The sequence below is a fragment of the Benincasa hispida genome, chromosome 10 (assembly GCF_027475165.1).
Source record: "Benincasa hispida cultivar pf3 chromosome 10, pf3_genome.v1.1, whole genome shotgun sequence".
Lineage (NCBI taxonomy): Eukaryota > Viridiplantae > Streptophyta > Magnoliopsida > Cucurbitales > Cucurbitaceae > Benincasa > Benincasa hispida.
In genome coordinates, this window is record NC_143487.1 from 39,854,994 (window position 1) to 39,927,082 (window position 72,089).

At 35.0% G+C, this 72,089-nt stretch overlaps 3 protein-coding genes and 3 pseudogenes across 4 annotated transcripts; 1 reads left to right on the forward strand and 5 right to left on the reverse strand.

The window, feature by feature from the left end:
- Positions 1-3,518: 3,518 nt before the first annotated feature.
- Positions 3,519-9,022, reverse strand: LOC120088286 (uncharacterized). Of its 2 annotated transcripts, none has more exons than XM_090305609.1 (2): positions 8,468-9,006; positions 3,519-4,162 (listed from the first exon to the last, which is right to left on the reverse strand). In XM_090305609.1, exons 1-2 carry the CDS (start codon positions 8,763-8,765, stop codon positions 3,909-3,911), a joined length of 552 nt encoding a protein of 183 aa, XP_090161735.1. In that variant the 5' UTR covers positions 8,766-9,006; the 3' UTR covers positions 3,519-3,908. The 2 variants fall into 2 exon arrangements, with proteins under 2 accessions (XP_090161735.1, XP_038901404.1); XM_039045476.2 differs by having other exon boundaries at positions 4,019-4,184; positions 8,468-9,022.
- LOC150033338 (putative disease resistance protein RGA3) lies at positions 5,625-8,469 on the reverse strand. Its single transcript, XM_090305608.1, has one exon. The coding sequence runs from the start codon at positions 8,414-8,416 to the stop codon at positions 5,714-5,716; it is 2,703 nt and encodes a 900-aa protein (XP_090161734.1). The 5' UTR covers positions 8,417-8,469; the 3' UTR covers positions 5,625-5,713.
- A 24,190-nt stretch (positions 9,023-33,212) lies between the features above and the next one.
- LOC150033339 (uncharacterized) lies at positions 33,213-34,396 on the reverse strand (annotated as a pseudogene).
- Positions 34,397-34,402: 6 nt separating this feature from the next.
- On the reverse strand, positions 34,403-35,689 carry LOC150033340 (uncharacterized; annotated as a pseudogene).
- Positions 35,690-43,989: 8,300 nt separating this feature from the next.
- On the forward strand, positions 43,990-47,442 carry LOC120087679 (disease resistance protein RGA2). The gene has a single exon (XM_039044534.2). The coding sequence runs from the start codon at positions 44,082-44,084 to the stop codon at positions 47,376-47,378; it is 3,297 nt and encodes a 1,098-aa protein (XP_038900462.1). The 5' UTR covers positions 43,990-44,081; the 3' UTR covers positions 47,379-47,442.
- A 4,137-nt stretch (positions 47,443-51,579) lies between these two features.
- Positions 51,580-52,991, reverse strand: LOC150033341 (disease resistance protein RFL1-like; annotated as a pseudogene).
- Positions 52,992-72,089: the final 19,098 nt, after the last annotated feature.

Genomic DNA, 72,089 nt, shown 5'->3' on the forward strand with positions numbered 1-72,089 from the left:
ACATACAATCAAATATCCAAGTTCAACATAGAAATCAAACCATTTGAAAAATGAAGACAATAAACCATTTTTATTGCTATGATACTCTAGTGATTTAGAATAAGTGTCGTCGTAGAGTAAGTTAAATGTTCCTTTACCAGATTGAAACATTATCAAACAAACATTACACCATAATAACTCTTGTTCCTATAATGTTTAGTTACCATTTATTCAGTTGGAACAATATTGACCACCTTAATGTGTTATTGTAAGTGTAAGCCATCTTTTTTCATCTATAGTTTTGTCTCAACAAGTGTCGTCGTAAGGTAGGTCAAGTATTGGAAACAAAAACTGCAATCCTAGCCTTTTCAGAAGTTAAGCAAAATATTGATTCATGCAAACACCTTTCGTAGGGGATGGTTCTAGACTGCCACGAGGCCAAACATGAATCTCATATTGTCAACCAATGATGGAGACCGTAGAATATGTTGAGATATATCCTTCTCCCATTTACAATAATATTTTCTCGAATTAACCTTGATTTTTTTCCATGCTAAATGATAACTTGTAGAAATACAAGTTATTTACACCGTTTTATTTAGATTATACGGCAAAAAGAAGGAAAAAGTTGCGTCGACCGTATAGAAATTAGCTTACTGCAAAAGTTGTAAAGTGTTGTAAGCACACCTGCTAACCTCATTGCGATGGAAAAATGGAATATCCAAGTCTTTGTTTTGTAGGAAATAGGTTACCGTATTCGACAATCGCTCGAGGACGAAAAGAACAACACAATTGCAGCACATGCGACGATCGATCATGGATGCAAACAATCAACGCATTTGCACCGCATGCGACAATCGATAAAAATATCAACACAAGTGCACCGCATGTGGCGATCGATCGTAGATGAAAAGAGCGACGCATTCGCAAGGACTTCTGAAATTATACAGCTTTTCTGTTGGACGTGCATTACTTTCATGCAGTCACATAGTCTGGAAAGGAAAGGAGATTGCATCTAACTTCATATTACATATAACATTCACCTAATCATGAATCCTCTAAAATCTCCTCATCGTCAACCTCATGTTAATTAACCTCAACATATGTATTTAATCTAGTTTTAAATGGATCAACTGTAGCACTTCACTTTCATGCACTAAATCATGTAAACAATACAGTATTCGGGATTTCGTAATATATTATACCATCTACACATTCTCATAATAAATCGCATAACTATATAGATCAGCAAATGTCTAATGCTCATCTAGCTTTAAGACACTCCAATAGGAGTGCTACTTAACTCATAATTTAAGGGTCATGCTCAGTCATCATTTAATATAACTCATAAAATTCCAAACCAAGCCATACGTAATCATATTCTGATATATTACCACATGTTTACATATCCTTCATAAGCAGTCCATCCAACCTCAAAACAATCAAAATTATTCAAAGAAAAACTGCTGCAGGATCCTCAATGTTAAATTTACAATGTATCGCCTGGCACAAAAGCGATTCCAGTAGTAAGATTACTTACCTTAATCGAAATTCCACAGATAAAATCAGATAACCAAACGATGACCGCAGTTTGAAGTAACGGCCCCAAAGAACTTGATCAACAACCACTCCCAAGATTTCGACTCCAAAATCTCCTGCTAATAGATTTTAAATCCCAATGGATGACGGCTTGGAACCTTAAAAATATAAGGGTTAAGTCAAACTTAATTCAGTAAGTGCCCACAAACCAACAATAAGGACCATAACTCTTACCAACCCTCTTACCGAACGATCTTGAATCCGCTGGACATTCGCTGCTGTGATTTCCCAAGTTCAAATCTAAAATTAAATAATGTGACTAATTTAATCCTTAATCCAACTTATTGGGCATCCAAAATCTTTCAAGAAACCCAACCACCAAAAATAGATCTTACCAAAAACTAAAAGTCAAGCTGCTGGAAGACGGCGTGGCGCGCGGTGGTCAGGGGCTGAATCGGCGGCGCAGACGGCTCTCCTCCTGGGCGAGCGGTGTGACGGGCGGAGGAGTAACTGGCTGGGCGCATAGTGGCAAGGGTCTGGGCAGTGAGGGAGGCAGCGGCGAGGTAGTCGTGACTGGCAAGAGGGAACTTTGGGGGAGATATGTGTGAGGTGTGCGTGAGGAAGAAGACAACTCCCGTTTTATTTTATAATAGTAATAATAATAATTAAAAAGGAAAATAGTATAACTATAATTAAATCATTTTCTTATTCCACTTTATACTATTTAATTCCTCTCATTTTTCAAAGAAAATTAATTTCTGTCATTAATTTTCAAATTAAATTTCAAAATTGAATAATTTTCACGCCAATACTTAAATTCTCACACCTATACTTCAAATTCAAAATTCCAAAAATGCCACTTCCAACTAAGAACAATTACTGAATTTCTAAATAATAAAATTACTGAAAATTACATTATTATTAAATAAAAATGTGCGGGGTGTTACAATTACCTACCCTATTAGATGTATGGAGTTGATTCAGTTGATGAAATATTTTAGAATAAACTTAAAGAAAATAGGATTTAGTTTTTAAAATTTAAAATCAACATGTTGATTAAGGTCTACAAAATTCAAAGTCCAATAAAAGCAATTTGAGACCAAAAGTCATTTGTGAAGTGGGATTAATATTGTTACAATCAAATCTTGCATACCAGTACTTGAGAACATGAACTTAAATTTTTTCTACCAAGAAACAAAAGAAAGCAGGCACCATTATCAAAATCTGCAATCAACGTCGATTATTAATTTTACTCAAATTAACATAAAATAGGCACATTGGTTAAAATCAATTCATAAATATCTAAGTAAGAAAGAGCAAGTATTTCTCCACTTTAATTTTAAGTTAATTGAAGAGATAGAGTAAGGTTATGATGTAGTAAAAGAACACCCTAGAATAAATATAAATAAAAGAAAGCATGGAATGATGTAGCAGAACATTCTCAAACTCTGTACGAGAATGAACGTAAATAACAACCAGAAGTTCAAACAACCTTAATCTACAGTATACATCACAGACATTATTATTATTCATTTCATGGTTCTCTCTTTTCCATCTTTTTGAAAACTACCAGAATTCATATTCTTCACAAAGCACACCATCTATCTAGAGGAAAGTGACATAAAATGTTTTGTTCCAGAAAAAGAAATAGAAAACAATCAAATATTACAAGAAATTTAGTTCAAGTATAAAAATCATGAAAAAGGGGGGAAAGCAGTCATATGATATTATATGTAATCAAGCCACAACTAATATTTCAGCTCAGAAACAAGAGAAATAACTAAGATGCCTTTGTGATTTGTCTTGTTTCTACAAAGAAGAAAAGGTTAGGATTTTGGGTAGAAATGTCAAAAGGTAAAAATTGCAGAGGAGGAAGAAGAATAAAATAGAGAGAGGATCCTGTTGAGGCAGTTGAGATGGTGGATGAGAACACCATTTGTGTTGCTGCAATTTTGGGGTTCACTTACAATGGAAAATTTGAAGACGTTTGAAGCAATCAGTGAACAAAAAAGATCATCTTGAACTCATATTTGAAAGTTCATAGAGCTTGAAGGCATTAACATAAATATTCTTTTTATGTTACACAGTTACTTGATAAAGCAGAACCAAAGGTTCAAAATAAGCAACAACTGTACGGTTATAAAATATGAAAATCATTATTTACAAAATTGTATAACTACAACAGAAAACAGAAGATGATCAACAAATGAAAAATGTGCCCCTCATAAAATTTTCCTATCAGATTCATGTCTTCCCTTGATGATCCTTCGAACGCACAATTCCCTCGTCGTCGTCTATTCAACCGACGTCGTTGGGCGTCTGCCCTGCCATGTCGTCAATTTCCTTAAAAATCGAGGCCAACGTCCTCAACCGTGTCTCCTCCAGACCTACTACCACAGTCTCTTCCATGGAAGTTTATGATAACTCCCCCTCTCTCTCTCACTCCACGAGGCTTTTAAAAGGTTGGTGAGACTGAGAGCTTGGCTTTCAGTTCCTTTCTCAAGATCTTTCCAGAGGGCGATTTTGGAATTGTCTGCCAAAAGTATACTTTCTGGAATCTTTTGTAGAAAACAACTTCTTTGTTTTGCATTCAAAATTACAAAAATAACCAACGTCAGGTCGATGTAATTGCTCTTGAATTGTTCTGTTTCATCCATATGTAAAGGCTGTATGAAATTTTGAATTACACTCTAAATCAATCAACTTAAGATTAAATTTTATTGTCATTAGAAACACTCAGATTTGGAAGCAATTTTTTCTTTCCTATGGTAATAAAACTTAAAACATGGTATGCTCAAAATGTTGAACAACCGTATCATATCATACTATTGTGGAAATATTTGGATGTCCGCGGATCCATATATGGCTTAAACAATCATCTAGGTGTTGGTGCCAAAAGTTTGATGAGTACATCTCAAAGTTAGATTCAAAAGCAAACAAAAACAGACAACTCTCCTAAAGAATATGACCCTAAACACCAACTACTCCTAAACACACAACTACTAGAATTTTGACAGTGTTGAGAAATGGTAGGGTTCTACATTTCTGAAAAAAGGATAGAAAGTTTTTCAGAAAGACAGCAACTTGTTTTTGTTTCAAAGGTGAAGAATGTTGAAATAAGTTAAAACAGTTATGTTGAACCAACAAGTTGTTTCCATCGTCTCAACTACTCAATATATTATCTATAAATTGATGATTATAAGATTGTGTTTGAAACACATTTTCAAGTGTTAAATTTAAAAAATAATTCGTTTCGAAAGAAATTTGAGTATTTAATACTCATTCAAAATAATTTTTCAAGTATTTTTTAATAATTTTATTTATCAAAAGTATTTAAATAAAAATCAGATTTTTGAAAAACATTTTTTCTCAAGTTAATCCAAACAGACTCTAAATCAATTCAATAAAGAGGATTATAAGTGAGAGTACCTGAAAAGCTACTATAAAATTCTTTGTATTACCCCTTCGAGATTAAAATCTAGGCCTTTATTGCCGAACCACTTAAATTTTTTGGGCTCGTCTTCTCTTCTCTCCTTCTCCACGTAGCTTCGACGTGCTTGCCTTTGAGTGGATTTATGACATTGTGCTTCTTTTCCTCTTGATTTCTCCCAATCTCTCTTTCTATCTCAATTTCTTTCCCTCTCTGTTTCTCTTTCTACTTTTCACAAACTTTCCCTTTTTTTTTTTTTGCCTTTTTCTTTTTTCCTTATACGACCCATGCAAAGCTACACCAATTATGATTAGAGTTATTTTCAAATACAACAAAATAGATCAACTTATTTACAAATGTAGCAAAATATCACTGTTTATCAATGATAGACATTAATAAGGATTCGTGTCAGACTGACACTGACATATGTTTATAAGTATCTATCATTGGTAGACAATGTTATTTTGCTATATTTGAAAATATTTTCTATTGTTTTGTTATTTGAAACAATTGCCCTTATTATTACTACTTGAAAAATCCCATAAGCTTCACAATTTTTTCGTCTTCTTTTTCAGGTCGATTGAACTTTTTTTTTTCCGAAGCTTGCATTTCCTTGTTTCTTTTTGTTTCTTTTTCCTCTCATTGCTAAATGAAAAAAAAAAAAAAAAAACAAAAATAAATCTTACAATACACCTATGCTAAATTAAAAAGAAAACATTAGAATTAGTTGCAAATTTAACAAAATTGTTCAAAAGAAAAGATCATTCAATTTCCACAATTTATGCAGAAGGAAAGGCTCAATTTCTGCAAAGAAGTGTGGTTTTCCAACCATCGAGGCAAAGCTTCAATGCTACCAACAGAGTTTTGCATCGACAAATCTTGCAAGGAATTAACCAATCCAATGGGAAGCCTAAGCTGTGCAGAAGAACACAAGTTAAGGGGTCCATAATGTTGGAGGCATCCAAAAATGTTCACTTCATTCACCTCCAAGTTAGTGAGTTGAAGAAACTTCTCAGGCAACATGATCCTTAAAGAAGACAACAAGTTCCTATGTTCCAAGTTTAGAGTAAAACAGGAACAACACTGCTTTATTCTCAAATCTTGAATGGAATGACAACGTTGGAGCCCATTTGGAATGTTGGTCAATTGGAAACATTCCAAAATTTCAACAACTCTAAGGTTTTGCACACCATTCTCATCACAAAACCCAAACATATTTGGAATGTTCAATAACATGGGACAATCAGATACTTTCAATACTTGGAGATGAGGAAAAGTTGTAACATTTGATCCCACTCTCACTTCTTCCCATTGCTTTAGGTAGTCCATGCGTTCGAGTATAAATTTCTTTAACTTAGGGAAAAGAATGATCCTTTGGTTGGAATTATTACCATAAAATTCATTTCCTATACTTTGTACACAATATAAATGAGAGAGATGAAGTTCCTCGAGGTTGGTCAATTGTCCAAGCATTGGAAGCATTTCACAATTTTGACAACGAAATAGAGTTATTGTTACCAAATTTTCAATGAAAATATCGTTAGGCAATGTTTTACCTCGAAAGGATCGAATCTTCAAATGTTGTAGATGTTCATGTGGTCGAAATCCTTTCAACACTTCCAAATCATTGTGATTGTTGACTTTTCTATGAGAATTGCAACTCCAAATGAAATCTAGACCATGTAAGTTCTCCTTTTCATCCAAGTTTGCACTTTCAGCTTCTTCTTTACACTTGACATGCTCCAAATGTGTAAGTTTCAAACTACCTTTTAGGTTTTTTAGAGGTCCGAGTTCGGTTATCTTCCAACCCTCTTTAGATCCTGCTACAAATATAGACAACGTTTGAAGTTGAGTCAATTGGCTCAAATGTGGAGGCATTTGTATGTAGTCGACATGTCCGTTTGAAAATACAAAATGTCTTAAACTAACCAGTTCTCTTAAATTATTCGGAAGCTCTTGAATATGTTTGCCTTCAATCCTTAATGTTTGTAAATGATAAAGCAAACAGAGAGAATTTGGAAGCTTCTCCAATCTACAATGGGACACGTCGAGGTATCTCAAGTGCATTAACTTATGAATCGAATCAGGTAATTCATAAATATCCCACGAGTTCATCACCAAAACACGCAAACCAACGAAGTTCAAAATTTTATCACAAATCATCTTCTCTATTGTAGAAGGAATTAGTTCGTGACAAAGTATAGTGCGTGCCTGCCTAGCAAATTTCTTAGTCTTACTCGTCCAATGTTTCATTTGCAATGCATTGCTATGTTCTAATTGAAAACTTTTGTTATTTGAAACATCACATGCAATGTCATGTATAAGATCATGCATCTTACAACTTATAATTCTCCCTCTATCATCCTTGTTCACATCTTGAAATAAGCAACGAGATAACAATATCTTGAAGTACATATCTCCTTCATCTTCCAATGTTTTGTTGCTTCTTCCTTTCTTTAGATGAATAAATCCTTGTGCTATCCACATTTGAATCAATTGTTCTTTTTCAAATTCAAAATCTTTGGAAAAATTTGAACAGTAGGCAAAACATTGTTTCAAAGAACAGGAAGGTAGACGTTCTACACTTAATTTTAAAACGTATAACACAAAATTTTCTTCTTCAAATGGTGTTCTTATTTCACTTTCCAACATGGTCACCCATCTATCATAGTTTCCTTGAAATTTTAATGCCCTTCCCAAAACTCTTGCAACTAACGGTATTCCACCAATTTTTTTAACCAACTCTTCTCGAAGAAGTGTCAAACTTGAAGTCATTGGTAGTCCAATTGCATTTGAACTCGCTTGAAATAAAGACCAACATTGATCGTCAGATAATTTGCTTAAATGATGAGTTGGAAGCGTTTCCATGATTCTTGCAACTTCAACACTCCTTGTAGTCACAACGAAACTATTTTCAGATTTTTCAGTGATCTTCATCAAACAATTCTTCAATTCATCCCACAAAGAAGGATTTTCATTCCAAACATCATCAAGTACAAGAAAATAACTTTTGTGGCGCATCTCATATTTAAGCTCACGAAGCAAAGCCTCCTTATTGTCCAAGCCACTGGAAGTACCTTTTAAAGTTACTAAGATTGTTCCCAAAATCTTATTGATAAGAAAAGGTTCAGACACACAGACCCATATAGTTTCATCAAAATATTGTTTGATCTTAGGGTGATTAAATACCAATTTTGCCAGAGTTGTTTTTCCCAATCCACTCATACCCACGATGGGTAGGATAGATGTAGTATGCTTCTTTTTTGCATCGATCACTTGTTTCACTATGCTTGAAACTTCATCATTCCTTCCCACTATTTCAAAATCATCCAACTCTGAGATCGTCTCTCGAAGTTGGCTAATTTCAGTCTCTAGCTCTGTAGATTCATTGCTAACGAGTCCTAAAGGACCTGCTTCACAATAATGTTTACGTAACAAGTCCTTAATGCTTTTCATTCTTTTTGCCATCTTTGCACGAAACAGGAAAGCATTACTGCAAGCAGAAACAAAAGCATGTACCTTTTTTCATTTTTTCTTTTGCTACCTTTCCTCGAAGATCTTCATAAACAAGCTTGTCTAATACATCATCTGCTTGATTGGCAAGATTTTGAAGTTTATCCACCCACAGTTTCACTGAATCCTGATGTAATGTTGTTGTGTGTATATCACGCAAGAAGGTTTCTGCCTTCAGTAGCCATTCTGTCAACTCTGATAGCTCCTTCTCCAAGCTCCATGCCAACCCAGTTTGCTCAGCTGCAAGTTTGACAACCTTCTTCAACATTTCTTCCGCAGCAAAAGTCCATAGGAATTCGGCCATCGCTCAATTCTTACTTTCTCACAAAATTGCAGTTGATTTGGGGAAAACACCCAAAATCTATAGGGTTTATGAATCGATGGGTTCTTTGGAAGTCAAGGTGGACTTGGATAGGGGACGAAGCAGCGTAGAAAGAAAGTAATTACTATGAAAATAACTACTTGTACCCCATCAACAGCTGGCAACTGGGAACTTAATTGCCTTTCAACTGTAAATTCAGTTTGAATTATTGCAATCTCAAAAGTGACAAAGAAACAGGAAAGAATTCAACAGGTGCATAGTAGAAGAATAATAGACTTTTTATCCGTTGAAATCAAAGTCTGGATCGGAGAAAACACACGACTTTCATGCCACAAATGTTAGAAATGACTTTTGGCCTTAGATCCATGGAAAAAGTTAAGGGGAGTGGGAAGTTTGTCCAACATTGATAGATCCTAGAAGGTATAAATACCAAGCCATTCTAGATGAGAATCTAAAGTGTGTTGGTGGTGAAAGTATTACTCTTTCACCACAAGTGCGTGTTGCCGTTGTCGTCCGACGGACGGGTGGATTCGTGCTTGGGTTCCTCACTCTTACGTGAAAAAGAATTAAATTTTTACTACTTATCTTTACAATTATTTTTTGAATAAAATTATTATTAAATCTATTTATTAATATTTTGTTGAATGTTCATTTTTTTTACCATTAATAGACCGTTCGAGTCTCCTGACATTTCGTGTCCTCCTCTCCTCTGCTATTTTACACATATCAGACTTGAGAGAGGAGACACAACAAATCGATTTCCTTCTTCTATTTCTTCTAAATTCTTCTTTCGTTCTAAGCAATCTTCTCACCGGTTCTAGTCCATTTTTTGATGAGTGTACGTTTGAATTTGGAGATTGCTTTAACCTTGGGGAGCAACCGGTATAGAGGTCGCGCCGTAATTACTTTCAGGGTAGTGGTTTCTCCACTACGCAGCTACCTTTCTTGACATCTGTCCTAACAATAAATAATGGTAAATTTTTTTATTTGGGAAAGAATGTGACTTATAATACGGAAAGATATACAAAACGTCATAGTGCTTGTTACACAGACTCCTATGCTTAAGTTATAAAGGGGCTGTTTGGGGGACCGTAATGGAATGAGTTTGTGTAATCCAAAACTCATACTAGGATTGAGCTTTTTGAATCTAATTTGTAATACCAAACTTAATTTGTTTTCGCAGTTTTCAACTTAACCTTCATTTCTACCGTTTTGACGCTTGAAGGTTCCATATCCATTATGCCCTTGGTTCTTCATGCATTCCAACACCCCTTAAATTTCTAGTAATTCTGATTACATTCTAGCTCTCCAAACATCTCCAAACTGTATATTTGGGTAGCAAATAGAAAAACTGGGTATTAGAATGAACTTACTTTCCTTGTTGTTCAAAGCATGCACCACATATCAGGTTCAAAGCATTGCAACAAAGTTCTTTTTCAAATTACAAAATGAGACACCCGTACTCTTGGTCATTCAAAGCGCCAAATATTAGATTCAAGGCGAACAAGTTTTTTTTCACACTCTTTAGAGATGAAAAACAAGATGACAGATATCACTACAAGAAATAATAGATACAATAGCTAATGAAAAAGGCTATAAAAGACCTTTCATAGCCTTTTTCGAAGGTCCTGATTGCCCATGTTATTAAAAGTCTGAAACTTTTTACAGCCATTTTGTATAGCTATAATAGATGCTATAGTAGAGTATAGAGATATAGCATGCATACATGAGTATGAAAAGATTCAACAACATTAGTCATCAAAGCTATCTTTAACATATAATAGCTTGCTCTCAATGCTATTTTTATTATATAATAGTCTTTTCTTAATGCTTTATTTGACATATGATAACCTTTTTTTAAGGCTATTATATCATATATATAGCTTTAATCTTATGCTATAACAAACAACATTGAAATTCTGTTCATTTACATTACAAGAACTTGTTTTATGTTAAATAGACATATGAAATGATTCACAATTGCATTAAATACAATGACTTCCTTTCATTATTGAAATTTAGTAATCAATTTACATTAGAAACTAAAAAAAATTATCCAATAATACAAAAAATACATCAAATGTAATTTTCAACCTACATAAAAAGTGCACTAGCATCAGATTGATTCCCAAAATCACAATTAAATGTCAAAACTATATAAAAAGTACATAATTGTCCTTTTGACTCTCAAAACAACTTATATTTAGTTCCTTAATAATCGACAAAGTTATATAAACACAATTATTATACCTTTAATTACCTCTAAATTCATGAGCCTGTCATTCATTTTAGCTATTGTCAATGTAATAAATATATATAAGCATTGGTCATGAAGGATAAGTTGACATTAAACTTCATAGATCATTGAAATAATATAAGCAATGGTCATGAACTCTAAACATAAATGCCACTGATTAGGCAATAATAATATAAGCAATATCATGAACTCTAAACATATGAAAATAGTAATAAAATAGAAACAAAGGTGAAATGAATAAATATGTTAGAAGCAAATTCAGAACAATATGTAAAATATAGAGATGTTTTACAATTCTAATAATAGACTAAAATCAACAATAGAGTAATGTGTAACTTGTGTACCCATTAACAAAAAAGCAAAAAATAAACATGACAAATATACTAAAATAATACTTTCCTATCTGCGGTTCATTGACAAAAAGATTCCAATCTTGTATATAGTCACGAACCTGATGGAACACGAGACATATGCAGCAGAATTAGGATCTAATTACACTCTAATTGCTTTTAACTTAAAGGAAAAAACATGCAATTTGAAGGAAAAACTGTAATTATAATTATCTTTGTAGCTCCCGAAAATCGCTCTTTCTCGCTGAATCTTGACCTGAACTGTTTTGGACCACTACTAGAGTTGACCTACTATCCTCTGGACTCAGCACCGAATTGTGGGATCCGGTGGATGAAGAAAATCGAGAGAGAGAAAGAGATGAAAAAATAAGATGGAATTTTGGATTTGGGTTTTCTCCTTTTTTTTAGCCCAATTTTAGAAAATAATTTGGCAAAATTGGCAAAACTTTTTAATCCAAAACAGAAAGCCAATTTATAGAAAAAAGCCATGCAACAATTGCATGAACCAAATCCATAAAAACCCAACACCTATCTTAGTGGGCTTAATGTCTCCACTATAAGCCAACACCTAGCCCACTATTTTGTTAGTGGAATTATTCAACAAAAGTTTGGATTTTCCTACTAACTTTAGTTAAATGGCAAAATAGTCATTTGGTCAAAGTCAAACTTTGACTAAAAAGTCAACATTTTGACTTTTATGATTTTTTTCGTATTGACTAATTTTGACCTCCCGAGCATGAATCCACATTCATTTTCTCGAAATTCAAATCACATTTGAATATAAGGTCGGTCAAAGTTTGATTTTTCAAAGTCAAAAGTCAACTCTTTGACTTTTTACATCTTTGACCATTTCCATCATTTCCTAACTTCCGAATATGAACGTATTCATATTCTTGATATTTAAATCACATTTAAATATTAAAGCTGTATCTCTAAACTGAAAAGCCCAATCACTATATCACATATACTTGTCGGTTTCTCTCTCTTCATCTAATTCGAACAATTCGAATTATTCTATCATACTGTTCTAAGTTTATTCCATATGAGCTAGTAGGGGAACCTAATGGACCTATAGATCATGGGCTCCAACGATCCGAGATTAGCTGGCTAAACTCTTTAGACGGAGGTAATCAACATTCGTTAACTAACGGGTCATTCCACTAGAGTCTCGTAGTTGCACTCCCCTCACTATAGATATATTTATGTCCATTTGATATAACCATGATTAATAAGCTAATCCTTCACAGGTTGTTCGTAATCTCGGCTGGATCATAAAAACTATTTATCCCCGAGACTACATCTTATTCCTTAAGTTCTACTGATCCTCTAATGAACAATTGGTTTAAGGTCCAACCTATAAACTGAATCCCTCTCGGGCTAAGGAGAGGGTGTGGCCCCTTGTTCAAGACCTGGATTCAGTACTAAAGGGAACAACCTATCTACTATCCCTATAACGGGTAGGAGTGAATTCCGTCTTGCACCCTATGTTCCCAACTATCCACCCGATCTTACCCTTGAAATGGGAGGCTTAGCGATAATGAGCTGCCCTCATCTATGTAAATCTAAGGATAATTCCGAGTGAACAGGAGTTCATAGTTAGCTCAGGATTAAGATTAAGTTACCTAGGTCATCAATTAACAAAATAGTCAGTTTTATACATTAAACGGCATTTAGAACGTAAAAAGTGACTATTTCATGGTTCAGTCTTATGCAAACTCATTGCATAGGATGCCCCCACTCACATATCTCTATATGAAAGATTCAGGATCACATCGTTTGTACTAACTACAAAGTGGGCCGCATCCATAGTGTCCCCAGAACAAGGCATCTAACCTTATTCATATACTATAGACCATTTTGGCTATATATTTGAACTTGATCTACATTTATATCACTACATAAAGTTCAAACTACATTAAATAGCCTCAGGATCTTAGTTTATTGGATTCAAGATTACAATTTCAATAACAAATTTATCGAAAAACAAAACAGAATATGTTTATTAATTTACAAACTACGAGTTTTAGGATATAAAATCCAACAGAACCTACAAATAATAATAAAAATAGAGCAATAAACAGTTGAAGGCGAGAAGAGAAATAATGTAGAACAAGAGAGAAGAAAAGGAATATATTATCAAAAGAATAAGAAAGTGATAATTCAAAATGTTCTAAAAGATGTTTTAAACTGAAATTTGAGCATTTGTATGATATTAATCGCTTTAAAAGTCTCTCCTGTTCGAATCGGGCGAGCATCGAGTGGCGGAGCATCGAGTGGATTTTGTTTTGCAACAGATCTCGACGAGCATTGAGTTTTTCACAGTGGGGGACTTCTAGATCGGATCGAGGACCAGATCAAGACATGGATCGAGTTCGATAGAGGATCGAATTCTGGACCAAATCAAGTTCTGGATCGAATCGAGTTTTGGACCGGATCAAGTTTTGGACCAGACCGTGTTCTTCACGGTGGGGACAGGTAATACACAGTGGGGATCGAGGATCGAGTTTTGGACCGGATCGAGGATTGAGTTCTAGCATAAAATTTTTAGACTACAGTTACAGAAACATCAACCATCACAGGAAATAAAACCCAAGAGGGTATACATACCAAGACATTCTAAATGATAATCCAAAGTGTGTTGGTGGTGGAAGTGTTACCCTTTCACCATACATGCATGTTGCCGCTGTCATCTAATAGACGGGTGGGTTCAGGTTTGGTTTCCTCACTCTTGCGTGAAAAAGAATTAAATTGTTATTACTTATCTTTTTAATTTCATTTAAATAAAATTATTATTAAATTTATTTATTAATATTTGTTGACTGTTCATTTTTTTAACCGTTAATGGACTGTTCGTTTCAGACCGTTCGAGTCTCCTAATCTTTCATTATCCTTTGCAATTTAACACAGTTCATACTTGAGAGAGGAGACACAACAAATCGATTTCCTTCTTTTGTTTTCTTCTAAATTCTTCTTCTTTTATGAGTAATATTCTCATCCGTTCTAGTCCATTTTCCGACGATTGCACATTCGATATACAAATTGAAGTATAGTGATTAACAATGAGGTCGAGATCAGTATAGCAATCTTCTCACCGGTTCTAGTCCATTTTTGACATATGTTCTAACAATAAATTGATGGAGTAAACTAACACATTCTTCTCACCGGTTCTAGTTAATTTGAGTTTAAAACATGCTTTAGAAAAGTTATTTCATAAGAGCGTTTGCTAAACACAATACCTTTGATGAAACTTCTTCACAACCAGCTGGGCTCCACAAAAAGATGCTTCAATCTACAAGTAGACCACAATAAAGATCTTTTCTACTATTCTCTTACAAGGATCGTGTGGTGGAAATACTAAATTGAGCTAGTTTTGATAAGACTGAGGAGGATTTGGAGAGGATTTTGATTTCTACTGAATTCTTGTAGAAATTTTGAATGTTTGACTTATGATTTAGCCCAACACTCTAATTTATAAAGCTTTCATCATGCAATCTCAAAGCTTGAATGAAGGCCAACTCCTTCTTCATGAATTAAGTGGAATTGGACGAATAAGGTGCTTGCACCTTTAGTGGAGATTTCCAACTTTTGGAAATTTCTATTTTGTTTTTCAAATTTTGGATTTCTAAAATCAATTTAACAAATGAACTAATTTATTTGTTTAATAGTTTTATAAAAATTAATTCAATTAATTAATTTTAGATAAAACTAATTAATTAAACCTTTTAATTAATTTTGTTAATTTTAATATCTAATATTAAATTAATAGAACACCAATTTCACTACAATGATTTTAATTTCATATAATTAATATTTAAATCATAATTTAAACTAATTGATTCTCCAATTTTGTTTAAATTTGATGAGATTAAACATTTCAATTGTATCGTATACAATTAATAGAAACCCTAATTGAATTTGAACATTTCAAATTCTAAACCCTAAGTTCAAATCTCATCAAGATTACTCAATTTATTAATCAAAGTTATGAGCTCGTAGAGGGACCTTATGGACCTACAGATCATGAACTCAAACGATTTGCAATTAATTGGTTAAACTCTTTAAACCGAATTAAACACTATTCGTTAACTACCAAGACATTCCACTATAGCTCGATAGTGGCACTCTCCTCACTGTAGATATATTTCTGTTCATTTTAACCATAATCGGTAAGTCAATCCTGCACAGGTCGTTTATATTTACAGTTGGATAAAAAATTACTATTTTACCCTTGTAAATAAATCTTGCTCTTTAAACTCCCACTAATTCTCCATTGAACAATTGATTTATAGTCCAACTTATAAATCATAACGCTCTCTTTCATGAGAGGGCAGGGCCTTGTTGTTCAAGACAAGGCATCAACGTTTAAGAGAACAACCTATCTGCTAACCCTAAATTGGGTAGGAGTGAGTTCCCCATTGCAAAGTTATGTCCTAGCTATCTATCCGGTCTTATCCCAAAATGGGAGGCTCTTTGAGTAGTGTTGTTGGACTACTCTCACCTATACAGATCAAAGGATAATCTCGAATAAACAGGAGTTCATAGTTAGCTGAGGATTAAAATCGAGTTACCCTAGGTAATTGAGTTTGAGATAGTCAGTTTTAACAGTAAATAGTTGTTACAAAGAAAAGTGACTATTTTGAGGTCCAGTATTATGCAAACTCATTGCACAGGATGCCCTCATTCATATGTCTCCACATGAAAGATTTTTGGATCACATCATTTGTACCAGTATACAAAGATAAGCCGCATCCAATAGTATCACCAGGATGAGGTACCCAATGTCATCCATATACTTATAGACCATTTTGGTTCCATATTAAAACTTGATCCTCTTTTATGTCGCCACATAATGTTAAAGTATTCATGTTATAGCCATGGATTTGTTTATTGGATTTTTATAAAAGAGTACAATATCAATAATAATTTATTAAATAAAATACTCAACAACATTTTTATTGATGAATAGAATATGTTAACAACATTTACGAACTGCGAGTTTAGGACATTCCCAACATAAATAATGGTGACGTTTTTTAATTTGGGAAAGAATGTGACTTATAATATGGAAAGATATACAAAATGACACAGTGCTTGCTACACAGGCTCTGATGCTTAAGTCATTAAGTGGTTGTTTGGGGGACTATAATGGAATGGGTTTGTGGCATCGAAAACTCATACTTGGATTGAGTATTTTGAGTCTAATTTGTAATACCAAACTCATTCAGTTTTCACAGTTTTTAATTTAACCTTCATTTTCACTGTATTGACGCTTGAAGGTTCCATTCCTATTCCACCCTTGGTTCTTCATGCATTCCAACACCCCTAAAATTCATAGTAATTCTAATTACATTTCAGCTCATGAAACATTTCCAAAGTGTATATTTGTGTAGTAAATAGAAATTTTGGTTTTTAGAATGAACTTACTTTCCTTGTCATTCAAAGCATGCACCATGTATCAGATTCAAAGAATTGCAACAAAGTTATTTTTCAAATTACAAAATGAGACACTGTAAACCCTCAAGTCTTGCTAAAGGTAGATCAAGTCAAACTTGGATATTAAAATTAAAGATGTCTAAGTATAAGTTAAGATTATAAGGAGAAAGCTTGAGGATGGATGAGAAAGGAGGAAAATACTTTAGGGGTTATAAAGAACATAGGTAATAGGTAAAGATGTAGATAAGCGTGGTTAAGGAGGGCAAAATTTGGCCAAGTATGGAAACCATGAGTTGAAGACTTGAGGAGGTGTGCAGTGGCCTAAGTATTTTAAGGATAAAATGAGAATTGAGGAAGGTGAGGGCATGGTTAAGGGTTGGACGAGGGTGAGGGGGCCTTGCATTGAAGCCATGCGTTGGTCAAACCTCATGTTAAGGTTAGAGGGACAAAGTGATACGCACGACAAAGAGCAAGGGTGCCTTAGGCGAGGAGACTTGAGTGTGCATTGATGTGTGTTGGTTAGATAAGATGTGCGTGAGGTAGGGCCATGCACCAACCGTGAGGCTAGGCATTGGGCACAAAGGGGGCGTTGAGGTATGTATTGACCAAATAAGAGTTGCGTCCTAGTGAGACTAGGTGTTGAGTGACTATGCGGCCAAGGAAAGGGTGATGCGTCCAAGTAAGGCTCGGCGTCAAGTAAAGTATGAGGCCAAGGAAGGGGTGATATGTGTTGAGTTGAGTAAGCTTAGGGAGCAAGTTTGGGTTGACAGCAAATTGGGCATGTGGCTAAACCAAGTGAAGTTAGCTCAGGATTATAATCAAGTTACCCTAAGTCATTGAGTTTGAGATATTCGGTTTTAATAATAAACGGTTATTATAAAGAAAAGTGACTATTTCGAGGTCCAGTCTTATGCAAACTCATTGCACAGAATGACCCCACTCACATATTTTCACATGAATGATTTTTGGATCACATTATTTGTATCAGTATACAAAATGTGCCGCATCCAATAGTGTCACTAGGAAGAGGTACCCAATCTCATCCATATACTTATAGATCATTTTGGCTACATACTAAATCTTGACCTCCTTTTATCTTTTTATTCATAATTCTTTTCAAGTTTCCTTAAAAATCTCGACATTAATATTACTCCCTCAAAACTCTCATAAGTTTGGGAGAGTTGAAGACCTTTAATATTTCTTATTTTATTATTTATTTTTTTTTCAAAACTTAAACCCTCTCCATCTTGCTAAATCTCTCTCAACTCACAAATTTTCGTTGATATTCTATGTCGCCTCACAACTCCATGTTAGATTATCAATTGCTAGAGCAGAAATCATTTCCTCCACTCAATCAGACTACTTGAAAGGTGCAACTTTTTTTTTTTTCAAATTCTTTTACTTTTTTTTTTGAAAAAAAAAAAAAAAATCATATTATTGATTGTTCAATACCTTAACATCTAAGTTTCGTTTATATTTTCATACTTAGAATATCAATATGTCTAGTAAAAAATATGAATCTAGATATGACAACCTCAAGAAGAAAAGAAAAGTAGAAAAATTGATAGAGTCCAAAAAAGGTGCTCTCGATAAATTTGTCATTAGAAGTAAAAGTAACAAAGCTGATGAAATAATCGAAGAAATTATAGGTAGAGACATATATAGAGAAAATAGATTCACAGATGCTATGATTTCATCTAAAGAAATTACAAATAATATGAAAATACCATTGAAAAATAAATGGTTCAAAGAATAAAAAACAACTTGATGAGAATGTCGTATTGAAGAAACAAGATAACGTGAAGATTCTTTTAGAATTGATTACTTCTTCTAGGTTATAGATCAAACAATTTCTTCACATAAAAATAGGTTTGAACAATTTCAAGTATTCAAAAATGTCTTTAACTTCTTATTTGATATGAAGTTTTTAAAGTCATTAGATGATGATAATTTAAAAGATATTATATTAATCTTGAAAATATATTGAAACGTGACACATTTTTTTTACATTAACAGTTTAGATTTATTTTTTTAATTAAAAATATTAAGAGAAGTCTTGCAAGATGAAATGATTGCTCTATTAACATATTAAATTATATAAATAAGTAAATGTTTTTTCAAATGCATATATTGCTTTAGAATATTATTAAGAATACCAATAATGGTTGCTTCTGCTGAAAGAAATTTTTCAAAATTAAAATTAATTAAATCTTAACTAAGATCAACTATGTCGCGAGAAAGATTAAATGGATTGGTCATATTATCCATTGAAAATAATATATTGATGAACTTATATTATCAAAAATCAATATATAATTTTTCTTCTCAAAAAACAAGAAAATAAAATTTAGATAATATTTTCTATATGAACACCTCTCTATCAATGTTTTGCCTAAGGTCTTATATGATCCCGGGTCGCTCCTGCCTTGTGCCATCCACATTTCAACCAATTCTTCTTTTGTAAACCAATAATCTTTTGAAAAATTTGAATAAAAAAACATTGCTTTAATAAAGATGATGGTAAACAATCCACGCTTAATTTTAACATGGACAAAACAACATTTTCTTCTTGTTGTCTAATGCTTACTACACTTACCAAAATTGTCGCCCATCTCTCATCATTTCTTTCAAATATTACAACTCTTCCCAATACTCTTGCAACCAAGGGTGTGCCACCAATCTTTTTATCCAACTCTTCTCGAATTTCCTCCAAGCTTCACGTCTTTGATGGTTTATATGCATTTGCACTTTCCTTCAACAAGGACCAACATTCATCATCAGATAATTTGCATAAATGATGAGTAGGAAATGTTTCCATAAATTTTGCAACATCAACGCTCCTAGTTGTGACAAGGATGCTATTTTCAATTTTTGGAGTGAGTTGCATTAAACAATATCTTTATCCATGCATCTCTTTTCGGAGTTCGCGAAGTAAGACCTCCTGATTGCCCCTTCCATTGGAAATACCTTTCACCTTTTGTCGATGATCTTCCTAAACAATTTCGTCTAATAGATTATCGATTTGATTGTTGAAATGTTTTGAATCTGTTTGTATTCAACATATTTATTTATTTGTTGTTATTTACGATTATGACCCTAGAATTTAGAGTAGTGCGCTATATAAACTCTCTAACCCTAGAGGCGTTGTTTTGATGTAATTTCTGAAAACATTCTCTCAATAATATTGTCTCCCTCTGCCCGTAGACGTAGCTAACACACTGTTAGTGAATCACGTATATTTATGTGTCGATCTTCCCTATCTCTACGTTCCTTTTTATGTTCTTTAATTGTCGATTTCGCAACATTGATAAACAAGATGGGGGAGATGGTTCAACCACATCCTCACAGAATGATGATGTAACATTCTTGTGTTGATATCTTGTAAGATGGCTTCAGCCTTGAGGAACCATGTTTTTAGTTCTGAAAGATCTTTCTCCAATCCCATTTGCTTCGCAGCAATTTTCACCAATTTCTTCAACACTTCTTGTACAGCAAAAGTCCATATGAACTCGGACATTGCTCCAATTTTTGTTCTCTCTTACAAAATTGCTCAATTGATTGATTGAAGAATTAGAAAATCCAAAAGTGTCTATAAGCCAAACTAGTATTTGGGAAGTGAACACTTCCAAAACCATTGTCTTAAAAAATAAATAATATTTGGGCCAAAGTGAAGCTAAATGATTTCAAAGTAGCAAACCGGAGCTTTAGAAAACTTAAAGGTAAAAGGTTATTTAAACTACAAATTTTCCCTATCAATAATTGAGGCAATTTATTACGTTTTAGACATTAAATTCTAACTTTTAAAATTATAGATACTTCACCTAACCACATAGACTAAATTTATAATTTTACCTAAAAGTTTTATCGTCTTTTATTATTTCCATTTTTATAAGATTTTATTTAGGAGGATATAGAAAAATAAGAAAAAAATATTACACGAAAAGCAATATTTAATTATAGTTGTGATAGACATTGTTATCAATGTCTTATCATAGATAGATGCTGATAAAAGTCTATCAGTGTCTATCAACTATAGAAATTGATAAAAGACTATCATTTATAGAGACTAATAGAAGTCTATCAGTGTCTAGTAGTGATTGATAGAAATCTATCATTAATACTATCAGTGATAGAAACTGATACAAGTCTATCATTGATAGAGGTTGATAGAAATCTATCAGTGTCTATTGTTTTTTTTTGCTATTTTTATAAATAGTTTGGCTTTATTCAATCTATGAAAATTTCTCTTTTATTTATTTATATTTGCAATAAAAGTTAAAATTAAAAAAATAAACTTTATAGCATTTGATATAAGGACACAAATGAATAAAGAAATTTATAACTGGTGATAAAATTAATAGAAATTGAAGGTAAGGTTATCAATTATGGTGAAGAGTATATAAATAATTTATAGTTAGTCAGAATGTGATACTGGCTAAATATATTTGTTTTAGATTGGTGACATTGAGTCCATGGGTTTTTAGTTGTCTCTTTTTTTGTCTTTGGTGGATCTTATCTCAAATGTTGTTCTTCTAGATGCAAAATATATAGAATAATTATTTCCTTATTTAACTTATTTTACACAATAGTTTATTTGGGATGTACTCCTTTTTGATGGGCTAACGATTTTATGTGGGGATATTTTCCTTCATTCTTTTGTTTCCAAAAAGTCTTCAAGCTAGGGTTGCGACACATAATATTTGAGAGATCATTGTTAGAATTCGATCTGATACACAACACTGCATTGATTTCAAAAAGAAGGTTTCATGTTGCATTTGTGGCGACATTCCTTCAGTTGCTTTTATAGTAAGCATATCACAACAACAAAGGTTACTCGGTCTTGGGGGGGGGGGGTGTAGATAGTGTTAATTGAGAAGGATTTCTCAAACCTTAGGGGGAGACTAAGGTGTTATTCCTCAAGGATGGAGTTCCCAATACTAGGGGGAGCTTAAGTTCTCATGTGAAGAGAGTTTGCAAGTAGATGGAAAGATATAATCAAGTGAGAGGGAGTCTCCCCCTCTTAGAAGGACCCTAAGTGTTTTATCACTAATTACCACATACTTAGGAGGAGTCTAAATTCAAGTGATATGGAGTCTCACATCTAGGGGAAACCTAGGTGATTAACTAAGTTGGGTTATACCAGTTGAAGGAACTCTCATCAAAGGGAATCCATGAGCGGAAACACGATCGATCCAAATTTATTGTGACAGAATTACAAGCATTCACAAACATACATACTAGTTATGCATTTCAGAACAAATTATTGCATGCGTTTATAAATAAATACAAAGGGAACGATAGACATACCTTTGAAGAACTTTTCTTCTGCCTTTCTCTCGCTCTCGTGGAGTCTGGAAAAGAAACCTCTCGCTGTTGCTTAGAACGCCAACCCAATCGTCTAGTGGTCATGAACAAACTTCTCCACAAACAAACAACCTCTTGGACACCACTATTCGACAACCTCGGTATTCTCGAAGTGAGAATCTAGGAGGTGTGGGCTCTGTTATGAATTTGGTAGAGGGAAGTAGGAAACAACGATCGAACTATACGACCAAGCAAGTGGGAGAGTGAACTGTCTATCATATAGACTTTGTGCTTGATCGCTTAGTAAAACTCAGCAGGTACACGATCGTTTAGGAAAAACAAGCTCGATCGTTTACACGATTGTTTAGTGAATCTCGCTTGCTATGTGATTATTTAGTAAAATGCTACACGATCATTTAGAGAATGATGGGTGTACACGATCATTTAGACAAATACTTGAAGGCTGTCGTGTAGTCTCAAACGATTAGTTGTGTATTTAATGAAGCGATCACTTATAAAATGAAAACATTTTTCATTTTATTCTTCAATTATGAAAACTGAACGTAACCTCCCACTTCATGCATGGTTAAAGGAGAAACTGCCCACAATTATCATATAATTGTTTTAATTATAAATAAATATAATAACGAATTTATCATATTATATTTATAACATATAGTTTTAACATCACATCAATGTAACATTTAAAGCATAGTCATTTTCTTCTTTACTTGATATAAATCATATTTATATCATTTTCCTCCAATTAATATTTCTCATACATCATATCAATTATCACATATAACCGAACCAGTTTAATCATATCATATATAATCAAACTTCCTCTTGTTAATTTGAACACTTCAAACTGTCCCAAAAACTAATTTTCAACTTGAATCTATTGAGCTACCAATGGGACCTTATGAACCTATAGCTTGAAGCTCCAACGGTACGTGAATAACTGACTAAACTCTTTAGTCACGAGATCCACCATCCGTTAACTATCGGGCACTCCATTAAAGACTGATAGCTGCACTCTTCTCACTATAGATATATTTATGTGTCCATCGGATATAACCAGTCAACAATACGATAACCCTTCACAGAGCGCTTGTAAGTACAGCCGGGCCAATTTATCATTTTGCTCCTGTAGTTACATCTAAATTCTTAAGTACCACTGATTCCTCTAATGAACAATACATCATAGTTCTACTATGAGTGGACACCTCACGAGCCTTGAGAAGGTGTGTGGTGCCACATCGTTCAAGCCTCGGAATCAACTCTTAAGGGAGCAATCTATCTACTTACCCTTATTTCGGGGAAGAAGTGAATTCCATCTTGTGTAGCTGAGTTCCCAACTCCCCAATCAGATGAATCCCCACAGTGGTAGGTCCAAGTCGGCAATCTGGCCACTCGCACCCATGCAAATAAAAGTACCGCCCTCATAGGAAAGAGGTCCCAACTCGCTCAGGATTAAGGTCATGTTACCTATTGTCATCCTAGTGAAATGAAAGTCTACGCCATGAACGGTATTGTATAACGAGACTAAACACTTCGTGGTCTGGTCTTATACACACTCCTTTGTATAGGACACCCCCACTCACATGTCTCCACATAAATGATCAGGATCAGACCATCTGTAGCACGTCACAACACTTGTAACTATCTACAAAGCGAGTCATATCCATAGTGTCACCGGGATAAGGTTTCCCTCCTTTATCCATATACTATAGACCATTTAGGTTATCACGTAAGGCATGATCCACTTGTATGTCTCCACATATATGCTTAAGTTACAATGACAACCAAGGATTTTAGTTTATTGGTTTGTGGTAAATGCAAATAAAATATATCATATTTCTTAGACAACAGTGAAGAAAATATCTTATATTATTACATCACAAACGTTTGTTCATATAGGTGTTTACAAACTACAGGACCCTACGAGAGTTTAGGGCATCAACCCCAACAATCTCCCACTTGTCCTAAAGCGAGTGGGTGTACAAGATTACAACAAGTACAATACAATAAACTAGGGCACTAAGGCCCGGTATAAAAATATCTCACTTAGCCTAGTCCAGCCGCGGGCGGTCCCGTAGACCCATGCTCTGAAGGTGACCCTAAAAAACTATAGCTATGAGAGCCTTCAGGAATGGGTTAGCAACATTGTGCTCCAAAGCGATCTTCATGACTATCACGTCTCCTCGATGAACTATCTCGCGGATGAGATGCTACTTCCACTCTATATATTTGTCGCGCTTGTGACTCCTAGGCTCCCTGCAGTTCACCACGACATAACTATTATCATAATAGAGAGCGATGGGCCTAGACATGTCTGGAACAACTTTGAGATCAGTCAGAAAGTTCCTGAGCCAAACGACCTCCTTAGCAGCTTCACAAGCTGCTACATACTCGGCCTCCATCATGGAGTCAAAGATGCACCCCTGCTTAGTGCTTCATCATACTACAACTCCTCCGTTAAGAGTGAACACTGAGCCTGAAATTGATTTATGAGTATCCTTATTAGTCTAAAAGTCAGAGTTCATTTATCCAATAAGGATAAAATCCTTAGATCCATACATGAGCATGTATTCTCTCGTTCTCCGAAGATACTTGAGGATGTTCTTGACGGCGGTCCAATGATCCTGTCCTGGATTAGACTGATATCTACTGACTATCCCCACAGCGTAGCAAATGTCTGATCTATTACACAACATCGCATACATAAAACTACCAACGACAGATGCATAGGGGACCTGTCTTATATCCTCAACCTCTTAAGGTTTCTTAGGACACATTTCCTTAGATAATGTAACTCCATGCTGAAAAGGCAGTAAGCCCCTTTTGGAGTTCTACATCGAGTACTTGAGCAACATCCTGTTAATGTACGATGCCCGAGATAGTACTAGTACTTTGTTCTTTCGCTCTCCAAAGATCTGAATACCAAGAAAAAACTGAGCATCTCCCAAATCTTTCATTTGGAATTGGGTCGCTAGCCAGTTCTTAACCGAAGTCAGTAGACCTACATCATTCCCAATGAGAAGGATATCGTCTACATACAACACTAGGAAAACTACTGAACTGTTGATTTTTTTCTTGTAGACACACAGCTCATCAACGTTTTGATCAAAGCCGTACGATTTGATCACATCATCAAACCGAATGTTCTAATACCGAGAGGCCTATTTTAGCCCATAAATGGACCGATTCAGTTTGCAAACTTTTTGCTCTTGACCTTGGGCTACTAATCCCTTGGGCTACACCATATAAATGGCATTCTCAAGATTACCATTCAGAAAGGCTGTCTTGACGTCCATTTGCCATATCTCATAGTCATAATATGTGGCAATGGACAGGAGGATACAAATAGACTTTAATATGGCAACAGACGAGAAAGTCTCCTTATAGTCGACTCCCTCCACTTGGGTATAATCCTTTGCCACAAGTCTAGCCTTGAAGGTTTCCACCTTCCCATCAGCACCCCGTTTCCTCTTGTAGATCCATTTACAACCTATAGGTTTTACCCCACCAGGTTGATCTAGAAGATCCCATCCTGAGTTGAAGTACATCAACTCCATCTCGAGATCCATGGCTTTGACCCATTCATCTCTGGCAACATCCTTCATTGCCTTCTGATAAGACAATAGATACTCAACCTTGCCATCGGCTACCATGGCCAAGATTTTAGTGACACCCATATAGCAAACAGGTGGGTTCGCAACCCTCCTACTACGTCGAGGGTCCCTGAACTCTTGAGGTAGTTCTGACCTACCAGATGAACTTCCATCAACAACTCTTCTTGATGAAACAGGCCCTTCAATAATTCTTGTTGAATCTTCAGTAGTTTCCTTTGAAAGTAACATGATCTTACTACATGCACTGTGCTTCCTCATATGATCTTCCTCCAGAAAGGTAGCGTTCGTCGACACAAACACTCTGTTTTTCTTGGGATCATAAAAGTAACCCCCTCGTGTATCTTCAGGGTAGCCTACAAATAGGCATAGCCTCGAACATGGTTTCAGTTTCTTTGGATTAGCCTCAAGCACATGTATTGGGCAACCTCATATGCAGAAGTAATGCAAACTAGATTTACACCTGTTCCACAACTCCAAAGGTGTTCTCATAACACTCTAGGAAACACATTTCAGGATATAAGTTGTAGTCTCCACTACAAAACCCCAAAACGAGTCCGGTAAGGAAGCGTAACTCATCATCGACCAAACCATGTCCAACAAGGTTCCATAACTCCTCTCCAGTGCTGAGAGCTGGGAAAGGATTCCATATTCTATCATATAGTTCTGGAACTCAGAATCCAAAAACTCTCCACCCCGATTCGATCGAAGTGTTTTAATCCCTCTATCCAATGCGTTTTCAACTTCAGCCTTGAACTCTCTGAACTTTTCAAAGGATTTAGACTTCTGTTGCATCAAATAAACATACCCATACCGAGAGTAATCATTAGTAAAAGTGATGAAATACTCATAGCCTTCCCGGCTCGCACATTCAACGAACCACAAAGATATGAATGCACTAACTCTAGAGGTTCTTTGGCTTGATAACCTTTTCCAGTAAAAGGTCTTTTAGTCATCTTGCCTTCAAAGCATGACTCGCACACAAGTAAAGAATTTTCCTCTAAATTGCTTAGAAGTACATTCTTCACCAATCTCTCAATCCTATTGAGATTAATATGCCCTAATCGAAGGTGCCAAAGATGGGCATTTTCCTTAGGAGAAACCTTTAATCGTTTATTTTGAGTTAAGACAGTTTTAAATATCTCTATGTTATGGAGGGAATTTGTTGCTAATGGCCTTAGCACATACAAATTATTTTCTAGTTTTGCTGAACAAATCTTAACTCGATCCTTGAGAATAAACACTTTATTCAATTCGAAGTGAAGAGTATATTTACATTCTATCAGACACTTTATAGAAATTAAGTTCCACTTTAACTCAGGAACTACATACACATCATTCAAAAGGAACAAATTCTTCTGTAAAGTCAACTGGAGCCTTCCCATTGTCATAATTGAGACGACGTGCCCGGTGCCTACTCGCATCGTCATCTCTCCAACCACAAGCTACCACCAGGATCTAATCCCAGAGTCAATAATCCAGGCAGAATCATCATTCCCACTAAACAAGTTTCCAAAATTAGTAAATCATATTTACCTTATTTTGCCTTAGCCTTAGCCTTCTCCTTTATCTAGCGAGGACAATTCCGCTTCCAGTGCCCATCCTAGTTGCAATGGAAATACTTTCCTTTGTTAACCCGGGCTGGTTGCCTACCCTGCTGGGTGACAGGTTGCGGGTTAGCAGGTATCTTCCCCTTCCCCTTACCACCCTTTTTCTTATTCCTCTTGAAAGTGTTAGAAGTAGAAGGTGCAGACTTAGTCCCTGCGATCGAACCCCGATGGAACTTCTTTGATGATGAAGCAACATTTGCCTCATCAACCATCTTCTCCTTACTTTTAAGTAAGGATTGGAATGTCTGCAACTCGATGAGGAGAGTTGTAAGGGTATAGTCAACTTTGTTCAGCATAGCATTACTGACAAAATGTAGGAAGCTATTTGGCAACAAAAGCAGAATGATGCTAACCTGGCTATTCTCATCGATGCATGACCCATTCATCTTCACCATATTGAAGTGGACCATCATGTTCAAAACATCTTCACAAACAGAAGTATCTTCCTCCATTTTGGAGTTGAAGATGCATTTAAGAGCTTCGTGCTTGAGTTGTCCAGACGATTGTTCGAACATTCACCTCAGGGATTTCATGATCTCATGTACTGAGACCATAGGCTCATGCTTCTTGGCCAAAATGTCATTAAGACTGGCCAAGATGTAAGCTCGGGCCTTCTCGTTTGCCTGTGTCCATCTCTTATAAGCCTCCTAAACATTTCTAGTGGCGTTCTGAGTCAGAATAGGAGGACACTCCTCCTTAAGGACGAACCTCAGATCATCAATGATCAGTATCGTAGTTATCGTGCATTTCCAACTAGCGTAATTCTCGTCAGTCAATTTATCGCCGCTTATTAGAGTTAATGTGGCTGTAGCCATTACGTTGCTGAAAATGAACAAACTTAATATGTTTATGTATTACCACTTTTAACACCCGTTTTAGTTTTAGCAAAATATTTTCCATGTACTTTAAATGAAAGACATCTATTTCGCAATGATGCCCCAACGAGGCAGGACAAAAGTCACCGATGGGGTGATTAAATGCCTTTTCACTAGGATGAGACACTTTCAACCATTAGGCAGAAACAACTTTTGTAACTTAGACTAACAGTCACCATTTTTCAATCCAGAACTGTTAACCTTTAACAATTTCATGTAAGTGTAGCTCCCTCATTTTCGGCTCTAGAGTCCTGCCCTAATGCACCCATCATAGGGAAAAAGAAGATTAGGACAAGAGACTAAAGCGGCCTTATCCTATACAGGAGATCAGATAAAGAGTCGTGCAAAACTGCCATCCTATAGGGGGACACTCTCAGGGTTCCTCGAGGCAATGCACAGAAATGTTATCCAACCTAATAGGAGAGACCGTGTGATATGTTGTCACACGTCCTGCTCCCACTTACTATGAACATTCTCTCCATTCACCTTGGTATTGACCTACCCAAACATCATCCTTTAGGGGGACACTCCCAGGGTGCCTCAAGGCCGAGGATAGATCTCATAGTGTGAACATAAAGGGAGAAACGTGAAGAGGTTTAGGTGAAGGATCATATACCTTAAGTACCTCCACTGATTGTTCTACCTAGGTGTTCATTAACTTAGACCATCCGACTACTGATTTTATATAAGTGTGTTTAATTTGCTAAAAAACAACTCTTGTCTTTGAAATTAAACAAGTTCAAGTCAAGTTTCATCAAACTTTTTAACGAGCTATCCTCAAATTTGCATGCATGCATGAAATCTATCTAATTCACTTTTTCAGGTAGGTTCCCAGATAAGGGTGTTCTGTTTCCGTCAGCTTAAGTACCCCAGCCTAGACAGAACCCGCCTTAGACAAAAGGTCCTTTATAGATAGATTTGCTATATATTTAATCTTTTATAAGTCAATTTAATCCTATTAATCTGATTAAAAGATTAAACCCGAGGTTTCTAATCTCATTAGAATCATGATCTTAGGTCCATCTCCATCAAGTTTTCAAACTCTTTTAAAAATATGATTCAAGCCTAAGTTTGCATGCATGTCTTTCTTATTGATTTTAGTTCTAATTTCCCTTATAACTCTTATAAAAGAAACAACCAAAACCATTCCCATTGCTATGCATAACTAGGTATTTATAACTCTTATAAATTTAAGCTATGGTCATGCTTTATGCAATGTCCATTCATTACTATATATAACTCTTATATACTTGGTAATGAACTAAGCATACATGCTTCCATACTCCCTTATACTATAACACTTATAATATAAAGATGATGCATGAATATGCTTAATGCATGCATAAATATAACTCTGCATTATATGATGCATGAGCATGCTCTTGAAGTAATTTAATCATGCAAACTACTATGTCATAACTCTTACAATATAGAGATGATGTATGACCAATGCATAACCTAAGGTGGGATTTCAACTATATGGCATAATATATGACATATAATAAAACATACATCTTATGTACATTCACCAAAATTAATGGATCGGGATGATTAGCCTAAAAAGTGGAAATTAAATTCTATCTATTACATTAAAATCATCGAGCAAATCGGTTTACAAGCGAACCGGGTCTTGAACCACCTGGGCAAAGTCTTCCCTGATTGTTTAGAGGGCGAGTAACCACGATCGTTTCACTACGATTGAGTAGCATTTACAACATGATGAAGCATGAGGCCACTCAATCGTTTAGCGCACTAAATTTAAACAACGCAAGTCTAAATGATCGTCTAGATGACTACAATGTTGTGAGGCATGATCGTCTAGTCAATAGAATAACAAGTGCCAAGTAACAATTATTATGTGACCGTGTAGTCAGTGACTAAGCGATGAAGCTTGTAGAGCTATACGATCATTTAGTATGCATGCGTCAACCTTCCTGCTGAGTATCCCATACTCAACGATTGCTTACCCTTATCGTTTAGACGATTTGACCAACACTCGCTTAGGAAAAACAGGCTTGATCGTTTACACGATCGTTTAGAGAATCTCGCTTGCCACGGGATCTTTTAGTAAAATGCTACACGATCATTTAGAGAATGGCGCGTGTCCATGATCGTTTAGAAAAACACTTGAAGGCTGTTGTGCAGTCTCTCGTGAGCTAAACGATTAGCTATATACTTAATGAAGCGATCCCTTACAAAATGAAAACATTTTTCATTTTATCCTTCAGTTATGAAAACTAAACATAACCTCCCACTTCACACACGGTTAAAGGAGAAACTGCCCATAATTATCGTATAATTTTTTTAATTATAAATAAATATAATTAAATATCACATCATATGTAACATTTAAACCATAGTCCTTTTCTTCTTTACTTGATATAAATTATATATATATCATTTTTCCTCCATTTAATGTATCTCATACATCATATCAATTATATCACATATAACTGAACTAGTTTAATCATATCATATATAATCAAACTCCCTCTTGTTAATTTGAACCATTCAAATCAACCCAAAATTTGATTCTCAACTTGAACCCATTGAGCTACTAAGGGGACCTCATAAACCTATAGCTTGAAGCTCCAACTGTACGTGAATAATTGACTAAACTCTTTAGTCACAAGATCCATCATCTGTTAACTGTTGGTCACTCCACTAAAGACCAACAGCTGCACTATTCGCACTACAAATATATTTATGTGTCCATATAACCAATCGATAGTGCGATAACCCTTCACAAATCGCTCGTAAGTACAGTTGGGTCAATTTACCATTTTGCCCCTATAGTTATATCTAACTCCTTAAGTACCACTGATTTCTTTTATGAACAATAAGTAATAGTCCTACTATAACTGAGTCCTCTCTTCCAAAGAGAGGGTGTGGCCACTATGTTCAAGACCCATAATCAACCCTTAAGGGAGAAATCTATCTACTTACCCTTTCTTCGAGGAATGAGTGAATTCCATCTTGTGTAGTTGAGTTTCTAGCTCCCCAATCAGACGAATCCCCAAAAAGGTAGGCTTGATGAGTTTGCAATCTGGCCACCCTCACCCATACTAATCAAAGGACCGCCTTCATAAGCAAGAGTTCCCAACTCACTCAAGATTAAGGTCATGTCACCTATGGTCATTTTAGTGAAATGTATGTTTCAATTATTAACAATGTTATATAAAGTGACTAATCATCTTGTGGTCCGGTCTTATACAAACTCTTTGTATATGACACCCCCAGTCGCATGTCACCACATGAATGGTTAAGATCAGACCATTTGTAGTACTTTACAATACTTGTAAACATCTACAAAGTGGGTCGTATCCATAGTGACACCAGGATAAGGTATCCCTCCTTTATCCTTATACTACATACCATTTAGGTTATTACTTAAAGCATGATCTACCTATATGTCTCACATGCATGCTTAAGTTACATGAAATAACCAAGGATCTTAGTTTATTGGATTTGAGTAAATGCAAATAAAATAACATTTATTTTATTAATAACAATGTGTACAAAATGTTTACAAACTACGAGACTACGGGGAAAATGAGGACACCAATCCCAACATTGATTACACTGAGGTCTTTTCTCCAGTGGTAGAACACACATCCATTAGGCTACTCCTCTCCTTAGTTGTTCAAAAGGATTAGGAGTTAGATCAATTAGATGTGAAGATAACTTTCTTACATGGATTGTTGAATGAGATTATTTACATGAAGCAACCTCAAGGGTATGTGAAGAAAGGAGAAGAAGACTTGGTGTATCTACTAAATAAGTCTATCTATGAGCTCAAGCAGTCGCCAAGGTGTTGGTATGACAAATTTGATGAAGAAATCTCCAAAATGGGATTCAAGATCTTATGACTGGGGTGTGTATACAAACTCTAAAAGCTTCAAGGAACCTTCTTTCACTCCTTTATGATATGCTGCTGGCTAGAGGTTCTAAAGAAGAGTTGGGGCAAGTCAAGATGCTCCTAAAGAAAGAGTTTGACATCAAAGATCTAGGGGAATCTAGAAGGATTCTAGGCATTAAAATTGAAAGAGATAGAAGACATGACAGATTATATGTAAGTCAATCAGAATATTGTGGAAAAACACTACTGATGTTCAAAATGGAAGGTGCTAAATCAGTTGGCAGTCCATTTGCTCCTCATTTTAAGCTTTTAGCTGCAAAAAGTCCAAAAAGTTCAGATGAAGATCACATAAACCATATGAAGATTGTTCCTTATTCCCACGCAGTAGGATCTCTAATGTACCTAATGATTTCAACAAGACCAGATCTGCCCAATGCTACAAGTTTGGTCAGTAGGTACAAGAAAAATCCTGGTAAACGACATTGGGAAGTAGTCAAATGGATACTGAGGTATCTCTGTTCATCAAAGGAAGAAAGAATCTTATATAGACAGAATGAGCCTTCCAATGATGAAATATATGGTTATGTTGATGCTGATTATGCAGGGAATTTAGATAGAGGGCACTCCCTATCTGGTTATGTTTTTAAATGGCGAAACAATTTGCTAAGTTGGAAGACTAGTTTACAGTCTGTTATGGCCCTTTCCACAACAGAAGCTGGGTTTATAGCACTGTCTGAGGCTGTGAAAGAAGGTTTGTGGCTAAAATATTTACTAAACGAATTCGGCATTACACAAACAAAGGTGAGAATATATTATGACAACCAGAGCACAATCTACTTATCTAAAAACCAAGAGTTTAACAGTAGAACCAAGCACATTGATATAAAGTACCATTTTATCAGACAGTAGATTGAGAAAGGGGAAGTTGGTTAGTAAAAATACATGCCTCAAACAATGCTACTGATATGCTGACCAAAACAGTTCCACTAAGCAAGCTTGGTCGATGCTTGGACCTTCACGGGTTTGAGTTACTTGAAAAAGGTTAGCTCAAGTTAGCTCAACAAGCAAAAAGGGAAAGGTACTCTGGATGCTTACAAAGGTGGAGATTGTTACAGAAAGAACCGAAGACAAGAAATAAAGTTGCAGGCAGTTGAACATTGTCGTCTTCTTTCTGTTATGTTTTTGTAACCACTAGAGCTTCTTCGTTGACCATGAGCGTCTGTATAAAAAAAAACGTATGAGAGAATAAAACAGGAGAGATAGCAATCCTTATTAACTCGAGTCTTCTTCCATAGGTTAGCTTGATCAAAATCACTTTCATTTGAAGATACTTTATTCTACATTCAAATGAAGAAAAAAAATAGATATTGTGATAAATTTTGGAATAATGAGAATATATACTAAATTCTTACCATCTCCTCAACAAGGTTAGCATAAACTTTCCTTGAAATTCGATAATTGTATTTATTCTTAGCTCGAGTTCTTGTTGCAAGCGTCTTTTTTCCTATACAAGCGTAATGATTATTAGAAAGAATGACATAACAAATATTTATAAAATTAAAATGAAAACATTATTCATACCTGAAACTTTACACACAATATCGATTTTACAAACTTTTCCTAATGATTTTGATCAATAAATGAATACTTTTCTGATGGATTTATTAGAAGTTGAGGTTCATTTTTAAATGGCATATTGTATTTTGTTGTTAACCAATTCTTAAACTGACTAAAGGTTATGCCTGCAGTTTTGATAATGTTCTTCATAGATCTTGTATCAATTACAAAGGCAGTCTGAACATTGAAAAGTTAGTGAAAACATTATATATACATCTATAACATTATTAAGATAATATCTTATCTTTCAACTCAGTATGCACACATTTCCAAGATGTATATATAATAGGTACATGATAATGTGTAGAAGACCCAATGAAAGACTTTAACTTAGCTCCATTTCACCAATGGGTATGCCATCTTCATTGTATTCCACAAACTTCATTTCTCCCACACTCCTAATGCGTGTTACATCATACATAACACTAGCTCCCCATTCCCTCTTCCTTTGGTTGGTGGTTTTATTTGACCTAACAAATTTCCTTGCCACCAAGCTCTAAATCTTCGTCACCCACTGTAGTATGCTCCATGTTATATATAAATAAAAAACTGGCAATCAAATTTAAGAAACAATTAGCTTTGTATACATATTAAGCAAAAGAATATCAAATGTGATTGATAGAAATTATAATTTTAAAAAACAATTATCATATTACACAATTTAGAACCTACCCATAAAATGTTATATTGGTATCCACGTGCTTTCACAATTCGATCGTACATATGTTGAGATGTTCTCATCCAAGTCATTATATACATCAACATTCAACATATCATTGGGTATTCCTTGATAGTTAAATATTGTAGCACCAAATTTGTCGTCATTATATATATATCTTCAAAGTCCCTTTGTGGTGGGGTAGGCACAATTGACGATCTAACATCACTTGGATCCTCAACATAAAACATTTGTCTTGCTTGGGTTGCTAGTATAAAAGAATTAGACTTGGGACCTATTCTATTTAAATCAACTAAGACAAAACCAAGCTCAAGGATTTTGATACCACTATTGTTCTCAACCCAATCACTTCTAAGCACAGCAACATTAAATGTATGATAATTTAGTTCCCATATTATCTTGTGTCACTCCATTAAAAGAGATATCTCCAATGATGGGATTTTTATCTTTTGAAATAGGCACTTGCATCGTTTTTGCAACTAAACTAACTCCAGTATTTTGTACACTTCAATCCTTAGGGCAAGACTTTGTGTGATAGCGACATTCATTAATTACATAACTACCATACATAATCACAAAAGGATGAGGACCATGAGCAATCCACTTCAAGTTATCTAAAACTTTAGTATTTCCCATTTCAAGCTCATTTGCAACCTACCATGAGAATTTTCATTCCAACTCAACCATTAAAGAGTGTATGTAAAATAATAGGTTGAACATTTTACCTCTTCTCACAACCAAAATATAAAAGTCCGATTATGTTCCTCTTGAATCCATTTATGATTTTTGGACTTATTTCGATGTTGCAATTGTAAAGGCATCATATGTTAATTTTTTAAGTGAACATTGAAAAAATTGTAATATAGTTAGATTTATCATAAAACTAAATGAAAAAAATAAAACCAAAATCATTGAAAACACTTACTCTGAATATGGAAGCACATCAATTGTATTTTCCAAAACATACCGATGAGCTTGATATAAAAGTTCTTGTTCAGGTTTGAAAGAAACTCCTTTGAACAATGTTCTACCAATATTTGAATTGTCTAAACAGTCTTGTGAGTTTTGAGTGCTAACTCCAATAGGATCTACTCTAGATAGGAAATCAGAGCAAAACTCAATGGCTTCTTCTACTATGTAACTTTCAGCAATACAACGTTCTGGACAATATCTATTTCTCACGGAGTTTTTAATGATTTTCATGAATCTTTCAAAGGGATACATCCATCATAAATATATAGGCTCACAAAGTTTGACTTCCCTAACCATGTGTACTGTGAGATACACCATAATTGTGAGAAATGAAGGAGGAAAATACTTCTCCAATAAACATAATATAAACACAATATCTTCTTCCAACTTTTCTAATTGTTGCACATCTAGGACCTTGTTGCATACCGAATTGAAAAATATACACAATCGAGTTATGGTATACCAAACATGTTTTGGTAGCACTGATCTTATTGCAATAGGAAATAATTGTTTTAAGAGCACATGACAATCATGACATTTTAAACTATTAAGCTTTAAATATATTATCAACACAAGATTTTTAACATTCAAAGAGTAATATTCAGGAACCTTTATTCCTAACAATGTCTTCAAAACATAACATTTTTCTTCCTTTGTAAGAGTATAACACGTAGGAGGAATGAAGATTTTTTTTTTGTCACCGCTAATAGGTGCAAGCTCTGGTCGAATTTTTAAATGAACTAAATCACGTCTAGCATTCAATCCATCTGTACTTTTCCCTTGAATATCAAGAAGCAAACCTAAGATATTCATGCACACATTTTTTCAATGTGCATCACGTCTAAACAATGCCTGATATGAAGATCGTTCCAGTATGGAAGTTGAAAAAAAAGAAGACAACCTGTTCAAACAAATATTTGCACTTCCTTTCATGGTTTGTTTTTTATTGTTTTTATTTCTTTTAGAAAATTCAAGATCTTTGCTTTTTAAATATGTACCCTCCTAAGACAGTGGTTCTGGAATTGTACCAAGTTCTTTTTGACTGCTAAACGACTTTTTTTAGTGCCAGTACGGATGATTTCGTGCTAGAAATCTTTGACTTCCAAGGCGTATGCCATTTTTTTCCAGACGTATTGTCTCCACAAATTGAACACGCATTATACCCTTTTACACAACATCCACTTAGATTACCATATGCAAAAAAATCGTTGATTGTCCACAACAAAACTGACCGTAAGTTGAATAGTTATTCTCAATAAGCATTATAACATTAAACACCCCTTTCCCATAAAAGTTTTAAATCTTCAATTAGTGGTGCTAAGTATATGCCAATGTCGTTCCTTGGTTGTTTTAGACCCAAGATTAACATTGATAGCATCATGCACTTTCTATTCATACATAACCATGGTGGAAGATTATAAATAACTGTCACTACAGGCCAACAACAATATTTAGAACCCATTTCACATGTGGATATACTCCATGGGCTGACAATGTTAAACGAAGATTCTTAGGTTTAGAATCGAAGTCTTGCCATTTATAGTCTACTAACTTCCAAGCCAAAGAGTCTATTGGATGTCGTAACTTACCATCTACAATCCTTTCATCAATGTGCCAAATCAAGTTTTTAGCACAATCAATACTTCTAAAAAGTCTTTTGAATCGTGGAATTGATGGAAAAGTACCATATCACTTTTGAAGGTAGTTGTTTGTTTCTTTCATTTGTATCCTTACTATTTTTCAACCTTGATTCACCACATTCAAGACATTCAATTGCATCTGCATATTTTTTTCTATACAAACAATAATCATTAGGGCATGCATGAATCTTTTCATATTCCATTCCTAGTGCACCTAAAGTTTTCTTTGCTTCATACATTGAATTTGGGAGCTCATTACTAGTAGGCAAAATTTTCTTTATGGTTTTGAGTGATTCTGAAAAAACTAGTATCATTCCATCCATATCTAACTTTTAAATTATACAATTTGACTAGTGTAGATAACTTAGTATATTTTTTGCATCTTTCGTATAATGGTTTTTTAGCATCATTAAGCAACTTCTCAAATCCATTCGGATCTCTTAAATATTCCTCGTGAGAAACTTCAACCATTTCTTTTAAACATCCAACACCAGTCTCTTCAAACATATGGGTGTCAAACTTAGAAGATTCTCCAGAAAAGGATGAGTTAGGAAGCCTTGCCAAAACCAAATTTTATAACATTCATCAATACTATTGACATATAAATGGTCTCTAATACCCTTGCTACTATGCTATTCACAATTCCAACATTTCAAACAAGGACAACGAAAATAGGAGTTATTTGTATTAAAAAAATCAAAATTTTATGAAGTTTTCCACACCCAGTTCATTAACTTTGGATAATCTACTATTATGTATCCACGATTTATCCATGATTGTAAATCTAGTAAGAAAAGATGATAAGCAACAATCAACTTCAGAAAAAAATTTGTGGAAAACAAACAAGTTCCCAATACATACAACTTGTCATTTCTAGCTCTACAACATTCCAACCTGAAGAAAAAAAAAATCAGAGAACCTTAAGGCAAATAAGAAAATATAGACAAAAACATCTAAAAGAATTGAACCCAAGGTGTAATTGAACCTCAAAATATTGAACCCAAGGTGTGCACATGCTCTAATATGCTAAACATATATTAATCCCAATAACTAAAAATTGAACCCAAGTTTCCAATGAAGGAAAACCCTAGACAAGAGGCCTGCAACCCTATACTAAAAATGCACAATTGTAATTAAGATTAATCCCAAAATCCAAGAATTACAATTTGCATTACATCGTTAATAAAGCCCTAACAAATTAGAAACATTGACATGTCTAAGTTTGGCAAGCATTTAATTAAAAAAAAAGTGGCAAGTTCTTGGAAGTTCTCTAAAATTAAAGCCCTAACTTTGGTAAGTATTGAAATAAAGTGGCAATCCCGACATGGCAAGATCTCTGAAATTAAATGTGTAAAAATTATTTTTCATTCATGAACAATATGAAACAAGAATTTATTATGAGATTCAAGAATATACATGACAAATTAAGCCCTAACTTTGAAAGTTCAAGCTTTAAACCAAGAAAATCAAGCCCTAACTTTGAATGTTCATGCCTCAAACTAAGAAAATAAAGAATTAAAGTTGATAAAAACAAATCAACATACCTCAATGAAGAATCTATTCAAGATTGATGGAATAACAAAGATGCATCAAAGGGAAGAGAAAAACTAAGAAGAATTACAGAAATTTTGCGAGGAGAAGAAAGAAAAACGAGCAGTTCGGTTGGAAAATTTCTTTTAAATCTATCTTACAACGTTGCAACGCTATTGAGAGCATTGCAATGCTGTTTGAAAGACGCACTATTTTTATGTCAAAACCCGTAGCATTGCAATGCTATTGAGAGCGTCGCAACATTGTTTGCATGAGGCATGCACGTTTTTCATTTTTCGTCAAAATTCGTAGCGTTGCAACACTACTTTTCAACATTGCAACACTTCCCTGTATCTTCTAGTATTCTTGATGTTTTTAAAACGTCAAGGAACCATTAATTGAATTTGACATTTTTAAAATATCAAGTACTGTATTTTTCGAAAAAAATGCACAACATCTACTTTTTTAAAACAATTTTTGACGTTTCTTCTTTAAAATCACGTATTTTTTTATTTTTTTTTCCATAAAAACGTCAAGTATTTAAAATTTCAAACATCAAGAAATGTGGTTTTCCTTGTAATGATTGTATGTCCTAAAATTCACAGTTTGTAATGTTTAAACTTATTATAATTTACAATAAAGTTATTATTGAGGTTTATTCAATAATGTTGTTATTGAACATGTAAATTGCACTTGTAAAATTTAATAAACTAACGAGTCTTTGGCTATAGCATGAATACTTGAACTTTATGTAGAGACATAAAAGTGGATCAAGTTTGAGTATATAGTCAAAATGGTCTAGAAGTATAAGACAGTGTTAGGTACCTTACCTTGGGGACACTATGGATGCTACCTACTTTGTATGTGATACAAATGACGTGATCCCAAGGTCGTTCATGTAGAGACATGCGAGTGGGGACATCTTATGCAAAAGATGTTTGCATAAGACCAGACCATGAAATAGTCACTTTTTATTATACTGTTAAAACTTACTATTTCAATTTGATGACCTAATGTAACTCGATCTTAATCATAAGCTAACTATGAACTCTTATTCATTTGGGATTATCCTTTAATCTGCATGGATGAGGGTGGCTCAACAACGGTGACTCAATAAGCTTTCCATTTTGGAGGTAACACTGGGTAGATAGTTAGGGACATAGTCCTGCAAGATGAATAATTCACTCATGCCCACTTTCAAGGTTAGTAGATAGGTTGTTCCCTTTGATTCCTAGTCTTGAATAAGAGGCTCCACCCTCTCTATGTCTAAGAGAGACTCGGTTTATTGGTAGGATCATAAACCAATTGTTCATTAGTGGATCAATGAAGACTTAAGGTGCAAGTTATATTATAGGGTTAAAAATGGTAATTTTGACCCAACTGTAATTATGAATAACCTGTGAAGGATCGACTTATGATTATGGTTAAATCACGAGGATAGAGATATATCAACAGTGCAGAGAGTGTAGATACTGGGCTTTAGTAGAGTGACTCGGTAGTTAACGAATGTTGATTAATCGGTTAAAAGAGTTTAGCCAATTAATCTCTGATCGTTGGAACTCATGATCTGTAGGCCTATTGGGTCCCTTTACTAGCTCGTAAATGGATTAAACCTTACAATAGTGTATTGAGAGAATTTGTAATGTGCAAATTTGGATTATGGTTTGGATTATTATATAATTAATATTTAATTATCGAATTAAACAAACCGTAGAGTTTGAATATTTAATTTGATTTAAATATTATATATATGAATATGGGTTCATACATCAATTATGTATTTCATTAATTTAATATTTTATATTAAATTAAATTGAATTATTAAATTGTTTAATTATTTGTTTGTTTGTTTGTTTAAAATAAATTAAATTTAGAAGTTTGGAAATTGAAGTTTAATTATCGTTTAAATTAAATTGATTTTATTTTATTTAAATCAAATAAATAAATTACAAAAAAAAAGGAAGAAAAAAGGGAAAGTGGGATTATCCCACAATTCCCATTTTTTCTTCCACCAAATCCATTTGATTAGTGCAAAATGAAGTATCATATTTTGGTTAATTTAAATTGCATGCTTGAGTTCTATAAAAGAAAATTTTTAATTTGATTAAAATCTCATGCAATTTGAATTTTTAGAAGAAAAATAGTTTTCTTACCTTTTTCTCTACAAAAACTCATAAACACCCAAAAATCCATCTCAATTTGGCTTCCACTACCTAATCTAAAGCCAAAAAGACAATAAAGAACTCTTGTAGTTGTCTATATCAAGATTCCAAGAAGAAATTTGCGGTGAAATGAAGCAATTGAGTGTTTCTTCAAAGGTTGTATATTTATAACCCTAGATTTTGGAAAATTAACATGCATGTCATTTGTCTAAAATTAATGTAGCTGAAGTGCTTAGGATCTAAATTACTTCTATATGTTAAATGTCAACTCTAACAGTGTTTATAGGCTTAATTTAAAAAATAAAAAAATAAAATCAAAATGGTTACCACACATGACTATATTTTCAAAAACTTTCTTCGTAGAATTTAACTAAGAATGCAATTGTTGTTTCTTCAAGAAATACGAAAAGAGGAATTAAGCATAAATTTCAAAAACAATTTTTTTTTCTCAAATAGGATAGTAATTAACAGACAAAAAAAAAAAACAATAGGTAAAAATAGTGTTTATTGGTATAATTTTGGGAAAAATACGTTTTTAGTCCTTAAGTTTTGGGTCTAATTTCTATTTGGTCTCTACTTTTGTCCTTAAGATTTGATGTTAATTTGAATTTAAGATTTAAGGTTTATAGGTTTTGAGATTTATGGTAAAAATAGTGTTTATAGGTAAAATTTAAGGTTTGTAGGTTTTAAGATTTGCACTTTAACCTCGATTCTTCACTAAATATTAACTTTTAATCTTTTACCTTAATGTCAATTAATTAATTTAAAATAATTGTGACTTGAAATTTTAAATTTAATTTGAACGGTGTTGAAAAAACAAAAACTTAATTTATTACATTATTTTTAATTTTGAAAAATTAACTAATATACATTAAAAATAAGATGAAAAATGAATATTGAATAAAACAATTTATATATTAAAATTTTAAATCTTGAAATCTAGGAATCAAATTAATAAAAAATTCATAACAATAAAATTGTAAAATTTTTAAATTTAGAGACTAAATTGTAACAAAACTCAAAACTTAACGTGTAAAAGTATAACATTTTAAAACTCTAGCTACCAAGTAAAATGTTGACCCAAAATTAGGAGCAAAGAAAGTATTTTTCTCTTTAATTTTCAAAAATCAAATAATTATCCAATTGACTCAAGAAAATTTAGGTCACAAAGTTTTTCACACGGATAGCTCAACCATCAAAGAAGAAAGAAAGATTGTTTTAAAAGACAAAACTGCTAAAAACATTTTCAAATATAGTAAAATATCATAGTTTATCAATGATAGACACTGATAGAACGAGACAACAAGGAAATAGACCGACTACCTAAATTGGGATTTTATGCAAGCTTCTAAAAGATTATGATTTCAATAAAGATTTCCTTCCAAGGCCAGTTCTTCTAGTTCTTGAGTGAAGTATTCGCTTGGGATCATGTCTTCTTAAGACTGCTATTTTGGATGTACAATTTAGTTTCGATAGTAATATTCCATTTCAATTGGAAAATGCAGTCATATGTTTGGAGTAGTGTCAATGATCAAGGGATAGTAACTCACAATACGGGAGAGGAAACTTTGTGCGGAGTGTGTCGCTTCCTATTTGACATGGCAAGGTAGGGTGGTGGGCTTTGATTTCGTTTTAGAAATAAGTTTAAAATAAAAGAGTAAGTACACATCTATCAACAATAAATGATAGTAGTCTATTAGTGTTTATCACCTACAGACAAATAAGGAAATGATTTTTTTTTTCAAAATACATGGTTTCCAAACCTCACTTGAGATAGATAGATTATACTTTTGTTTATTTATTTGTTTTTATTTATGAACATTACACCAAAAGTATTAGAAGATATAACATAATGTAAAAAAAATAAATTATAAATATGGCAAAATTTAAATAGTCTAACAGTGATAGACCATTTTATTGGTAGCAGTCTATCAGTGATAAATCATATCACTAGTAAGAATCTATCAACGATAAAAGTCTATCGCGGATAGACTTTGCTATATTTACAATTTTTTTTAAATGACGTTATACACTTGATTATTATTTCTAAAAATATTATCCGTTACAATTATCCATTATTTTATCGTGCTATGTTAGGTATATCACCATGGCCACAATATTTTATTTGCTACTCAATTCTCCAATTCAACATCTATTATTTGATTAACAACTACTAAATAAAACAAGAGGGTCATAATTTTGAGGACATGTATGCCCCACTAATTTAAAATTGTTTCATTTTTTTTTTTCATTTTCATCCTTGAAAATTAAGCCTACATTTAGGCCCATCAGTTTTCTTTTCCTTTCGAAATTCAAGTTTTTAAGAAATTTTTTCACAAATAGAAAAAATATCAAAGTATTTAAAAAAAATAGTAAAAAAAAAAACAATATTAGTAATTAAAATTTATAGAAGTCTATCATTGATAGCGGACGATAGAAATTTATAATTGTTTATCAACGATAGAAGCTGATAGAAGTCTAAAATGATTAAATTTATTATTTTGTGTAAATAATTTCTTTTATTTTTCTAATTTTTAAAATCCTTCTTTTTAATTTAAAAACTTTTTTTAATAATTTTTGTCAGAATTAATATATTAATTTGAAGTGAAAATAACATGATTAAAAAATTATGAGAAAATAGGCACAGATTTAAAAAATAAACAACAAATTTGTGCCGGACTTGATAACTTTATTTATTTATTTTTTTTGAAAATTAAACTTATAAACAATATTTTCCTTCATAAATTTCTATGTTTTGTTTTCCACTTTCAACACTATGTTTTTAAAACTAATAAAATAATTTTCAAAAACTTGTTTTTACTTTTAGAGTTTGAATAGGATTCAAGTACTTTTTAAATAAAGATGAAAATCATTATTAAAAATTTAGAGAAAATATGTAAAAATTTTAAAAACAAACAAATTAAAAACCAAAATCGTTTCCAAATGGAGACCTTAGTTTTTGGTTACTAAAAATGAAGCTTATAAAAATACTATATTCACCAATAAGAATAACTAAAGAATATAGTCTTCAAAAAACTTGTTTTTGTTTTAAGAAATTGGACTAAAGAGTACAAGTATTTCTTCTAAGAACAGAAAACTAAAGAAAATAAAAAAGAAAAATCGTTACAAGACTACGACTTTTCAATTCATACATTTCTAAATAATTAAGCAAAAGGTAAAATGAATAGTGTTTGAAATATTCTTTAGTGCGGGTTGATTATTTCAAAACAAAGACTTGTTTGTATTAGTTATTTCCTATGTAGCTTCCCCTGTCCCAACAAAGGACCACATTGCTTTATAGACCCTTTGAGATAATTTGAATAATCTAATTCTTCCCCAAATCGTTTGTTTGAGAGATAGCACTGAACTCAAAAAGCCATGGCTGAGTTAACATTCCTATTGACTTTTGCTGCAGAACAAACATTAGAGAAGGTGATGGCAGTTGCAAGTGAACAAATTAGCCTCGCATGGGGCTTCAAGGAAGATCTGTTGGAGCTAAGAGAAGCATTACGCTATGCTAAAGGCATATTAAACGACATCAACACAACAAAGTTACATTATAATCCTGTCAAGGATTGGGTGGAGAAGCTTCAACATCTTATTTATCAAGCTGACGATCTATTAGACGAAATTGTTTACGAAGATCTTCGAAGAGAGGTGCAAACAGAAAAGATGAAGATGGTATGCAATTTCATTTCGCCTTCTAACAATACTTTCATGTTTCGTAGTAAGATGGCGAAAAAAATGAAGAGCGTTAAGAATTTGCTGCAAAAACATTATTCCATTGAGATTGGTCCTTTACAACTTGTGTGTAATAGATCTGTAGAATCTGAGAGTAGTAATGTTATTAGTCAGTCTCGAGAGACAATCTCAGAGCTTGATGATTATGAAGAAGTTGTGGGAAGAGATGTTGAAGTTGAAAGTATAGTGAAACAAGTGATTGAAGATGGTAGTAAAGAACAAGAAGCTATATCCATCTTGCCAATTGTTGGTATGGGTGGATTGGGTAAAACAACTTTGGCAAAAATGGTTTTCAATCATCAAATGATCAAACAACATTTTGATAAAACTATTTGGGTTTGTGTGTCTGAACCTTTTAATGTCAACAAGATTTTGGGAGCAATCTTACAGAGTGTAACTTGTACTACTTCCAAAGGAGGGGACAATAAACAGGTCTTACTTGGTGAACTCCAGAACGAGATGCATGGAAAAAGATATTTTCTTGTGCTTGATGATGTATGGAACGAAAATGAAATTTTGTGGGCTGAGTTGAAAAAATGTTTAATAAAGATCACTCGAAAATCCAAAAGTAGCGTTGTAGTGACAACAAGGAGCGCAGATGCTGCAAAAATCATGGAAACACTTCCTAGTCATCATTTATGTAAATTATCTGATAATCATTGTTGGTCTTTATTCAAAGAGAGTGCAAGTGCTTATGGATTACCAATGACTTCGAGCTTGGAGGTGATTCGAAAAGAATTGGTCAAAAAAATTGGTGGCGTGCCATTGGTCGCAAGAGTTTTAGGAAGGGCAGTAAAGTTTGAAGGGGGTGATGAGAGACAGATGAAAATGTTGGAAAGTATAGTAAGAAGTACATTTCAAGATGAAAATTTTACTTTATCCATACTAAAATTAAGTGTGGATCGTTTACCATTTTCATCTTTAAAGCAATGTTTTGCTTATTGTTCAAATTTTCCGAAAGATTTTGTGTTTCAAAAAGAGCAACTAGTCCAAATGTGGATGGCACAGGGATTTATTCAAGCACAAGGAGGTAGAATCGACGTAAGAACAAAAAATGTTGGAGATGAGTATTTCAGTATCTTGTTGTCTCGATGCTTATTTCAAGATGCAAAGAAGGATAGTGAAGGGAGAATTATAAGTTGCAAGATGCACGATCTTATACATGATATTGCGTGTGAAGTTTCAAGTGATGGAAACTTGGAACTAAATTCTAGCAATTTATTGGAGAATGTAAGCAAGGTACGCACGATGATTTCATACGAAGAAACACTTCCAAAAGAAAAAATGAAGTTGGTTGATGATAAGATTACCAAGTTTCTTCCTTTGCGTGTTTTGATTGTGAACTCATGGTCCATATACAAGCTATCAAACTCAGTTGGGAAGTTAAAGCACTTGAGATATCTTGAAATTTCAGATCCTGAAATAGTTGAGCTTCCACCATCCATTGTTTTGCTTTATAATTTGCAGACACTGAGAATTGCAAACTCAATGATTAGAGATCTTCCAAAGAATTTAAGAGAATTGGTCAGTTTACGACATTTGGATTTTTCGATGAAGAATTTAGTTGCCAAGAAGATGCCTCCACATTTAAGTCGATTGACTCAGCTTCAAACATTGCCTATTTTTGTAGTTGCAGTGGAGAAGGGTTGTGATATTGCAGAACTTGGACCTTTGCCAAACTTGAAAGATAGTTTGCAACTTTTTTGTCTAGAGAAAGTACAAAGTAAAGAGAAAGCCAATGAAGGAAGCTTGGAGGGCAAAGAACACTTAGATGGGTTAGCCTTTAACTGGTCTAAGCAAAGAAATACTGCTACATGTTGCAGTGACTTGGAAGTGTTGGAAGGACTTCAACCACCCAAAAATCTTGGGTCACTGAAAATCCACAACTTTGCAGGCAAATGTTTGCCTAACAAGATCTTTGTTGAGAATCTAAGAGCAATTGGTTTATGGGATTGTAAAAATTGTGAAAGGTTTCCAATGCTTGGGCAATTAAACAATCTAAAAGAACTTGAGATTTATGGCTTGGATAGTGTCCAAAGTATTGGCAAGGAATTCTATGGAAATTATGAGTCAAACCAAAGGACTTTCTTCTCCAAGCTAGAGAGATTTATACTCAAGGGGATGATCAACTTAGAGCATTGGGAAGAAATAACAACACATGATGATTATGCATCATCAAATGTTACAACTTTTCCCCACCTTAAAGAGTTGAAAATTCATGGATGTCCCAAATTATCAAACATTCCAAATGTTTTTGGTTCTTGTGATGAGAATGAGGAGGAACACCTTGAGTTATTAAGCATTTCACATTGTGATCAATTGATGAAACTTCCAAATGGGTTACAATTTTGCCATTCCATTAAACTCATGGAAATAGATCATAATGGTTCCTATTTGAGCTTAAATTTTCAAACTAAGCCCAAGTTGGTTCATTTAAGCATTGGTCCATTGGAGAAGCTGCCAGAAGAGTTAGGCCATCTCATGAAGTTGCAGTCAGTGAAAATTGTTGGATGCATACAAAATTACGATTTTAGCCCTCTCATGCAACTTCCTTCCCTCAAAGAACTTTGTTTAGTTGAGGATTTGAGGGGTAATAAGGCAACTCAACTTCCTCAACAACTTCAACACTTGACGGCTTTGAAATTTCTTTCACTACAACGTTTCAATGCCATTGAAACTTTGCCAGAATGGTTGGGAAACTTTGTATCTTTGCATACACTCAGTGTTTCTAACTGTGAAAATTTGAAACGACTTCCGTCAAGAGAAGCAATGCTACGTCTCACCAAATTAAGTCATTTGTATGTTATTCATTGTCCAAAAATACAACTTGGTACTGAAGGTGACATGGAGATGGCAAAGCTTTCTCATCTTCCTAATATTAAATTTTACTTGGATTGTAATTGTAGTCTTTCGTATTCCTTATTGTTGACTTAAATTCTCTGTCTTCTTCTTGTATAAGTTTTTGTTGTAATGCAAATTGTGATTCAGGATTATCCTAGCTAGCTTGTGTAATTCTAGTGCAAATTGTTTGCATGAGAAAAAACTTGTGTGCAATGTGTATGTCTTTCTTTCTATACTATATTTACTAAATTTTTTCTCAACTATATAACAAAAGTAAGGAAAAGAAAAACAACGAACAAAAGAAATAGTTATAAAACAAACGATTTGTTTGTTTTAGGAAACAAAGAAACAGAAAAATAGATACTTGGGATCTCAGTATGCCTCATCCGAATTCAAGGTTTAAACTAGAAATAGCAACAACTCGTGAGCATGATGTTACAGAAATATAGAAGCAATAAAAAAACATGAGAAAAGGAAAGAAAACATTACTTTGCAAGTCTTAGTTCTTAATGACTAAACCAGCAGCATCTAGAACCCATTTCGCATGAACTTTTTTTGGTGATGGTTTCAACTCTGCCATGTAAGATATGACATTTAAAAAGTGTCCGGAACTATTTTTTGTGATCATTTTCAGTCATTGAATCGCACATTCATGGACCAAACGAGGGTGTCATAGTCCTCCCTCAGATCGATCAAATGATATTTATATTTACCGATCTAGAACTTCAACTAACTAGCAGTAGCAGAAGTAATGACTACACCATTTTGGTGTCGCTCCCAAACACCACGAATCAAATGATATTTATGAACTCCAATCTATACTATCCATATTACGTAGTATGAGTGGCAAGATCGGGTCATCTCCACAAGGAATCTAAGAATCTTAGTAACGATTGCATTCACGCGGTAATGGGAAGGGAGTTGATTTTGTTGTAATTGCAAGGATGAATTTGCATGAAATTAAATGCATAATTTAAATAAATTTTAATTTTATTTTAAAGAAACCTAACCTTGGAAGTCGGAATTCACTCACAAAGAGGTCATTGCATGTTTAACTTTATTCTTGGCTCGTTTATTTGGAAGAACATAGCTAAATGCCCTATGTACTAATTGATTTCTCAATTATTCTATATGCTTAACTAATTGGGTTCAAGTGTCATATTAATTCTACATACACATTAAAAGCCAAGGTATGTAATCCACAAAATTGAAAATTGGAAATCCATTTAACAAATTGATTTAGTTCTTGAATTAGGTGAGTCATGCAATTATGAAATAAATATTTTTTCTAAGTAAATGCATAATTCAAATTTATGATATGTTGGCTGAAAGGAATAATTTAATTTACATTGAATGACTACTTGATCCGAGAAGTAAATGAATCCATTACCGTTTCATATATCTATTGCATTTTGTTTCAATTTCAAGCATTTATCTCTTCCACCTCAAAACTCCCCATTTATCGCTCTAGTTAGAAAATTAGCTTAACAAAATCAATCACGCTTCTCTACGGATTGACTCGGACTTTCCACTATTACTATGTTTTAATAGTAATAAGAGTAGTTCGGTATTATAAGTTTTTTTTTTTTTTTTTTTTCGGTTGGAGTCAAATTAACGACATCGATCCCCGATCCAAACACTTGACTTGAAGAAACGAATCACATGACTTTCTTGAAGTTGAAGTATTGGAAGAGTCCTTGTATCTTCAGGAGGCCTATGTGTTCAAGGAGTGTGCAGCTTCAAGAGTCTAGGAGTTTCTGATTGTTGGTGAATTCTCTCTCGGCTCTCTAGATGTAGAACTACTGACCCTACAAATGAAAAAAACTCCTCTATTTATAGACTCTGGTGGGTCTCGGGGGTTTGAGCTTAGTTGTTTTTTGAATATTTTAAATTATTTCTTCAGCATGTACATTTTTAATTATCTTTTTCAAGATTGAAGATATATAATTAATTAAAAAGGAATCCTAAATGACAGTTTGTCTAAAAACAAGAACTTATATAATTGTCACAGTGAGCATACCCTATTGTACTGAGAGAAAAAAAAAAAAAAAACTTGTACGTTTTTATAAATGGAAAACTAAGAGAATTTAATTGAAAAAACTTAAATACACTATTAGTACGTTTAGAAATGATTTTGAAATTGTTAAAATTACTTTTCTAAAGTTTAAAATTACTCCAAAACATGCATTAAATGATTTAAAATCAATTCAATATTCAATTTTATACTTTTGAATGTAATTTTCATATTCTCAAATTTCAATGCAATGAGGCGTTGTAATATTTCTTTTTTAACAGTAATTATTGGATGCGAGATTGAACCTCCAACCTCTTGAATCAAAGTGCCTGTCAATAGCCCAATGAGGCATTATAGTTGTTAAGGAAGTTGAGTTATATTATTGCCCGACTCACTAATTAAGCATCGAGGGAAGGAAGTTGCATGAGAGGGCTGAAGTCATAATTTTGTATTCATCATAAAACTCTTTATTCTCTGCAAGTTCTAATGAGATGAGCTATTTTCTCTTAACAAAAAAGTTCCACACTAACATTGCAAGTTTTTCCAAAGGACCCAGTTCTGTAATCTTACAACTCTTCTCGAAATAGACAACTGACTTAAACATCGAGGTGTCCTTTTATTTTAAGAAAAATGTCGAAAAACTCTAAACGTCTCAAGCGGACCAATTTTCTTAACTTCTTTTGAAGGATCTTTAATCAATGAGTTTCAATCTTTAGTGTTTATAAATTATAAAGCAAGAAACCAAATATTTGAAATTTCATTATTGATACACTAGAAATCTCAAAATATCTTAAAGGAAACTCATCTTTTAAAATGTTTTTATTGATAAAGTGTGATGAACGATCGTATCACAAAACACCTAAACAATGAACATGTATTTTACTAGACGATGACAGACGATCAACAACTACGCGATCACTTACACTTACTATACGTTCACTTACTATCACTATGCGATCGCTTACAAACACTACGCGATCGCTTACCACAACTACACGATCGTCGGACTCTTCTACATGATCGCCTAGTAGATGAAGTAGGCGATGAGTAGTACTCCTCTATTGCTTCTACATGATTAAACTAACCCGAACTCCCGCACTCGAGAGCTCACTCCCCTTACTCAAGATATTTACTTCTTCAATGCCTTCTCTTTCTGTTTCCTTCTTTTAAATCACAACTTCTCCCCAACAGAATTGAAAGTCGTTTAACTGTGGTCCCCAACCTCTTTAACCGCCGCAACTGTCACTTTTCCCATATTACCCTTATTCTTCCTTCTTTGATATTGCAGTACAAACGGAAGCCTATCAATATTCCAAATATTTTTATTGACCAACTTATCAGTAGAAAATAAATGTATCTTCAAAACACACAAACAAACAAAGTTCTCTAATATATATCTCAACATCAAACACCTTTCGATGTATACTGTGAGGTAATCTTTTCAGAAAAATCAATCGTGTGAAACTAACCTGCAACCTTTTTCTCCCCTTCTTCCGAAGTTCTTTGCCCTACATTTTATTGCTAGGATTTAATTTCTAATTTTGATCACTTGATAAAAACAGATAAAAACTGCGTCTATCAACGTCTATCTATGATAAAAATCGATACAAATTTATCATTGATAGAAAGTGATCGAAAGTAATAAAAGTTTATCATATCAGTGATAGTAACTGATAGAAACTTATCCTTTCATATTATAGTGGTAGAAACTCATACAAGTCTATCCGTTAATAGAAATATATCAGTGTCTATCAGTATCTCTTTTGCTATTTTTGTAAATAGTTTGATTTTTTTTCTATATGTGAAAATTTCTTTATATAAAATTAACTAATTAATTAGAAAATGCAAGAAACAAAGATTTAACAGAGATTAGGATCCTGAATCACAGTATGTATTGAAACAAAAAAGTTGTACATTGTTTATATATGGAAAACTAAGAGAATTGAAGTGAAAATTGAATACACTTGTCTTACTAACTATAAGTGTGAAATTAAACCAAAAAGACTATTGAATAGAAGATTAAATATAACTTTGGCCCACTCAGTGTCACCTTCACCAAGTTGTAGCTGCGGATAATGATGAACACACAGTTTACGTAATTTGATGAGACGTAGTCCAGTAATCTCAATTTACCTTGCAAGTTTTTCAAAGGACCTAGTTCCGTAATCGTATAATCCTTCTCAAACCCCACTACAAAATTAGACAAGGTTTGAAAATTCGTCAACTGGCTTAAACATGGAATTTCAAATGTCCAATTCTTTTAAATTCTTTGGAATATCTTTAATCTGTACGCTTTGAATCTCCGATGTTTGCAAATTCTAAAGCAAACAAGTAGACTTTGGAAACTTGATTACTTCTGCAAATGTCCCAGAAATCTCAAGATATCTCGAATGTTACAATTGACCAATTGAATGAAGTGACTTGTTAGTAGAAAATAAATGTAACTTCAAAACACGCAAACAAACAAAGTCCTCTATCTTAACATCAAACACATTATTGTTAAGCATTAAACTCAAATTGTTAGGTTTTTGGACGGTATTTAGTAGGCATTGGGAAGGTCAAATGATGTCCAAATTAAATGTATGACCTGTGGATTTTGATGCCCCAGATGTATACTTTCTGATGATTCAAGTTGCAAGTCGTTTGGTGTTTTCTATGGAATGTTATGTAGTTTGAGTAACGAAGGGTCAAGAATTACAGCAGCTTTTGAAATTCTGTCTTAATTATTGTAATTTCTTTCATTTACTTTGATTTATTGAAGGAATTTAGGGAGACACTTTATGAGACTATATATAGGGGTATTGTAATTTTTGCAAAGGCAAGGTTGAGAAAGAAATCATTAGAAGATTGAGTATTTGTGTCCATACTTTATTCTTTCTCTATTCAATAAAAAGCTCTACCACTCAAATAATTTTGTTTTTTTTCTCAATTCTGATCTATATTGTGACGAATCCTTTGAATGAAATCCATCGTGTGTAACTTGCTTGCAACTTTTTTACTCCCCTTCTTCAAAAGTTATTTGGCCAACAAATGACTAGGATTTATTTCCAAATTTTCATCACTTGAAATTGCACATGTAACATGCATCTTACAATATATTATTCTCTCTTTTGGATCCTTTAAAACATCTTGAAATAAATAGCAAGACAACAAGATATTGAAGTACATGTCTCCTACATTTTTCATTGTTGTGTTGTTTCTTCCTTCTCGTGATTGAATAAAACCTTGTGCCACCCACATCTGAACAAGCTTCCCTTTCTCATACACGAAATCCTTGAGAAAATTTGAACAAGAAGCAAAACATTATTTTAATGAACATGATGGTAGACGATCTACACTTAATTTTAATATAGATAAACAAAATTTGATCAATAAAGTTCTATCAAAATGTTGTTTGATCAATCAATTAACTTGGCCACAGTTGTTTTTCCCAATCCACCAATACCAACAATGGGCAAGATACATGTAACTTTTTGATGGCTAGCATCAACCACTTGTTTAACTATACTTTCAACTTCCACATCCCTCCCCATAATTTCATAATCATCGAGCTCTGAAATTGTCTCTCGAAATTGGTCAATGATATCAATGTCTGGTCGTGCAGATTCATTGGCGACTAGTCCTAAACGACCAGCCTCAATGTAATGTTTCTCTAACAATTCTATTACAGTCTTCATTTTTTTTTTTGCCATGTTACGACGAAAGATGAACGCACTACTAGAAGGAGAAACAAAATTCTTTATAACAATTTAATCTTGGTACCATATTACGACGAAAGATGAAAGCACTTCTTCATTGAGTTTATAACAATTTAATCTTGGTACCATATGTGCAACTATTCGGTTTACGCATTCAATTTTGTTTTCGTATTTTACCATTCCTAACAATTTAGTTCCTGTCGTGAAAAAATACTATTAAGATTTAATTAAAATTCTTACACTAGCAAATTGATAAACTAATTAAAAACTAAATTTATTTATAAATTATAAAGGCTTAAATTGTTACATAATGAACTGAAATTGACATTTGAGTTTTATGAGATTTTCGTGATAAACATTAAGGTCCCGTTTGGTAACCATTTTGTTTTTTATTTTTGTTTTTGAAAATTAAGCTTATGTACACTACTTCCATTTTCAAATTTCTTACTTTGTTACCTATCTTTCACTAACGATTTAAAAAAAAAAACCCATATTTGAGAACTAAAAAACGTAGCTTTCAAAAAGTTGTTTTTTATTTTTATACCTAAGAAAGACGCAAATCATAGTAAGAAATGTAGATGACATAGACTTAATTTTCAAAAACAAAATGATTATCAAACCGGGCTTAAATTATTACAAATATAAAAGTATAAGAAATAAATTCTTTCCAATTTGAAAGTATAATAAGTTGCAAATTTTGAGAATATTATGATTATATTAGAGTTACGTGATAAGGATAAATACCTAGCCCATTCAGCAGCTGACAAGGCGCCACAGAGATGCTGAGTTGAACCTCACTGCCACCATGGATTTCTCTCTCTAAATTAATTCTGTTGCAATGGTCTTCATTATTTTCCCCTGCAAAAGATTCTTTTATTCTTTTGTCTTTATTCACCTTATTTGTGTATATAAGTGGAAGAATGTACTATGTGTAGTGTGTGGAAAAATATATACTAAAAGTAGCAAGGAAAATCAAATTCAAAGGTTGTCCTCTTCTTCTTCTTTTCCCTTTCCTTCCTTTATTTTTGGTTCTTAACTTGGTATCAGAGCCAACCATGGTGAACATTGCATCGTCTATGTCCTCTGTCGTGCTCCATGGCATTGCTAACAATAGCAACATCACCAACCCCCCACTAAATCCACTACTAAATCAAGTGAAGTCCATTAAAATGGATAGATCTAGCTTCCTACTATGGCAAAACCTTGCCTGGTCCATCCTCAGAAGTTATAGACTAGAGGGATACTTAACAAGAGAAGATCCCTGTCCCAAACGGTTTATTACCAAACAAACCCATGAACACTCCAGCGAAAGCTCGAGCTCCGACCCAACTGCAGCGGCCACATCTGAAACCGAACTACAACCAAATCCAGCCTATGATGTGTGGATCGCCGTAGATAAGCTCTTATTAGGCTGGCTCTACAACTCGATGACTCAAGAAGTAGCAACTCAGGTAATGGGTTTTCAAACCGCCAAGGACTTGTGGGAAGCCGTTCAAGAACTGGTCGAAATACAATCAAGGGCAGAAACTAATTACCTCAAGCGACTATTTCAACAAACACGCAAAGGAGCTCTCAAGATGAGTGAATACTTGACTCTAATGAAACGATACTCTGATGGCCTTGCTCTTGCAAGTTCCCCGGATCTTATTTCGCAGGTGCTGTCTGGACTAGATGAAGAATATAATCCCGTGGTAGTAGCGATTCAATGCAAAGGCACAGTCCGGTGGTCTGATTTGCAATTTGACCTTCTCTCGTATGAAAAACGACTTGAATATCAACTCGCAATTAAGACAGGGTAACCGGAATATCCAATATCTCCCTCTCTCCCAACCTAGTCTCCGTCAATGTCGTCCAAGGAGCACTCACACTTCACCAAACTTGTACATCAATCCTCAAGGAAATTCCCAGCCTTCGAACTTCAGAGGAGGAGGAGGAGGCCGAAAAGTGGGGGGGGGGGGGGTCGCTGGAATAATGCTTCGACTAGTCGACCAACTGTTGGATTATATGTCCTAAAACTCGTAGTTTGTAAATTAATAAACATATTCTGTTTTGTTTTTCGATAAAGTTGTTATTGAAATTGTAATCTTGAATCCAATAAACTAAGGTCCTAGGGCTATTTAATGTAGTTTGAACTTTATGTAGTGACATAAATGTAGATCAAGTTCAAGTATATAGCCAAAATGATCTATAGTATATGAATAAGGTTAGACGTCTTATTCTGGGGATACTATGGATGCGGCCCACTTTGTAGTTAGTACAAACGATGTGATCCTGAATCGTTCATATAGAGATATATGAGTGGGGGCATCCTATGTAAAGAGTTTACAGAAGACTGAACCATGAAATAGTCACTTTTTACGTTCTAAATGTCATTTTATGTATAAAACTGACTATTTCGTTAATTGATGACCTAGGTAACTTAATTTTAATCCTGAGCTAACTGTGAACTTCTGTTCTCTCGGAATTATCCTTAGATCTGCATAGGTGAGGGCAGCTCAATATCGCTGGTCCAATAAGCCTCCCATTTCAGGGGTAAGATCGGGTGGATAGTTGGGAACATAAGGTGCAAGACGGAACTACCCGTTATAAGGATAGTAGATAGGTTGTTCCCTTTAGTACTGAATTCAGGTCTTGAACAAGGAGGCCCACCCTCTCCTTGGCCCGAGAGGGATACGGTTTATAGGTTGAACCTTAAACAAATTATTCATTAGAGGATCAGTGGAACTTAAGGAACAAGATGTAGTCTTGGGGTAAAACAGTTTTTTATAACCCAGCCGAGATTACGAACAACCTGTGAAGGATTAGCTTACTAATAATGATTATATCAAATGGACACAAATATATCTATAGTGAGGGGAGTGCAACTACGGGACTATAGTGGAATGACCCGTTAGTTAATGAATGTTGATGAGCTTCGTCTAAAGAGTTTAGCTAGCTAATCTCGGATCGTTGGAGCCCATGATCTATAGATCCATTAGGTTCCCCTACTAGCTCATATGGAATAAACTTAGAACAGTATGATAGAATAATTCGAATTGTTCGAATTAGGAGAAGAGAGAGAAACCGACAAGTATATGTGATATAGTGGTCGGGTTTTTCAGTTTAGAGATACAACTTTAATATTTAAATGTGATTTAAATATCAAGAATATGAATACGTTCATATTTGGAAGCTCGAAAATGATGGAATTGGTCAAAGATGTAAAAAGTCAAAGAGTTGACTTTTGACTTTGAAAAGTCAAACTTTGACCGACCTTATATTCAAATGTGATTTGAATTTCGAGAAAATGAATACGGATTCATGCTCGGGAGATCAAAATTAGTCAACACGGAAAAAAATCATAAGAAGTCAAAATGTTGACTTTTTGGTCAAAGTTTGACTTTGACCAAATGACTATTTTGCCCTTTGACTATAGTTAGTGGAAAAATCCAAACTTTTGTTGGATAATTCCACTAACAAAATAGTGGGCTAGGTGTTGGCTTATAGTGGAGACATTAAGCCCACTAAGATAGTGGATTATAGGTGTTGAGTTTTTATGGATTTTGTTCATGCAATTATTGCATGGTTTTTTTTCTATAAAATGAGCTTTGGAAATTAAATTCAAGACTTTTTTTTGCCTGTTTTTGGAAACATTAGTTTTCATAATTGTTGTTGGAAAAATAAAAACCCAAAGCACAAAGTTCTTATTTTCCATCTTTTTCTCTCTCTCGGTTCTCTTCATCCACCGGGTCCCACAACACGGTTCTTAATCTAGAGGATAGTAGGTCAACTCTAGTAGTAGTCTGTCCGTGTTTGGGTCGACATTCAATGAGGAAAAGTGGTGTTCGGGAGTTACAAAGGTTGTATCCCATCACTTTTATTTACTGTTTTTCCATTGATTTGCATGCTAATTTCCTTTAAGTTAAAAGCAATTAAAGTGTAATTAGGTCCTGATTCCATTGCGTATATCTCGAGTTCCATCATGTGGTATCAGAGCATACTAGAATTACACTCAATTGCTTTTGATGGGTGTTTCTTTCCTTTCTATTCAAGTGTTGAATGAAATATGGACTAAAGTGGATTTATTATGAATTTGACATTGTTTTTCTCTAAAATTTATTGTGGAAATTTGTAATTGCTCACTTGTTTATGAGCATTAATGTGTGAAAAAGGATCTGTAAATTTGTTGGAGTCATTAGAGTTGAAATTAGGTTGTAATTTCTTGATTCCGGGAGAGAGGACAGCATCAAAGGTTGAAGAAAATTGCTCACAAAACCGAGTTTGGCCTCCAAATTTGATAGGAGCTCCCAGACCTGACTCGCTAGCCCGGATCCGACCCAGTTCAGAGAAGCCCACACGCGCCAGCTGTCGATGGAGTGTTCGCCCCGTTCCGTGACTCGACCCGATTCATAGATGCCTTACGCGTTTTTCTGCTGCTCGCGACCCGCGCGTTCCGTGGATCCGACCTGCCGCTTGCTCTGCGACCCGACTCGCCCGCGCCTCCGTTGACCGCGCTAGCGGCCGTTGACCAGCCGGTCTAGACGGTCTGGACCGGTCCATTTGACCTGTTGAGCCGGTTTGATTGGTTCAACTTGGTTTTTTGAGTTTTTGGGCTGGTTCGAGAGTTTTTTTGGCCGGTTCAAGATGGTTCAAAGTGTTTGAAGCCGATTCGGGTTCAAAGTTTTTTGGCTGGTTGCTGAATTTTGTAATAAATTAGTTATTTGTTTGTTTTTAATGCCAAAATCGGTCCACTTTAGTGTTGTTTACCTATTATGCATGTGATGTATAATGTTGTTTGATTATGTGTGCATATAGTATGCCATATAGTTTTAAAACCCCACCATAGGAAAAGCATGTGACATGCATTTGTTATATCTTATAAGTGTTATAAAATATATACTATGCATGCTTAGTTTTAATATAAGTGTTATATTAAAGCATGTTTGATTCAAGGAAGCATGTTATAGATGAATGCTCTAGGGTTATAATTGTTATAAGTTATTTTATAATTGTTATAAAATAACCTAGACTTCTAAAATCTATAACAAAGATAAGGTGCATACTCACTTAGGTTTAACCTTCGAGCAATCCCAATTTTCATAGAAAATAGGTCGATATCTTGTAAAACCGAAGTTACAAGAAAACTCACCCGACAAGATCTTGGAAAAAAGTCAGATAAGATGACTAAGGTTGAAGGTTTTTAAGTTGATGGTTCACGGAACACCTACTACCTGGAGATCGAGCCGGCGTCTGAGTTAGGTTAAACCGGTTTTATGAGCATGCATAAGCCATGTGAGGTAATAAAACTTGTTTATCACCTAGACATCGTAGGTTAAAAATCCAGTATAAAAGTTATACTCGGATCGATCACCTAGACTAAGGATATGCTTAGTTAGCCGAAATGTATCGCTTAGTATTTTATACCCTAACCGTCTAGAACACTTCAGCTGGAGAGAAGTAATGTACTTTTAGCTCTAGTGTCCTTAAGAGTTCACACCGTGAGATTCATGCTTAGCTTTGGGTCACCCTAGGAGCGGATTCCATTCGGAGAGTGTTTGCATGAGTCAATACCAAGGTGAATAGGGGAAGTTGTTCATAGTAAGCGGGAGAAAGAAGTGTGTCAACACATCTTACGGTCTCTTCCATTAGGTCGCACCGTGAGATTCCTATAATGCGCTTGCATGTCTGCCCTGCTGCGACTTTACCAATCGGAGGGCTGTATTATAGGATCTCCACGAACTCTGGAAATTGATAGGGTCTCTCAGGTCCATTTTCATTCTTTTCTTTCCAACGTCAGGAGCATAATGATTCCGATCTTTGAGGTCAAAAAATGGAGGGTCACACTTACGAGAATTACTAAGTATTAGTAAATTCTTGACCAAAATAGCGATAACTAAGTTACTATAGGAATAAAGTTATTCTGGTGATAGTATCTAGTCAAGATAGTCTTGGATCAACGGAGGAATAGTCGATCACCCCTCGGTGAAGGTTTTTCAAAACCGTTGAAATATCGTTGCAAATATAATAATGAAGGGTACATTATTAGATTTTTTTGCTAAACTTGATTGGATTTAAAAGATTAATGTATTTTACTAAAAAGGATATGTTTTCCTTTTCAGCATGACTAGCTCTCTAGATCAACTCTTAGCTTCCGAGAAACAAAATGGCAATAATTACACAACATGGAAAAACAATCTGAAATCAATAGTAGTAATAGATGAGTTGAGATTTGTCTTAACTGAGGAACATCCTCAGGCCCCTGTCTCGAAAGAAGCACAAGGTAAATATGATTTACTAGTTGCTGAGACATGTTTAGTGGAGGATGATACCTCGGCCTGGATATTGGATTCAGGAGCCACTACACATATTTGCTTTTCTTTTCAGGAAACTAGTTCCTGGAAAATGATTGAAGAAGGCGAGATCACCCTAAAGGTTGGAACAGGAGAGGTTGTCTCGGCCGAAGCAGTGGGAGACTTGAAGTTATTTTTCAACGATAGATATATCATACTTAAAGATGTTTTATGCACCTCTTATGAATAGGAATTTAATATCTATCGCTTGTATTATGGAACAAATGAATAAAATATCTTTTGAAGTCAATGAAGCGTTCATTTTTAGAAAAGGTATTCAAATTTGTTATGCTATACTTGAAAACAACTTATATAAGTTAAGACCAACTAAAGCAAAATTTGTCTTAAATACTGAGATGTTTAGAACAGCCGAAACTCAGAATAAAAGACAAAAAGTTTCTTTTAATGCCTATCTATGGCACTTAAGACTTGATCACATAAATCTCAATAGGATTGAGAGATTGGTTAAGAATGGACTCCTAAATCAGTTAGAAGACAATTCTTTACCTCCATGTGAGTCTTGTCTTGAGGGAAAACTGACTAAGAGATCTTTTACTGGAAAAGGTCTCAAAGCCACAATACCCTTAGAGCTCGTACATTCGGACCTCTGTGGACCGATGAATGTCAAAGCTTGAGATGGGTATGAATATTTCATTAGTTTTATTGATGATTATTCAAGGTATGGTCATATTTACCTAATGCATCACAAGTCTGATTCTTTTGAAAAGTTCAAAGAATATAAGGTTGAGGTTGTGAACCATTTAGGTAAAACAATTAAGACACTACGATCAGATCGAGGTGGGGAGTATATGGACTTAAGATTCTAGGACTATATGATAGAACACGGAATCAAGTCACAACTCTCTACACCTAATATGCCTCAGCAGAACGGTGTATCTAAAAGCAGAAACAGAACCTTGTTGGACATGGTTCGCTCAATGATGAGCTTTGTTGAGTTACCTGATTCCTTTTGGGGACATGCATTAGAGACTGCTGTCTATATTTTGAATAACGTTCCCTCTAAAAGTGTTTCAGAAACACTTTATGAGCCATGGAAAGGGCGTAAAGGCAGTTTACATCACTTTAGGATTTGGGAATGCCCGACACACGTGTTGGTGCAAAATCATAAAAAATTGGAACGTCGTTCAAAACTATGTCTATTTGTAGGTTATCCAAAAGAAACAAAAGGTGGTCTATTTTATGATCCATAAGAGAATAAGGTATTTGTATCGACAAATGCCACATTCTTAGAGGAAGACTACATAAGAAGTCATCAACCTCACAGTAGACTAGTGTTGAATGAAATTTTCAAATACGGTACAAATAGAGCTAGTTCATCTACTAAAGTAGTAGATAAAACTAGTACATCTGGTTGGTCACATCCTTCTCAAGAGTTGAGAATGCCTCGACGTAGTGGGAGGGTTTTTCATCAGCCTGACCGTTACTTGGGTTTAACAGAAACACAAGTTGTCATACCTAATGACGGCATAGAGGATCCATCGACCTATAAACAGGTGATAAATGATGTGGACCATGATCAGTGGGTCAAAGCCATGGACCTCGAAATGGAGTCTATGTACTTCAATTCTGTTTGGAAACTTGTAGATCAACCAAATTATGTAAAACCAATTGGTTGCAAGTGGATCTACAAGAGAAAACGAGACCAAGTCGGTAAAGTACAAACTTTTAAGGCTTGACTTATGGCAAAGGGTTATACCTAGAGAGAGGGAGTGGACTATGAAGAAACTTCCTCTCCCATTGCCTGATAACTTGTAGAAATACAAGTTATTTATGCCACCTTATCTAGATATTGCGGTAAAAAATGAGGAATTATGCGCTAATTGTATGTAAATTAACTTAGTTTGATAATAATTTCAAATGCTTGCAATAAAACCCACTAACACCAAAATATGGAGAATATGGCGAAAATTTACTCTATTTTGTAGGAAGACCAAAGTCACCACTTGTGCCCAAGGCTCGAGAGAACTTCATAAATGCATCTCTATCACCATTGTGCCCATCGAATGTCATCGTGTAGACATTCATTGAAGAAACGGCGCAATGCGATAGTCGATCCTGATCCATATGACAACCGCATGCGGTTATAAAAACAAACGCCGCATGTGAACCTATGATCAAGTGATGCAAATGAGCAACGTAAGAGTGGGAGCTTCAGATGCGTGTACAGCTAACGGTTGTGCACAATTGACGGTCTGATTGCCTAACAGAAGGAATAAAATCCCTCCATCTTCGGAATTTCCATAACCAAAAGTGGGGACCACATGGCCGAAGTCAAAGCTATTCTGCCTATAAATAGCCTAGAGGATTCAATGAAAAAGTATTCTATTCGATCTAGGCGAAGTGCTGCAAGATTAAAGAGAGAAAAAAGCTTGGCTGAGAGCTACAAAGTGAGATCCAGGAAGAAGAAGAGATAAGGCCGAAAGGTGTAATCTTAGTTCATCCTATCAAAATCCCCGAGCGAAGCTTTGTTCAAGGACCTTGCTACCGGAGGAGCCAGCCTGAGAGGGAAGCTCTCCCCACCATCATTCCATCCACAACCGGCAAGTAGATTTTTATCGATCGGTGACCAAGACATTGGCGCTTGATTGTCCTTATTCTACCCTTTTCTACGTATTTCATGTCTCTTCTATCTTTCTGTTCAGTCATCATGTATCAAACTCTTAATAGAAATATTAGTAGTTTCGATCATATTCATTATTCATCTTCTGTCTTTCACCATGCACCCGTTATTCACTTTCTCCACTATGTTTTCCTAATGTTTCGATAAGTACTATAAATATCCAAAGACTTAATGTAAATTAAAGTTATGTAATACGTTTAGCTAAAGCATGCTGGACGACATCTTTACCTGTGAGAGCAGAAGTGAAGATGTCATTCTGATCTATCGAGAGAAGTTCAGGAGAGTGCGTTAACTAAAGCGAGTAGTACATCAAGACATGGAAGCAACCTTGCATTCATTACGTCGGATTCTAGTTTCAACGCAGACATGTGGGAGACACGGCCGATTACTGAAAGGTGTACGCCATGGGAAAAACGAAACAGTATTTATATCTTTACTTTCATTAAGAAGTTGCGATAATTTGTGTACTTATCTTTCTTTTCTTTTCTCACCACAAGACTTGTCGCTGCAAATCATGTCTTTGCACAACCTTCACAGCTAGCCTTACTCTTAGCATCTTGTACATAGAACTTGTATCGAATACATCTAGTTTAGGTTTACTATATTTTTACCACATTTACTTTACTTTTGTTTTATGTAATTACTTTTGTACACAACACTTCAAAGAATTGGAAAATCGGTCGCATAACATCATGAAAACACCGCATTTAACCGGTATCGTATTTCCCCGTGTTCGACCTCAGATCACACTGAGAAACTTGCAATGGAATTATACTTGGTTTCATCGTAAGGAAACTTGTGACACAGGAGGGTATACTACCTAATCTTAATAAAATATCGCATAATCAGTAGTAGTATCGCATTGCATGCATCGCATATCATCTCTACCAGTCAACAAGTTTATATATGCGTTAAAATGAACAAACATTGCCATGCTTAAGTCGAATAGAATACTTTTATCCATTTCCACTGACGTGACATATACTTATTGGACTTTTGGAATTGATGTTCTTTATGCATTTGAACAAATATGAATGTGAATGAATGAACAAGTCCATGCTATGCGATACTACTATGGCTTATGCGATATTTACTTATAATTCGGTAGTATACCCTATTGTGCCACAAGTTTCCTTACGATGAAACCAAGTGTAATTCCATTGCAAGTTTCTCGGTGTGATTCGAGGTCGAACACGGGGAAATACGGTACCGGTTTAATACGGTGTTTTCATGATGTTATGCGACCGGTTTATCAAATCTTTGGTTTGTGTGTGTAATATACAAAAGCGATAAAATAACAATAAAGTAAAGTAAAGCAGTAAGAATACAGTAAACCTAAGCTAGATGTATTTGATACAGGCGCAATGTACAAGATGCTAAGAGATGGGCTAGCTGTGAAGTCTGTGCAAGGACGTGGTTTGCGGTGGCAAGGCTTGTGGTGAGAAAAGAAAAGAAAGACAAGTGTACAAATCATTGCAAGTTCTTAATGAAAGTAAAGAGACAAATACTGTTCTGCTCTTCTCATGGCGTACACCTTTCAGTGATTGGCCGCATTTCTCACATGTCTGTATAGAAACTAGAGTTAAACATAATGAACGCAAGGTTGCTTCCATGTCTGGAAGTACTGCTTGCTTTAGATAACGCACTCTCCTGACCTTCTCTCGATAGATCAGAATGACATCTTCACTTCTGCTCTCATAGGTGAAGATGCCGTCTAGCATGCTTTAGCTAAACGTATTTAATAACTTTAATTTACATTAAGTTCTAGGATGTTTATAGCACTCATTGAAAGATTAAGAAAACATGATGAAGACAGTGTATATGAGGTGAACGGTGAAAGACAGAATATGGTATATGGTCATAATCAAAAAAATTAATATTTCTAATAATCTTCTGATACATGATGAATGAACAAATAGATGATAAAGACATGGAATACAAAGAAGGGTAGAGTAGAGACGATCAGTGCCAATGTTTTGGTCACTGATCGGTGGAGATCTGCTTGCCGATTGTGGTTGACAAGATGGTAGGAAGAGCTCCCCTCTCGAGCTGGCTCTCCGGTAGCAAAGTCCTTGGATGGAGCTTCGCTTGGGGATGGTGATTGATAAGCTCTGAGATTACACCTTTCGGCCTTATCTCTTCTTCTTCTTCCTGGATCTAACTTTGAAGCACTCAGCTAAGCTCTCTTCTCTTTTGAATCTTGTAGCACTTTGCCCAGCACCAAATAGCATAAGTTTTCATTGAATTCGCTGGGGTATTTATAGGCACAGCTCCATTGACTCCGGCCAAGTGGTCCCACATTTGGTTATGGAAATTCTGAAGATGGAGGGATTTTATTCCTTCTGTTTTGCAATCAGACCGTCAATTATGCACAACCGTTAGCTGTACACGTGTCGTGATCTCCTGCACTTGCGCTGCTCATTCACATCACTCGATCGTTGGTTCGCATGCAACGTTGGTTTTTATAACCGCATTTAGTTGTCATGAAAAGCAGGATCGACTATCGCCTTGTGCCGTTTCTTCAGTGATTGTTTGTGCGTTGACATTCTATGGGCGCAATGGTGATAGGGATGCATTGATGAAATTCTCTCGAGCCTTGGTCGCAAGTGGTGACTTCGATTTTTCTGCAAAAAAGAGCAAATATTTGCCATATTCTCCATCTTTTGGCGTTAGTGGGTTTTCTTGCAAGCACTTGGAATTATTAGCAAACAAAGGTAATTTTCCTACAACCAGCGTATAATACCTCACTTTTGGCTGCAAATATCTAGATAAAGTGGCATAAATAACTTGTATTTCTACAAGTTATCACACCCCCAAATTTAAATATATGCTTGTCCTCAAGCATATTTTCTACTAAGGAAATCATGCTCCAAATTTATTCTATATTTTTATGAAAGTATCGGTTGCTTCGAATGTAACCTGTAGGCACATTTTCAAACATCACATTTCCCTCCTATCCTTGCTAACTCTTTAGCAAGCCCCACTTTATTCTTTCACTTAACAAAATCCTGCTAAAAAATGCTTTTCTAATTTTCAAAGTATTATGTTCATCTCTTCATGGCAAAACAACTTGATAAAGCCTATATGTTGTGAGCAAAAACTTTGCGTCTTTTATTTATTTATTTAGGGATAGTTGATCATGGTTACATTTCTTCATTTTGGCTTGCCCCCATGGGTTTCATGCGAACATCCAACCATGGTGGTGTGCCAATTTCAAGTTAACTCATGTTTAGAGAGGAGTTGTCCCTACTTATTTCTGTTCTTTTTTTCTCTTTTTTTTTTTTTCTGTCTAATTATGCAACGTTGTTCCTGGTAACCTATCTTCGTTTTGGCTTGTTCCTATGGGTGTCATACAAACATCCAACTATGAGCAAGTTCCTTTCACAACTAAACTCTTATCAGGTTGGGAGTAATATTTTGAAATCCCTTGCGCTGACAGTGGAGTTTGTCATAAAAATTTATTTTTCTTTTTTTTTTTTTTTCATAAATGCTAAATGCTAAACAAAGGATGCATTTTCTTTTAACACCACACATTTTTGCATCCATTTGCTTAGACCTTCCCCACCCCCAAATTTAAAGATGAGCAAGGTCCTCATTGCGTTGTTTGGATAGACTAGACAAACACTTAGAAGAAAATTTCAAAAAGAAGGTTTAAGCAGGACTTTGAAAGGTAAAAGGTAAAGTATTGCTAAACTAACAGTTAATTAAGTGTTAGTCAGAATCTACTAAGTATAAGAAATATTTCTAAGTATCACATATTATACATCATAACAACGCAATGAAGAACGTGAAAATATAAGAGTAAAAATAAAACATCAATTTACAAAGGAAGATAAAAGAAAGAGGCGAAGGCAAACTGTAGAAGTGACTATATACATGAATTGTATTGAAAATTAAATAAGTTTGCGAATAAGTATAAATGAGCGCAAACTTAAAAACTCATGACCTGTACAAGAGTCAAAGAATGGTTAAGATACAAGATAAAGAATATCAAAATATACAAATGAATGCGCGCATACAAATAATATAAAATTGATACAAAGAAAAAAAAGATCTAAGTTGGTGGAGCTGAAGGGTCTTGCGGCGGTTGAGGTGTTGATGTTGAACCATCGTTAAATACAAATGCATGCCTTAAGTGGGGAGGCACCATTGGACCATGCAGATAAGCGTTAGAAAGTTGAAGTACTCGTGGTTCCATTCTGCTATCATGCACTGGTGTTGGAATAAACAATGGTAGTTGCGCTACATATTGATTAATGCTTCCCTTGAAACAGCATCACTGCGTTGGATTTCATCAATGCGTTCCATAACAACCTAAAACCGGTGGTTGAAGAGTAGTTGTTGCTGATTGACGAGCTCTTTTTGTTGGGAAAACAGCTGTCGCATTTCAACAAGCTCAGCAGCCATGGAAGTGGGTGGAGGTTGCGCCTGCAAAGTCTCGCCAGCATCAGTTTGAGGTTGGGCTGATGTGCTGATGCTGTATTTTCTTCAGTGGAAATATGGATGAAGTGCTATGATGGGTCGTGTTGTGCACTCAAGTTTCCTCAGCAGAATCCAAGTGTAAATTCCTCTGAGTTTCCTGGTAAGTCCAGGGTTGAACACAGGGACTTGTGAAAATAGTATGTTGGTAATATTTATGAAAACTTTGTGGTAACTAGTAAATAGTGAGTGTTGGGTTGTTGTTGTATTAATAAAAATAATAACAAATGTGGCAGAGTTAAAAAAGGGTTGGTAACGACAAATGCGATGAATATGCAGTGAATGGATTGAGAAGGGTTTCAGTTAACATTCCCTAGGATGTGATCATGCTTTACGATCATGCAACATGCACACAATAGTAAACCACCTCTCGGTGTGAATGCCACAGCTTCTAAGGCTAGAACGCAAGCGATAAATATGCGATGAGTCTACAGGGTTTCACATAACCTCTACTTCTATTTATGTGATGATAACATGACATTCACACAAATATGCGACCACATAATATCATTCCTATTCCTAGGATGCATGCAGTGCAAGTTGACTAATAGAGTTTATCTCTAAGTCCCTATCTCTTGTTTATGCAAGTCTAATCTTGCTCTCTCGAGTCTAGATTCTAACCTAGCTCTCTCGAGTCATTAGATTCTTTCTTTAGACTCTCTCTCTCGTAGCTCTAAAGGGTATTTTACGCAGCATAAAACAAGACAATCGCAAGAAATGAACTTCCTAGGTAATGTTAGCTTAGTTCTCCTCAACCCATTCAACTAGCTTAGCTACTCATGCGTATTAAGAGAGTGAGCAGATGTAGACATAGAACATTCATTGAATAGATATGAGATGAAGTACAAAATAACAACGCGAGTATAGTAAAGAGCCTGGGGCAATTTCTTGCTGCCAGGCGGTTACACTGTTTTTACTCTTACTCTACAGATATTCTCGCTCTCACGAGAGTCAGCCAGCTCTCTGCTCTTACGCCCCAAGGTTCTCTCTCGAGCTTCCTTGGACGATTTTCGGCATCACCACTCTTTTCTAGCTCCGCCGTAAAACGGTAAAGGAAACTATGCACAAAAGGGTGTACAAAAGATGGTGAGCTAACTAACTATCTATGTCGTGTCGCCTCAGCTTCTTCGTATTTATAAAGCTTCCATGGTGAATGGCGGATTTTGTCTCCTTGTTGTACAGATGGGAAAACTTTAATTCCTGAGTGACGCATCGGTTAATCATTACCGATAAAGTTTGAATGTACTTCGCGACCATTATCAGCTGTCAACTTAATGTGGATTCGACTACTGTCAGCTTTATATCCCATCATTCTTAATTGTCCTTTCACCTGATGCGCTTGCCATGTTGTGCTGATCAATGAATTCTTATGAATGCATTCTCTGTAATGCGTTATCGCATATTCTGCACAAAAAAAACTGTAAAAATAAAAAATTCCAATGCGCTGACTCACGCGACCGCAATATTATATATTTTGTGCTTAATGAACACAAATTATCACATTTTTTCAACGTATTCCAACATTTTTTACCAACTTGGCACTATGATAACGTACATTTCTGCCTATTATCATACCCCCAAATTTAAACAATGCTTATCTTCAAGCATAAGCTAAAGATTCCTTTAGCAAGTTAACCGCAAAGTTCTTTTCCTAGATTTCTCAAGAATATTTCGTTCAAATCCTGTATGCCATAATTTCCCAAGACTTATTCAAGTGTTTTCCTAAAATATTTCTAAGACATAGGGAATGCAAGCTTACCTTTCAAAAGGACTGTACTGAATTCTAGAGCATCGCACAATTTATTTTGAAAAGAAAATTTTCTTCTGGGGTGTCATTATTTTGTCCTTGCACAAAAATTTTCTTCATTGCTATATATTTTTTTTCTGACCTTGTGCTGATCCAAGTGCCTTGCCTTCGTTTTGGCTTGCCCCCACGTGTGTCATGCGGACATCTAACTACGAGCAATGCACTCTTTCTCAGACTAAACTCATACCGATTTGGCAGTGGAGTTGCGGTCATTTATTTATGCGTTGATCCTACCAACTTACTTTTATTTTGGCTTGCCCCCACGTGTGTCATGTGGACATCCAACTACGGGTAAGTGTCTTTCACAACTCAACTCTTAGCAACATGGGTTTCCCATTGTGTTGACATTGGAGTTGTTATTCTCACTCTCTCTCTCTCTCTCTCTCTTTTTTCTTTTTTTTTTAGCAAGGTTGGAAATAAATACACCCCTCCCCTAAATTTAAAATGCGGCAATGTCCTCATTGCCAAAAGATTAAAATAAGTCATGCGGTGTTCAAGGAATGAATTGTAAAGAAAGTTTGAAAGAAAGCTAGCAAACCTCTAACTTCTAGAAATATTTCATGAGGTGACTATCTTAAGATTTACGTCGACTCTAGTATTATATGAAAGAGACAGAAGCATATTTTTCATCATCGAAATCATACTTGGTACAAAATAAGATGCGGCAACTACTAAAGTTATCTATTTGTTATATGATTGCGGTAGGCAAGGAGGATGCGGTGCTAAAAAGTAGTATGCAATGTGACAACGCAAAATTTAAAGTAAAGATAAGGAAAAGATACACCCCCAAATTTAGCGTTGTCGCCTGCATTGTACTGACGCATCCATCTTGCGGCGATCATTCTTTGTTGGGCTGTGCCTTGATCATTGTAAGGAAAACAAAGAGAGGGTCAAATTATTTCAAACAAAATAAAAACGAATTATTCCATTTTTTTTTAAGGTTAGGACTAAAAGTGAAAGGATAGTTGAATAGATAGTGAAAATCCCAAAACTTATGTCCCTGATAAAGTGTGAGCATTTGATAACGCAGGGACCACCTACTTCATTCTTCATTGAAAGTTTCTTAGTTTCATGGAGTCGACTTGACGATGCCAGTCTTCTCCGTGGTATGTCTTTACGCGCTGTCCATTGACTTTGAATATGTTGGTACCGTCGTCATTTGATAATTCTACCGCACCATGCGGAAGTACTTGTCGAATTATGAATGGTCCGGACCAACGAGACTTTAGCTTTCCCCGGAAGAGTCGTAAACATGAATTGAAAAGTAGGACCTTCTGTCCGACTTGGAGGTTCTTACTACATATGTATTGATCATGCCAGCGCTTGGTGCGCTCCTTATAAATTTTCACATTTTCATATGTGTTGTTCCTCCATTCTTCAAACTCGACCAATTGCATTTTCCGCGCTTCCCCTGCTTTCTTTAAATCAAAATTTAGTTTCTTGACCGCCCACAATGCTTTATATTCCAGCTCCAAGGGCAGGTGGCATGCTTTATCGAATACCAATGCATAAGGGGACATACCTATAGGTGTTTTAAATGCGGTACGGTACGCCCATAATGCATCATCAAACTTCATTGCCAAATCTTTTCACAAAGGATTGACTACCTTCTCAAGTATCAATTTAATTTCACGATTGGACACCTCTGCTTGGCCATTTGTTTGCGGATGGTATGCGGTGGCCACTTTTGGAGGATATTGTACCTGCGCAGCAACACCTTTATATTTTGGTTAACAAAGTGGGATTCTTCATCACTTATGATGGCACGGGGAGTGCCAAAATGAGTGAAAATATGTTTATTCAGAAACTGGGAGACTACTGCCGCATCGCTTGCAATTGCCTCTACCCACTTGGAAACATAGTCAACACCTAACAGAATATAATGCTTACCATTTGAAGAAGGGAATGTTCCCATGAAATCAATCCCCCATACATCGAATAGTTCCAGCTCCAAGATGGTGTTCATCGACATCGCGTTTTTCCATGAGATGTTTCTAGTGTGCTGACACCGATCACATTTCATTGTGTATTCAGCAGCATCTTTAAATAATGAAGGCCAGAAAAATCCACTTTGTAGAACCTTGGCTGCAATGCGTTGTCCTCCCAAGTGCCCTCCGTAAGGTGAATCATGGCATTGTGACAATATACGTTGTTGAGCAGCATCTGGTATGCATCATCAAATGATTTGTCTGCACCTCTTTTATACAGGTTTGGCTCATCCTAGTAGTAGTGTCTGCATTCATTCTTGAGCTTCTTCAGTTGATAGTAGGTGTAGTCTTCAGGAAATTGCTCACAGACCAAATAATTAACAATGTCTGCATACCATGGAAGTTCTTCTATGCTGAGCAGCTACTCATCCGGAAACACGACACTCACTTCAGATTCATTGCGGTCAACCTCAGGATTTTCCAGTCTGGACAATTTATCTGCAACTTGATTCTCTGTCCCCTTTTGATCAATTATTTCAATATCGAATTCTTGAAGTAGGGGAACCCATTTGATCAATCTCGGCTTTGCATCTTTTTTTGTCATCAAATATTTTATTATCGAGTGATCGGTATGAATAAGTAACTTGGATCCCAACAAATATGCCCGAAATTTTTCCAATGCAAAAATCATAATCAGGAGCTCTTTTTCAGTGGTGGTGTAGTTGATTTGAGCAGGGTTCAGTGTCTTACTTGCATATGCGATGGGGTGCAAAATTGTTTTCTTCTTTTACGCTAGAGCAGTCCCCATTGCATACCTGTTTGCGTCGCACATGATTTCGAATGGCAATGTCCAATCTGGTGCGATTAAGATGGGTGCGGTAATCAGCGCATCTTTTAAAATTTTGAATGCGTGGAGGCAATTGTGGTCAAATTCAAACTTCCTATTTACCTCCAGTAACACACTCAATGGTCTTGCTATTCTAGAAAAGTCCTTAACAAATCGTCTATAAAATCCAGCATGCCATAAAAAGGTTCGCACTGCCTTCATGTTGGTTGGAGGTGTAAGCTTTTCAATTGCGTCAATCTTTGCTTTATCAACCTCCAACCCTTCTCGGGAGACCTTGTGCCCCAACACTATGCCCTCTATCACCATGAAGTGACATTTTTCCTAGTTGAGCACTGGGTTCGTCTCTTCACATCATTTTAGAATTTTCTCTAGATTGGCCAGGTAGACTTCATAAGTGTCCCCATAAACGGAGAAGTCAGCCATAAATATTTCTACTGAATCCTCGAGATAGTCTGAAAGATTTCCATCATGCACCTCTGGAACGTGCTTGACACATTGCATAGGTCAAACGGCATGCGGCAAAAAGCGAATGTCCCATATGGGCAGGTGAACGTAGTCTTGTCTTGGTCTTCAAGATCTATCATGATCTGGTTGTACCCTGAATATTGATCCGAGAAGCAGTAAAAATCATTCCCTGCTGATCTGTCCAGCATTTGATCAATGAATGGCAGTAGAAAGTGATCTTTCCTTGTGGCCGCATTTAGTTTGCGGTAATCCATACAGATACGCCATCGAGTGATGGTCCTCTGCGGTATCGGTTCATTGTTTTCATTGAGAACCACCGTCATTCCACTCTTCTTCGGCACACATTGCACAGGGCTAACCCACGTGCTATCAGCAATAGGATAGATAATGCCTGCATCCAGCCATTTGATAATCTCCTTCTTGGCGACCTTCTTCATCACAGGGTTAAGTTTGCATTGATTTTCAATGGATGCCTTATGGTCGTCCTCAAGACGGCTGTGGTGCATGCGGTACGTGGGGCTAATTCCTCTGATGTCAGCGAGCGTCCAGCCGATTGCTCGCACATGCTTTTTGAGAGTGCTCATAAACGCATTCTC

Excerpts from the sequence above, each read along its gene's own strand:
- LOC150033338 (XM_090305608.1), bottom strand. The coding sequence starts at position 8,416 with ATGGCAAAAAGAATGAAAAGCATTAAGGACTTGTTACGTAAACATTAT.
- LOC120088286 (XM_090305609.1), bottom strand. The coding sequence starts at position 8,765 with ATGGCCGAATTCCTATGGACTTTTGCTGCGGAAGAAATGTTGAAGAAG. Across the intron at positions 4,163-8,467 it reads AAAAGAAAAAATGAAAAAAG|AACAATTCAAGAGCAATTAC; the intron begins GTACATGCTTTT and ends TGGATGAAACAG.
- LOC120087679 (XM_039044534.2), top strand. The coding sequence starts at position 44,082 with ATGGCTGAGTTAACATTCCTATTGACTTTTGCTGCAGAACAAACATTA.